Consider the following 72,089-nt stretch of genomic DNA (forward strand, 5'->3'; position numbering starts at 1 on the left):
CAAAAGGGGGAAGGCTTTTCTATGCAAATGATTTCCTAGGTTGAGGCAAAGCTATATGACAAAACCTAAGGAGGATTGGGTTGGGGATTCTAACTTCAAAGATATGTTGTCAAAGTACAAAAGGTCTGCTTTCCTATGTGGAAGCTTGGTGGTGATTGTGTCAACTTAAGGATAGACTGATGATCCTTTAGGAAGAACACGAGATTGACCACTTGTGAATCCCAACCTTTAGCTCAAGGTGATGAGGGATAACAAGTGACAAAGCTAGATTACCCTAGACAAAGCTATGTCAAAGGGATAATCTTGGTGAGATTGGTGGATTTGGAAGATTTTAGGAATGGCAAACTTTTAGCAAGGTGACAACAATTTTGAAAGCTTAGATATGCAGAATTTTGATTACTGGCTAGATGGTATGATTCTAAATGAGATGGATGAGCTAATAATGCTTAAGGGGATAACCTAAGATGGCTGGCTTTTCTACAAAGATGACTCTAGAGTGAAGCTTATCCAAGAAGATGTGGAGAAACAAGGGTGTCTAATCATAGAAATCATGCCTAGTTGGTAAGGCATAAGCAGGATTAACTCCTGGATGTTGGCTAAATTTGATGGTGCGCTCTAACCAGGCCTCTTGAAGTGCTTCATCGGTAGCTTTGTCCTCTGCTTTGTGGAGTTTGGAAATTCGTGGGCTTGGTGTTATTGCTTTTCTCTTGGCTGAAAGTTCTTGGTATGCTAGAGATGGCTTGAGTTTGACCTTGTGAAACTTCTGTTTGGGTTTGGGTTGTTCCGACATAAATTCCTGAATCTGCTTGGCTTTGGGAAAAATCTCAGTTGTTTTGCTTCAACTTGTTCAACTTCCAAAATAGGCAGTGACTACGCTAAGTGTGCCCTAAGCTAGGATTGACCAAGTTTGGCAAACATTCATTCAACAAGTAAAATAAAAACAAGCAATAGATAGGAACACCCAGATAGAAGTTTGTGGTTCTCAGAATGTGGTACTTGCGCCAAGGAGTGTGTATGTTCTACAAATGTTTCGATCAGTCACTCCAAACACATTAACATCCTAGATGGTTTTCTGCAAGGCAGACAATTGGTTTAGCTAGGGAGTCCTCGATATACGCAAGGTACGTGAGGCCCAAATCCATAGATGAGACCAAAAGGATGTCACACAATCGAGAGGAGCGGTAACCCACTTCTCCTCTTTCACTTCTCAAGGGTATAAAGTTCCTTGAGGCTTAGCCCGAATGACAAAATCTTGATCCCAAGAGAGGTGTCTTTCGATTCACCTCCCGATTCTTATAATCTGCCGGAACGCTGAAGTTGAGGTCGTCCAAGGGGTGATGAAATCCCCAAGCAGGCCTCCTAAAAAAGAAATAAGGTTTTGGATCCTAATCTTATGCACCCAAGATGGCCTCGAAAGACGACAAGGGGAGAGAAGACTCGGATGACCTTGGGCTAAAAAACATGCTTGTTCTTTTACCAACTGACTCTTATGTGTGCTAATCTAGACTTTGCAAGCACTCATGTTTAAGAGACAATGTTCAATTCCAACTTGAAGCGCCAACAAAAGTAAATCGATCGAAGAATGCACACAATAAGAAGAGTTAGGGTCAACAAAAGCAAACTCGCGCGCCCGGAGGCCCTCCACGTCAAGTATCGATTAATTTTCTTTAAGGCATTCAAGATTGAGTGTGAGTTTGTTTTAAGCCCAAAACAAAAGTGTGTGAGATTCAATTTCAAGCGCGCGCCCGGAGGCTCTCCACGTCAGTTGTTGTTCAATTTTAGTGCCCAAACTTGAAGTGTGATCGATTTAATCTAGAGTTTTGACCATTTAAGAATTTTGATAAAGTTAAAGCAAACGTTCAAAGACCAAGTGAGTGAGTTAGATTGTGGAACATTTAACACCTTTTTCAAGTAGACCCATCCCCATAAATGGCGCTGAGATTGCAACCAATGGTTAATATTTGATGGGTGATTAGAAAAGAGGTGAGTCCAAGGAACTACTCAAATTGATTTTTGTAAATTTGTATTTTAACTTAACAAAGTTTCTTAAATGTCCAAAAATCCAACTTTACCTAGATTGCATGTGAAAAAGAGATTTGTAATGGTTAATTGATCCTTGGCATTCAAGATTGAATTTTTTTGTTTTAAGCATGCATTCCAAAGAAAGTTGATTTTAATCCATGACATTCAAAAGTGTGTTTTTGAGCAACATTCATTCAATGAAAAATGTGTTTAACCATTCAAGTTCATTTTTTTTTAGCAACATGCATTCAAAGACAAATGGTTAAACATTCAAGTTCATTTTTTTAGCAACATGAAAACCTGCAAGAAGCATGGTTAGTGGTTCCATATGTGCTCCAACCTGCAATGAGACAAAAAAAAGCAATTTAGTTAGTTAGCCAAAATCTTCAAAAATGAGAGCTTAACTATGGGAAAATTTTTTTTAACTTTTTTTGTTATTTTTTCTACGCGTAAAAATGCTTAAAACGGTCTGCCAAAATACGAAGATGCTGAACTACAGAGGCGCCAAAATATGAAGAGGACAAAATAGATTTGCAGCACAGAACCCAGGTGACAAGCAGAGATGTCAATTTTCGCAGACGCAGATTTTCGCAGACGTCGATTTTCGCAGACGCAGATTTTCACAGATGTTGATTTGCGCAGATGCGGATTTTTGCAGAAGTCAATTTTTGCAGACAATTGATTTGCGCAGACGCCAAAACCGCGCCAAAAAAAGTTGAAAAATGCGAATTTTTTTTTTTTTAGATGGTATTTCTTCTTCCTAAGTGCGTTCTTTAACCTGCAAAAACAAGCAAAACACCGTCATAACACACTCAAACAACAACAAACATTAGATGGTTAGAAAAATGACATATAGATGAAAATAGATGATTAAATGACCCATAGTGGGGTCCCACCGGGCGTGCCAAAATGTAGAACCAGAATCAGTATGCAAAGAACATTAACAAATAAAGTAAACATTCACAAACCAAAAACTAAATTCACATATATGCTTAGACTAAGAAAGAAAATAAGAAGTGCAAACCTCATGAGAGAAAACACTCCATGCTTTCTTGATTCTGTAGATGTGTCCTTTTGCTGTGGATGTATGCTCAAGATGCTCAAAAGCTGCTTCAATGGAGATGGGTAATGGCAAATTGGTAGCTTTGTGAGCTCTCAATTTGGCATTATAAGGGTATGGTTGATGGCTTTGGTTCTCAAAATAGCATGGTAACTTTAGCTCAAAGATTGTTGATAAAATGGCTTGGGATGGGATTCAATTTATAGGCTAAGGGGTAGAGAGATGGAGGGATTAGATGCAAGGATGGATGAAGGCTTAAGGAGGGCTAAGATGCACTCAAAGGGGAGCACATGGATTGTGCTTGTTTAGCACCAATGGGAAGGTGACACTTGTCACAAGGAGGATGAGTGTGAGAGGGTAGGGTTAAGGGTTGGTTAAGGGCATGATGAGTGGGGTTGAGTATGTAAGAGGGATGTAAGAGGAATGAGTGTGGAAGAGGGAAGAGTGTGGAAGATGGGTGTAAGAGTCATGAGTGGGCTTGTAAGAGTCTTTATGTTTTGTAAGAGCACTCATGACTTAGTGGTTGGGTTTTTTTGAGGGGAGACTTTGGTTTGGATTAGGAAAGTCTTAAACTTGTTTAAGGAATGTGACAACATTAGGGGGTGGATTAGGCTTGGGTTTAGGATTAGATTAGGGATGTTAGAGATGTGCAAGTGGATGGCATTAATGAGGGTGGGTGAGTTAGTGGCTAAGCTTGGTTAGTATGGGTGGATGGGGTGGATTAGGCTAAATGGAGGATTAGAGATAGGTTAGGGTTTTTTTGAATTTGAGGATTTCATTTATCAAATAGATTTATTTAATAAATGGGGATTTTTGGAATTAGATAGGAGAAAAGGATTTAATTGATAAATAATAGATTATTTGATTTATTAGTTAGGACTATAGATGATTAATTAAATTAATCAACTAGGGGATGACAAAGGATTAATTAAATAAGAATTTAATTAATGATGCCTTTAGAGATGGCTAAATTAGATTACCAAAGTAGTGTAATCAAATTTAGGTGTCTACAGTAAGTTGTGGAATTACCCAATAGATAAGGCACTAAAAAGTTGTAAGATCAACATGTTCTTGTTGTTACATATTTAGATTTTGTTGATATCAATTTAATTGAATATCTTTTCCCTTTCAATTTAAGAGTAAAAAATAAGTTTTCCTCACTTAGTTTATTAGATTCATTGTCCTATTATTAGCTATTTCATGTCCATGAATGTTTGCATAAACATAGAAGATTCAAGGCTTTTATCTATTATATAGATTCAATTATATGTTTTAACATTGGTACCATATAAAGAATCTAAGGTCCACCTGCCTAGGTCTTGCAGAGCCTGAAGAAGAAGAATAAGTAGAGTAAATAGCCTTATAGTTGGCCTTGGTGCCTAAATAAGTACATTGAACATGAGAATTAGATACCTCTAGGTGTATGTGTTCTTATCACTAGGTTATAAAAAACCTATTAATTTAGGAGCCAACAATATTAACTAAAGAAAACCCCAATAGAGATGGTACCCACAAGATGATGTACGAATATAAATATTCCTTGTTAAGGATGGACCCTGTTAGTAGTCTATAACAACATTTAGTACATAGAATTCCCTGTTAGGAGACTTTGAATCCATGTTAGGAGATTCCAACCCTGTTAGGAGTTGTAGAAAATAGATGGACCCACTATCCAAATAGCTTCAGGGGCAAGAAAAATGAACCCACTATCCAAATGATCTTTGTAGTATTCCTTGTAGAATAATAGAAATGAATAGTATTTCTCCTTCCTCTTTCTTTGTCCTGTCAACCAGACCTCTTCTCCTTCTGATCTTGTAACTAGATCACAACTCTCGAATCCAATAATCCCTTGGATTGCTTACTCACATTCTCCAAACACTGTTCCTTTTTGCAATTGATACTTGTTCAACACATTTAATACATCTTACAAACAAGGAAAAAATATTTCCTTTACACTATATCTTCAAAATAATTCCTTGATTCAGCTTTGAGACTTTCCCAATTAATTATTATAAGATAACTAATTAATTCTCAAATACAATAGCACTATCGGCTCACAATCTATAAAAATTCTCATATGTGTGATACTAGGGCTTGTGCATCTACTGACATCACCGTCACACTATCTTATGTTACTGGCTAACCATGCATCACCAGATTATATCTTTGTTAGAAGATATAGTACAAACATCAAAAGTCACTTCTTAGCTACTCTTTCTTTGCACTGATCTTTGTAAATTAGACATAACTTCTATACATCTTTGACTTACTTGTTGCACATTGAAATGTGTTATCTAGACACAGTGTAGTACATATCCATGACCATGCATCATCAAACAATCAAAACATTGTTTGTACAACTAAGATCTTTGTCTGCTACTCTGTCAATCTTCACAAACTTACTACTATGCTATTATCAATGACAAACATAGTCATGAATGCAACATTTCAATACTCTCTAATTCTTAGGATACTCTCCCAAAGGAATATCATCAGCATTCATGCTAAACATCTCCCCCTTTCTCATTAATGACAACATAGATGAAAAACATCTAGATTCCAAGAATACCAAATAGTACTCTACTGCTTCTGCTACTATTCTCATCTTTCAAATCCTCTTCGGGTAAAAGTACAAAGTTGTGTCACCTTTTAGGATGACTTATTAGAATGATTTAATTTGAGTATTTATATCTAAAAATCATTTTAAAAAAAAAATGATATAGCTAAATTCATTCTAGCTAAGTTATATATGGTTTCACACTTTTCCAATTGGAAATGTCTATTAAATGCATATTTTATACTAGTTTTTATCCAATTACTAAATAAATAAAATTATTTTAGAAAAGTGGTGTTTCAATAACTCTTACTATTTTTTATGATAATTTTTTAATAACATATAAACTCCATTTTATAGAGCTCAAATTCAAAAATATTCTCATATAGATTTTATAGTGTTTTAAATAGATATAGTATATTGTAGTTCAAAAATTCTACAAGCATATATTTTAACATTGGAAAAGATGTCGATTTTGAGAAAGAAAAAAATATTAAATCATGTCAAAAAAATTTTAAAATTATATGGCATTCTAGAAGAGAGAGTCCTATTCTAGAATGCATAATTTTTCTTCTAGTTAGAATAGGTTTGTTTTATAAAATGTGGTGGGAGATGAAAACTATCGATTTTAGGTGAGTTGAAATTTAAATCATCGTAAAAGACAAAATATAGTTCTAAAACTAATTTTAATTTTTTATTGTTCTAGGTATATATGTTATCTATAACATACTTTGAGATCAAAGGGAAATAAAATTATTTCCATATAGTTTTGCGGTGGGAACTAGACCCCTAATTTCAACATTTTTCAGGAGCTACAAAATAATCTATAAAAATTAGGAAAACATATAAACTCTTATTCCAAATAATTATTAAAAATTAAAATCCTAAACTTCATCCATTTCTACACATTTCATTAATTTACTGCATTTTCAAATTCAAAATAATAATACCAGTTTTATGCCATTGAAGGTGAATATTTATACTTTTGTTAGCCTTTTCCTTTACAAAAGGATGACACCAGTTTGTGCCTTTACCCCTTCATCAATCAAATCTGAAATATTCTAGATTGATACCTTGAGTTATTCACTAAACAACTTCTTCTTCATTAGGATTGGCAACAAGTTATCACATTGAATAAATTTCTATACATTAGAATTCTTCATGTTACATATCTCCCCATAGAGATATTCCTCCTTCTTTCTTACATGAATCTTCATAAATCTCCTTAATAAATGTCTCTCCCCTATACATACTTAGAAGCTATACTTAGGAGATTTTTTTCATGCATCGCTCTCCCTTATTGAAATTAATGAAAAAGGTCTCATTATATCAATTTATTGCTTCAATTTACAACCAACTCGAGTGTCAAAAGATACTATTCAATACCAAAAACCAAGTACCAAGAGTCCTCAATGATTCAATTCATCATAAATACTCCCCCATACAAGAAGCATCAACATTTAGTCTAATCTAGCAATAGTTCTATGTACCACTAGACTGATGCACTCTCTACATGATCTACTTAGAAGTAGGTAGGGGCATAACCCCAAGCATACCTCTCAAGTAATCAAACATATCTTTAGGTAAGGGTTTCATAAAGATATTTGCAATCTGATCTTTAGTACTCATATATTCCAATCTAATCTCTTTTTCTTCTGCCTTCTCTCTCAAGACATGATACTTAATAGATATATGCTTAGTCTTATAATTCAATATAAGAACCTTAGAGATACTTACTATACTTGTGTTATTGTAGTATATGATAATAGGTTCTACAAACTCAGTCCCAATATCCTTTAGCATCTTTTTCATCCACATAACTTGATTAAAATTATTTGTTGCTATTACATAATTTGCCTTAGCTATACTCTACATAATAAAATCTTGTTTCTTGCTCAGCCAATAAACCAATCTTCCTGAACGAAAAAATGCTCCACCATTGGTGCTCTTTCTAGCATCCATATTGCCTACCCAATCTATATTAGTATAAGAATATAAAGTGAAATCTCTTGATCTATCATACAATATTCCATAATTAGATGTTCCCTTCAAATATCTGAATATCCTCTTTATGGCTACATAATTATACTCCTTAAGATCAACTTAAAATCTAGCTACAATCCCAACTACATTTTCTATATTTGGTCTGGTGTGAGTTAGATATTGTAAACCTCTAATCATGGATTTGTACTTCTTCTACTCAACTATAGTTATATCATCCTTGCTAGATAACTTGTGATCAGTTATCATAGGTGTAATAGTAGGCTTAAAACTTTCCAAGCCAAATCTCTTCAACAAGTATTTCAAACACTTTGCTTGTGAAATTAAAATTCCATCATTGTTTTGCATAATCTGCAAACCTAGGAAAAACTTCATTTCTCCTCTCATACTCATTTCAAACTCATTCTTCATTTCTTTATAAAACTTATCACTTGCTTCATCATTGCTTCCAAATATTATGTCATCAACAAATATTACTATTATCAACAAACCATTCTCAATTTCTCTCAAATATAAGTTACTATTTGTCGTACCTTTAACAAATTCAAGCTTTACCAAATACTTATCCAACATTGCATACCAGGTTCTAGGTGCTTGCTTCAGACCATATAGTGCTTGCTTTAGTCTACATGCCATATCTTTTTCTTCTATTAGAGGGAAACCTTCAGGTTGCTCAATGTATACCTCTTCTTCAAGTTATCCATTCAAGAAAGTTGATTTAACATCCATTTGATACACTTCTTCCTTCACTGATTGATCAATTCAATGATCATCTATGCATGATCATCAATGGATAAAAAAGTGTCACTCGATATCAATATTTATATTTATGTGAAAAGTATTTGTTGAATTTATTAAAATGAACCCTTTATTTTGAATTATATTGTCCATCTTTTAATTAGGTGCTTGTGACCTATGTTTCAGTTTGAATTTTTCCATTGCATTAGGTAGTTGGGTATGGCTACAAAAGGTATAACTTGATCTAGAGAAATGTTTTTTTATGAAAAAATATTTTACCTAGTTCAACCTTAATTTAAAAGAATTTTTTGTGGCACTTGTGATTGGCAGTATATTCTCTTATTTCGTACCACATCATGCTCACTTGGCTGAATATTTGTTGGCGTCAAAAGAGTACCAGAAAACATCAATCCTTCTCCGAAGATATAATTTTGAGATAGCATAATTAAATAAGCCATATTCAAAATCCACTTCATTATTAAAGCCTCTTCCAATACCCACTTCATGTAATTTGGAAATAGGGGTTACCTTTTTTATTTGGTGAGACATGCCTTATTTATATCCTTTTTGGTCCTCGATAGTATAGTTATTCATTATAGGTAACCCTCGATAGAGAAGCATACTCAATAGTGGCCTTTGGCTATGTGCAGGTGAATTGAAAGTACAATCAAAAGTTGCATCGACATGGCACAACAGTCTTGGTAGTTATCCTTCAACATAACACAATCAAAAAATTTAATAAGGTACTTAACATATGAGCTTTTGAAAATTTGTTAAACTATGGAAATATGATAACCTCTTTTTCTACTTTTTATTATTAATATATTAAATAGTTGTGGTCAATTTTTGTTCCTAAAAGATTGAAATACATCAGTTTTATAGATTGTGAAAATATGACACTTTTAAAGTTATGTCACTTATTTAATCACTGTTATTTGATGCTTTTAAAGTTATATATGTGTTACATTTCTTGAAGGGATATTGCAATAGTGTTTTTCTTGTTTCTTGCACTTCTTATATTCATAATTTTTCTAATCCAACAATTTGGAATTTTTTTTGGGGGGCTAAAATGAGTGTTTTAGTAATTCTTTATCTAGTTATCTATTTGACCAAACCAAATAATATCCCTCATATCAATGACCACCTGCTCAAGTACCCAATAAACATATTGTTTTAAAATTTAAATGGAGATAAGATAAGATAAGATAATTTTATTAATGTCCAACAAAAGACCACAATGTGGGTCTATGAGACTAGAAACTTACACCAAGAAGAAAGTGGACAAATGAAGCACTAAACAATGTCTAAAAAAGAACAAGTACAACAAACAAGTTTTTAAAATTTATATTTCAAAAATTGCATCTTTTAGATCGTTGAGCACATTATGAGTTCTACATAATAGTTTATCTGGATGTAAAGATTGTTTTTATGAATGATTGAAACATGATTTGTGTCAAAGGGAATTGTTTGGTCTCTTAAAGAGGTCTTGGAACCCTGTCCCACATTTTGTGTTTGTAAAACAATAAAGATTCTTTTTTTCATATCATTCCCCTTACACAATTTTATGATTGCTATTGATCAAATTTATGTTGGGTGTTTAAGTGTTTGTCTATTATTCCACCAAGAATTGAACTAGTTAAAGATTGTGTGGAAGCATTTAAAATTGGTTTTGTAATTTCTTTATAAAATAAGAAGAATTGTATTTGTATTTGTACCTCTAAGATGTAATTTGAAAGAATATGAGTATTTTAACAATGATAAAGAAAGAAGGCCAGGATAACAAATGGGTGACTAGTATTTAGGAAAGAAGGTGATGCCATGAAGATCCTCTACATAAACACTTAATCATTTACTACATAAACTATTTCATAATCTAGGTAGTGTTATTGTTGGTTATGAAATGAATTAGTTGGTTTTTTTAGACTTAACTACTACTATTAAGGTTTTTCTTTTTTTGTTCCACAACTTTATTATAATAAGGGGAACAAGTCACATGTAATGAATTTGATAATGAATTTTTTTTTCTTAATCATTATATTATGCATTTAATAACATCACTATTTTTTAAAGGGTACTAGCTCAATGGAAGAGTACCTACTTTACAAGTAGGAGGATGTTGGTTCGATTCCATCGTGCACTAATATGATTAAATTATTGAATAAATAAATTACCAAATAAAATACCCAATATACTAAAAAATAAACTACCAAATATACTATAAAATATACTACCAAATAAACTGCTAAATAAACTATCAAATCAACTACTAGATATACTACCAAAATTATCAAATAAACTACCAAAGATAATACCAAATATACTACCTAATATACTACCAAATAAACTACTAAATAAACCATCAACTAAACTACTAAATAAACTACCAGATATACTACCAAAATTACCACATAAACTACCAAATAAACTACTAGCTAACAATAATGAATGACTAAATCAATGATTGAAATAGTTTAGTCATAAATTTAGTTGGGAGATAAATGTCTGGCAATAAACTACCATTGGTCACATGATCAAAATTAGTCACATATCTATAATTTTTAGTAGTTTATTTAGTAATATATTGTTGCTTTTGTACTAGTGTGAATTCAATGATCATCTTTGCATGATTCATCTATACTCTTAGGTTCAAGTTGAGAAAACAAAAATAATTCACACACTTCTTCACTTAGTTTATGTTTCTACTCCCAATTATCTTTTTAGGAGGGTGATTCTTTGATTACTCTTGCTAAGAGTTCTTAGCTCAACTCTTTGTTTTGATCTAGGCTTAGATCTCTACTCTTCAATCTAATTCCCATTCTGCAAATCATTGTTAGTCTCAATAATAACTTCCACATTTTCATGGTTAGCCTTTAGATCAACAATAGTTACCAAAGCTATCTCTTCTACTACTTCCTCTTCCTTAAACAACTCAGCCTCATCATACTCATTCAAAAATGTTTCCATATTGCTTTAAATTCATCATCATCATTAGAAAGTGAACTTTTTCTAATTCTTCTTACTCTCTTAGGACATCTAGATGAAAAATGACCAAAATCTTTACATGTCCAACATACAAAAAATTTCATACCTTCTAGTTCTCTTTTCATAAGCAGATCAATACCTTCCTTGATCTTTACGTCTGGTTCTATCTTTTCTTGTACCTCTATTCTTTTGTATGCAACAAAAGGATTATGGATATGAAAACTCAATACTATCTTATTTACACAAATTTGATAATTCACCAAGAATAAACATCTTCTAGGTGTCAAAATTTCCTCTAATTGACTTGGGATTATCTTTTCTGAAATGATTTTCCCTAGATTTCCTAAAGCTGTTAAGATTTATCTTCAAGGACCTGAAGCTCTGATACCAATTGTTAGAGTATATAACTTACACCAATATAACTGAGAGGGGGAGTGAATCAATTATCCAACTAATATAACAATTATTAACCTTAATAAAATTTAACCATATGAGCAATATAATTAAAAATTACTATTGACCTTATGGTTAAATGATTTGTCTATTAGTGACTTAACACTTAGTTGTTTACATTGCTATCAAGCTCCATATATAGAAAGAAGAGTCTCCTAAGTTTCATAGTGTCTAATGAGCATCTGAGACAAAATCTAGTGTAACTCATGTTTCACAGTTGCTACCAAGGTTTACAGAGTCTACTGAGCTTTGCAGAGTCTACCAAGTTCATCAGTGAACACCATACAGGATATAGAGTTAATCAACCTCTAAAGTGTTACCTGAGCTAATTAGTGTCTATGGAGCTGGCAGTGTTAATAAAGTGAATGAATGTAGTGTTGATCAATCCATGCAGTGTCAACCATGTCTACCAAGTTCTTTAGTGTCTGCCAAGTCACCCAATGCTAATTGAGTTTTAGATTGTAGCATTTGTTGAGCTTTATAGAGTTTGTTGAGCTTCACAAAGTCTACTAAGTTCATTAGTACAAACCGTACAAGATATAGTGTTAATCAATCTTTGTAGTGTTACTCTAGATAATTAGTGTCTATTCATTTAGTAGTGTTAACATAGTGAATGAAGGTAGTGTTGACCAAGCCATGTAGTGTTAACCATGCCTACCAAGTTCTTCAATGTTTGCCAAGTCACCCAATGCTAATTGATTTCTTGCTACTCTAAGTGATGAATGTGGACTGTGCACCAGTGTCAAATGAATGGTAGAGCTTTCCACATTGATAGTGTTGCCAAGTGTCAGAATATCACTGGAGTTGTCTTCAGACGCCAAGTTACAGTAGTAGGTTGACTTAGTGAAGATTGTTTGAATTAGGTATTGTAGCTAACTCTAGAAGGTAATTTATTGGATTGGTATATATAAATAATACATCTTATCATATCCAATACACAATTGAATAATAACAAGAAAGCAATATGAGTGTGAATTAAGAAGGCTACAAGAAGTATAAGGAAAAGTAGAGTCTTATCTATCACAGTTAGGAGATCATTGTATTTCAAAAGAATCTCATTCATCAAACTGAGTTGCAGATCATAGATCAACCACTAATTCATCCTAATAGGTGCATCAATCAAATCTTCTAACAAGGTAAACTTAACAATCTTTTTCAAATCTCCTAATAGAGTGCATACTTCATTGTATGTTGTAAATCCTTTCACAAGGTGGACCTAATAGTCCTTATTGCTCCTAATAAGGTAGATCACTTTAAGTAATCAATTGTAAGCTTTAATAGGCTAACTTTATACTATAGTAATAGAGCTTCTTGGTATCATCCCCAACCCAATTTTAGTTTCTATTTGGAAGGTTTATGGGTTACCAAATATTGTGTCAAGTGTTATGAATGTTTTATTTCTTTTAGTCTTTCATGAATGCTTTTAGATCACATTATATTGTGAAGGTTTAATTAATGAATTAAAGTTAAAGTTTTATTGCTTCCTAATTCACCCCCTCCCTCTCTCAGTCATCTAGTCTATACTACATTTCCAACAATTGGTATTAGAGAGTTGGTTCTCACATAAGAAGTTTAGCAGCTTGAGAAAAATTCAAAAGCAATGGAAGTATATAGACTAGAGAAAGCAATTGAAAATGAAAAGTTGGATCTGCAATTGGCCAAAGAAAAATTCAAGAAATGAAGGAGCAACTCTCTTAATCCCTAAAAATAAGAAAAGATCTTGCAGCACAAATGAATGACAATCTCTACATTAAAAAAGAATTAAAGACATTTGCTAAGACAAAATTTCAAATGAAGCTAATGCAACAATCACAAATCTACTTGAAAATAATCTTAATCTTTATTAAGAAGTCAAAAAGTTAAAAAGAGAACAATAAATTCAATCAATTAGAATGTTTGAAGTCATGGAACAAAAGGAAAAATCCAAAGAAGAAATAGACAATGAAATTCATCAACTATCTCTCCAACAAACTGATCTGATTGATAAAATCGATGATGCAAATCAAGAGCTTATCAACCAATGAGAGGTTGATGAAATCTCAAGAAAGCATGAATCAATTGAATGAGAAAACTCAATTTAGACACAAAGGCAAAGCTAGATTAGGATAAATAGAAGAAGATAAATCATCTCAACAAAGAGATCAAAAGAATAAAATGCATACATGTAATAATTATGGAAAGATAGGGCATACATCAAACAAGTGTTGGAGAAATAGTAAATCAAAGTTCAATAGAAAGTGTTACAGTTGCAAAAAACTAGAACATGGAGCAAGTGAGTGCATAGAGAAAACTAAGTTTGAAGGAATGTGTTTCAATTGCAATAGACAAGGACATAAATCTTTAGAGTGCAAGACCAAGAAATGGAACCCAACATAACAAATTATGAAATCTATATTTAGTTGGTATTACAATACATGGTGAAGATGTCACTATTGTGTTGAATATAGGCACATTTGAGAAAATTGCATAAAACATCACATAGGGAAGAGAGACACTCAGAGAGATGTTTTGTATATACAAACCTTGGACATATTTCCAATAACTATATGAACTGAGGAAGAGTTGAAGATGAAAAGAAAAAAAAGGATGACAATAATAGAAGCCAAATGAGGCAACAATGGGTAAGGAAGTCTCCTAAGGATGCAAATTAGAATAATGAAAGTGTTGACACCCAAGTCAATGACTTGGGTGACTCAACCATTTCAACCTAGTTATTTATGGAGATTATTGGAATTGTGATTTAGAAGAAGATATCTCACATCAGTTCCAATCAGCAAGTAGAAGATCCACATCAACATTCCAAATGCACAAGGATCACTAAGTTAGATGATAGTTGAAGTAATTTCTTAGACCTTACTAAGCAAGGTTGGGTCACAAGACATTACCAAGCATGAATGAGTTGCGAGACTTAATCAAGCATGAATGCAGATGGCGAGATTAGAGTTCTTACCAAGTTGAAGACCCTTTTGAGCTTAGAGACCTTACCAAGTTGAAGGTATCTTTTGAGCAATAAAGAGTTAGCCAAGTTGGATAGCCTGTTACTAAGCCAAATGTTGTATGATGCATTAATGGTGATCTTAAAGACATTTTTTAAAAAAAAGGAGAAAATAGAAGGTTATTGTTTCATCGTGAATGTCTAGAGCTAAGAGTGAAGAGTATTCTAGAGCCTCTAAGTGGTTTAGAGAAATTTTGTCAAAGTTTATTCCTACATTTGAAGTATTACTGAGTCGTGTGGCATCTTCCAATAGCAAAGTAAAGAAAGGTTCAAAGATGTTGGTTTTAGGAGTTGATTACAAAGCCCCAAGATTCAAACTAAATCCAGTGATTGTAGAAGAACTTGACCCATATAGAGCTCAATCATGAATTCCTCCTAAGGTACTTCCAATTCATGATATTTAGTTGTATTATCATTCTTCTATCCAAGAATGAGGAAACCTAGAAATGAACCAGGCATATAATGAGTTGTGTGTGGATGGGAATCTAAAACCTGAGCACAAACACTTGGAAATGAAAGGCTTAACACATATCCTACACTTGCCAAGAGACTTTCAAGGGAAGTGTATTAGGTTTATTCTAAGCTAAGTTTAGGACACACATTTATGGCTGGATCAACCCATTTAGATCACCAAGAAGATTATTCATAGAATCACAGGGTTGCCTATGCTTAACAAGGCAAAAACTACTAAAACCCTAGGTCAAGTTGAACTTACAAAGAAGAATCTTTCCAAATGGGATGATAGAGGCATGAAGTTGAATAGAGTCACTAACATGGAGATCAAATTTGGCATACATATTATTGTGCACAAGATCTATAACTTGAGCCATCTAAAAAAATGTTCTATGTGAAGTTGTTTACCTAGCTTACAAAGTTGTGGAGGACAACTTATCTTTCGACCTCGATAGGATGCAACTCAATCAACTTAGCAAAAACATGGAGATCATTTGGTCATCAAAGAATAATTCATGTAAGTTTGGATCTCTTTTGACCTACTTATCATTTTATGTACAAATTTTTTTCACTTCCACAGGAACTGTAGCATGAAAGAAGGATACACTAGTTGTGTATCAAAATAATGAATTCATAGCTGAGATGGGTGATAATTTTAAAAGAATTATGGATGCATATTTTGAAACTTTTAAGGAGAAAATATAGAGTAGACATAGAATTTCAAAGAAACTAGTGGAAGACTATGAATAAGATATATGTTTTCTTGTGGATTGTGACAAACTTCATATATAGGAAGTAAGGCCAAGAGTGGCATAGGTTAAGCCTCTAGGATATGTGGTTAACATTGATGTTACAAGGGATATAATTGAAGCTCTTGTGAATGAGCCAGTGGATCCCAATGCACCATATTTTTTTACCTATGAGGGATCCAAGGCTAGGATTTCATTGGAGATCAAGCTTGCTCAAGCTATGAAGAGAGGAAGAAAAAAAAATTAGAAAATATTGAAGGAAACCAAGAAGTCTAGCTCTCGTCTCCTATTGACAAAGGGCAAAGGAGATGACATTGAGGTAGAGAAAGATGCTAAGGAACCTACAAATGAAGAAGAATCTGAAGAAGAGGAGCCACCCAAGAAGAAAGGGTAGGTTATTGTAACAAGACCTACAAAGTCCTCCCCTGCTACATTCACAAGGTGATCTATAAAGTCCAGGAAGAAATTGAAGTTATAGGATTATGATGAAGAAGATGAAGTAGTATTCGATAGGTCTTCCCCTACCTTCCAAGAAAGACTAAAAAAGTAAATAATGGAGGAGGCATGGTAGATTTCAAATCTCTCAAGTATGGAACAAGAACAAAAGAGTAGTAGAATCAAATTAGAAGCCCTAGTGGCTAAGATGGAAAAGTGGAAGTACTCTCCAAAGGAACTGACCAAGCAAGTTCCTGATGTCTTACCAAAGGCAATTGTACCAAAATGGAATAATGCATCAAACATTGCCAAGGACATCAAAGAACAAACCCCAAGACAAATTATGTTGAGTCTATTTGATAAGGAAGGGAATGAATCATTGAAGAGGAATAAAAAAAGCTAACCCCTAAGTTCAATGCATTCCTGATCCTATAAAAAGACATTGAATTAGTTGTAACATCTAACACAACTAAATGGAAGAACATCTATGGTTTGCACAAGCCTAGTGAGGAGGTTGTGCAAATAGATGATGAAAAAGAAGATGTTGAGAAAGATGATGAGGAAATAAGTGATGATAACATTGATGAAATTGATGATGTGGATGAAGAGGTAAATAATGAAGAAGATGAAGAGGATCCAATTTCTAGTGGAGACCTCCTAAAATGCAATGTATTGAAGACTCAAATCTAGAGAAGATAGTAGCAGAGCCAATGACCTCCCTTCCAGTCTCTTTGAAAAAAGTCTTAGTGCAATCCAACTCAAAGAAGGTCATTGCTGAGTCAATTGTGGTAACCACTATTCCATCAAGCATCCAATTGACTGTTCAAACTATCCTACCGAGTGCTTATGAGAATCATCCCCACCCTAATTTTAGTTTCTATTTGGAAGGTTTTTGGGTTACCAAATGTTGTGTCAAGTATTATGAATGTTTTATTTCTTTCAATCTTTCATGCATGCAATTAGATCAAATTATATTGTGAAGGTTTAATTGGTGAATTAAAGTTAAAGTTTTATTGGTTCCTGATTCACCCCCTCCCCCTCTTAGTCACCTAGCCTATACTACATTTCCAATAACCACAACAAGATACTCATGCACAATAACACTAGAAATGTTAACTAGAGAAACCCTTGATCAGAGGGAAAACCCCGATGGGGATGGTACCCACAAGATGATGTACTAATATAAATATTCCTTGTTAGAGGATGAACCCTATTAGGAGTCTATAACAACATTCAGTACATATTAGCCCTTGTTAGGAGACTTTGACTCCCTATTAGGAGATTCTAACCCTATTAGGAGTTGTGCCAATCCTGTTAGGAGTTGTAGAACATGGATGGACCTAGTGTCCAAATAGCTTCATGGGCAAGACCAATGAACGCACTGTCCAAATGATCTCTATATTATTTCTTTTGGAATAATAAAAATGAATAATATTTGTCATTCCTATTTCTCTATCCTATCAACCAGAATTCTACTCCTTCTGATCTTGTAACCAGATCACAACTCTTGCATCCAATAATCCCTTGGATCACTTACTCACGCTCTCCAAACACTCTGCTCCTTTTCACACTTGATACTTGTTCAACACATGTGATACATCTTAGAAACAAGGAAAACATCTTTCCTTTATACCATATCTTCAAAATAATTCCTTGAGTTGGCCTTAAGGCTTTCTTAATTAATTATAATAAGATAATTAAATCTTAATTATAATAGCACTATCGGCTCACAGTCTATACAACTTATCATAAGTGTGATACTAGAGCTTGCGCACTTGCTGATGTCACCATAAGACTATCTTATGTCACTAGTTGACCATAGATGCCATATTATATCTCTGTTAGAAGGTGTAATACAAACTTCAAAAATTGCTTCTCAGGTACGCTATCTTTGCATTACTCTCTGTAAATTAGGCATAAATTTCATACATCTTCAACTTACTTGTTGCACATTGAACCATGTCATCAGGACACATCACGTAGTACATGTAAATGACCACACATCATCAAAAAATCAAAACATTGTCCGTAAAACTAAGATCTTTGTCGACTAATCTGTCAGTCTTCACAAACTTATTGCTATGTTGACATCAATGACAAACATAGTCATGAATGCAACATGTCAATACTCTCTAATGCTTAGGATACTCCCCCAAAGGAATATCATTAGCATTCATGCTAATAGTAACAAGGTCCTTGCTGAACATCTTTTTGACTACTCTCATCTCACCATTCTTTTTATCCAACATCAGTGTTTACCAATCTTGATTTATTCCCTTCAAAGATTCTCTTGATGTGACCACAAAAAATCTTAGACTGCTTTCATTAGAAATCCAATTTCTAACTTGCAACCTCTTTATCTATGAATAGTTGTGAACAGTTGATTGCACAACTATAGATGAAGGTTTCTCTTGAGGGCAAAAAAGTGGATCCCATTCAAACATTAATAACCCAAGTGTAACTCGTTACAACCACTACACCAAGGGTAGAATCTTGGATCTCAAAGAAAAAATACAAATCCTGATTGTAGAAGTAGGTAAACAATCTAAAATTTCACATAATTCTGAATAAAAAATGCCTTCTGTAAGCTTTGGCATAAAAGCAATGAACTTGCAAGTTTTATATCTGTAATTGAATTTGAATACTCATGATAATCTTTCCTTATTTCAATGTTGTAAAGAAACAAGTGCCCATGTTTCCCATTTGAATTCTCTATATGAATCAAGAACATCTTTATTTGATGTTTTATGAAGAACACCTCTTGAGTTGATGTTTAATGTGGATTTAATTGTAATAATTTTAACCCAAACTTTATTGACACATATCTCATGAATAGTGATCACAAGAACCTGCTAAAAATTATGGCAGAAACATAGATATCTAAATTTGAATATTCAAAAGACAAGACAAATGGTCTTTTTAGAAAAGTTTAAAGATGACAAAAGCATCCATGCTATTCAATAACAACTAAAAGAGAATAGACAAATAGACATAAAGAACTTCAATACCATGACTCAAATTCAACCATATAACAAATTGGTTAGATCGGATCCAAAATCACACTTAAATCTGAAAACAAAAGTTACCTTATAAAGAAGAGAATCAAGAAGATATCAGATGATGATAAATGTAAGAGCAAAGTAGATTGTCAGAAATATATCTTTTACTTCTAGTAACCCCTCTCGTTTCCATATCAACTCCATTTAAAAGCCACAACAAAAAGTATCACCTCAAAATATTACCATCCGGTAAACCATCCTCTCAATTACATTCTAAACTAGTGTACTTGTCAAATTCCAGAAAAGGTCAATTGCATTCTACACTATTTTGCAACATTGCTAATAATGATTGTTGATCACACCTATAGTCAAATAGGACAAAGACTGAGAATGCATTATCCTCTGTCTATAAACCTAGGGAAGTAAAACATGGTACAGTTTGTGTATAACATCACTTGTGCATATGCAGAAAGTATTTTGATGGATTTATAAATGAAAGGAAGAATCAATTCCTCATTAAATATTTTGTTTATTGTAAACACACTAGTAAATAAGTCAAGGTTCATGTGGGTACTTCAAATACGAACAAAATAGGTAAAATCTAAATAGAAACTAATCACTATTTAAAGATCCATTATGCATCCCAAATAGTTATTTGAACACAAAGATGTCAATCATGGATCGATTCATTAAGATCAGACATGGCTATCACTACTACTTGTCATTACTACTTCAAATTGAAGAATGTATCTATTTTGAATTAACTCTCCAAGTACAAATTCAATGCATGTAGTTCATGTAGCTGTGTTCAACCAAACATGTCAACTCTCCTTTAACATTGATAAATAGGCAGACATAAAAAAATGGTCAAATGAAATCTTATCGGGGATCGAACACAATCTTTGAATTCAAGTTTAAACATAAATGATGAAAGATTTAGTTAAAACTAAACGTTTCTTCAAATCATTCTAGGGGCATTAGAATTTGAATTGAACATGATAATAATCATGATGATAGATTGTGGTAAAAAAAAACCACTTTTAATCGTTCAACACAATTAAGATTACATAACCTGAAACCATTTATGCAAACCATTTACCGACAATCATTTTTTGATGTGAATCAAATTATGGTTGCAAGCAACCTCATAGGAAAAACCTATGACTAATTAAGAATGACACTAAACACATAGACCCCAGAATCAGCAAAAGAATGCACTCAAACTATAAACCCCAAACCTATCAAAAGAATACTAGTTATTAGTACTAGGCTTGCAATTCTATTGTATTGACTTGTGCACTATTAATCAATTAATCTCTACCAATCATAACCATTTGTTTTTTGTTTTTTCAAAAGTTAAAATTTATAATTCTATTTTTTTTAAATTTTGAAAAAGTTATTTATCTCAAGTATCATTGGTTGAAATAAATATGTCCTATAAGACCACTTTTTAAGGGATACACAAAATCATTCCCAAATTTTTTTTTCCTTATTATAAACTTCTATGTTGACAATGGAAGTTTTCAACATAGAAACTTCTACTTTTTTATATCACTCTGTCTCTCTGTCATTAAATTTTATTCTTCTAATTTTATAAATATGCAATCCCATACCCAATTCCACAAAAAAATCATTTATAAATTAGATTTATTAAATTCATTTTTACACATTCTAAATAATAACATTTTATAATCAAATCAAAGGGTAAGTGCACCAAGTTGTGGTGCCAAAAGGGAGGTATAAGTGGACACCTTTTTCTTGAAATCACCAATTTTTGGACTTCAACAAGAATTTGAAGATAGTTACACTCAAAATTTTAAGATATGACAAAAACAAAAAGTCATAGTCCTCTGAATCTAGTTTCTAAACTACTAATTTTTTTTCAAAATGGTTTAGTTTTAGGTCCTCAAAAAAGGGGGCCACAAAAAGTGGTACTGTTTATTCCAGAAAAACATAACATAGTACAAAGTGTGGCCCCCCTAAAATTTTAACTTTTTTTTTGAAAATTTTTAATCGCTCTAGTCAAAAGTTACCTAACACTATGTAGTTTATCCCAGATTTTTTGGATAATTTTATAATGTGTATTTTTTTTTTAATGAATTTTTTAATCAGACACATCCCAAAAACGTGAAATATCTGTGTGCTCCCCCTAGAAATGATTGAAAACTAATCTAAAATTAAAACTTCTTTTTTTCAAAGTCTGTAGAATGGAGTCTAGTTTCTAAAAAACTAAGTTTTTGCAAAATTCGATAAATGAGCTAAAATCTACAGCCCAATTAGTACATATTGGTTTTTGACAAAAAATGAAAATACATTCAAAAGAAATTATATATGAAAGGCTTGAAATAGTTCAAATAAAAAATTAATTATATGGTTGTGTAGCTAACACAGAGACCTACAATGTCATGTAACCTGATTTTATCGATGCTCAACCACGAAGAAACTGGAAGGAAAGCACACAAGAAAAATCAATCATTTTTTGTATATTTGCAGCAAAACAATTATGAACTTTTTTTTCCTTTTGTTATATTTTTAAAATTAATTGTTATAAATTTATTTTCAACAATAATTGTTAAAATTATTATATGAAATTATTAATTTTTATATTACAATTATTAACTCAAATATAAGTTACATAATAAATTTTTATTATAAAATAAAATCTAATTTATAATATAATTACAAAAAATTAAAACAATGAAAAGATTATATATAAAGTACTTGCATTATAATTACTTATACAAAATTTAATATAATTACATTATAATTAAATTTATATACAAACTATTAACAACATAAAGACAAATACCATGCCACCATATAGCACTTGTTAATTTCATAGAACTTAAGTTCATCAATATATACAACTTCTGTTCATCAATATATCTTAGTGTTCCAACCGAGGATTTCGCACTATCTTAGTTTACTCTTTATAACTTCTAGTCCTTTAAACCAAGCGAAAAAAGAAAGTTTCTCTGAATCTACATATAACGAAAAAAGCTTTGTCTTTTGGAGGTTTTGTGATGGAAGTGAGCCACGAACAACAGCACATCCAATCTCGATGCAGTAAGATTCCTCCTACCTATTTGAATATCATTAGATGTCTCAAGTTTTCTTTTTAGATTCACAAAAATATTTCGAAATTTCCTAAAAAAATTGTTGTTATCGATTACAAAATATACGAGATCAAATGTTGAAAATTTCAAAAAAAATTATGTTTTAGTTTTTTTGAAATTTAGTCAATGGTACAATTTGTAAGAAGGATAGCCGCATCGCATCCCAAGTTATGTATATACCTATTTGTAAGATTTGAGATTTGAATTAGAACTTGAAAGAAAATTATCGATTGGTTTTTTTCATAGATTAATAAGAAAGCCGGCCATACTGTTTAAGAAAATGAGCTAAAATTAATGCTAAAAACTAGGATTCTTGATAAATAAGTAACTGTTACATCTGAATGAATGATGTGTTCAGTTTATACAATGATAAAAGTTATGATTTTGATGATGATATGTTTATTGTGCTGTTAGCTTCATCGTTATAATATACATAGAAAAAGTACATTCTAGCTACTCCAACTAATCTGAGCTAATTTGTATTCATAACTTTCAAATTTCTAATTTTAGAACATGCTTGTAAGATTTCCATTCAGATTTATAAGCAATGCTTCTCTTGAATTGCAGATAAGAGTATTTGTGGAAAGCTGCAATACTCACGCATGTTCTGAATAATGATTTTGTCAGGTGAGAATACCCATTCATGGTTTACTTGGGTAAGTGATAAAGGGGATCTGCATTGATAGATTGGGATGTTTGTTATTAGTGAGAGGAAGAATTTCTATTTTTGAATAGATTACATTCTAAGAAACTTAGATCTGTTAAAAATTTATCAAAATTCTTTTGCAAAAAGTAATATAATTATTAGGTAAACTTAAGTTGTCTCTTATTCATTCAACAATTACATTCAGTATTGAGATATTAAAGTGTGATTTTGTATTTTTGAACAATATAAGATAACCATTTTTTTTTAATACACTGTAGATTGAAGTCTATGTTTTTATAAAATCATAAAGGCCATATCAATAAATTAATAATATAAGATTTTAATTTATAATATAAATGCATATTATTAATTAATCTCTATATATATTTTAAAATTATAGATATCAATATTTCTAAATTTTAAACTATTTTAATATGAATTTAGTATCTTTCTTAACAAGATTTATATGTTTTTATTATTAATAGTTAGTATATTTTGTTTACTACATACCTTAGTTATGTTACCACATTGCATGTTTCTATTATTAATATTTAGTATATATTGTTTACTACATACCTTAGCTATGTTACCATGTTGCTTGTGTTATATGTGGAAACAACATGCATCATAAAAGAGCCTCCATGTTCTTAATAAATAGGAATGTGAATATTGTCTTCTTAAACTAACAAATTTACACTCAATATTTGTATAAAAAATATAAAGAAAAATAGATATTTATATTTAGAATTTAATTTAATTTATAATTTTAAATTTTTTTTTCTTAATAATATTTTATTTATTTAGTGTGTAGGAACTAACTTATATAATTTCAATTTAAAGTGTTTGAAAGTAGAGGATTAGATGGTTTGTCCACTCTAAAATATAGATTAATACTTGTAATTCAAAGATTACTAAATATAAGCTGTAATGTTGTAGAGGTTATATCTAGAATATTTGTCTTTAATTGATGCACAAAACATATATGTACTTATGTAAATAAATGTATAAAAATGATCTTAAATGTCTTATACACAATATTTAAATATCTTGTTTTGTTTAAATAAGTGTGATTAAAAATATGATTAAAAGTAATAATAATCTAAGTGTATAGGAACACATTTATACTCTAAAGTGATTAAGATTAGGTTAGGGATAAGGTAGGGTTAGAATTCAAACGCAAACCCAATCATAATAACCTAATCCAAATCTTAACTCTACCTCAATCCAATCTTAACTCCAATTTGACCTACTTTAACCTAGTCTTAAGCCTCTAACTTTATTCCTAACCCCAACATATAGGATTCAATTTAGGGTTAAGTTAGATTAGGGTTAAGGATTGAAGTGTCTTAGGTAGAATTAGGATTAAGGTTAGAGTTTGGTTAATTCTTATCTGGTTTCTAATCTCAACTCTTATAATCTTAACTCAATTCTAATGTTAGTTAGAGTAAGTGAGGTAGGTTAGTTTTAAGGTTAAGGTTGACATTAGAGTTAGAGTTAAAATACAATAGAATATTGTCACTATTAGCCTAATCAAACTCCCTAACTCAAGTAACCTCAAACTTGTAGAATTAGAATAACTAGCATACACACTATACACATAGATATGAACATATGCTTTAAATAAACTATCTTATAATACAACTTTTATAAAATATCTTAAAACATATCACTTTATTTAATTTCCTTAATTTAAGTAATTTTTTATAATAATAATTTATAATAAGACATTTGTAGCTTCTCCCTATCCAATTTTTGTACATTTTGAATTGGTCTAGTTGTGAAAAACCAGTGCTCTTGGAAAACAAATTACCAGTTCAAATCCCACAAAAAAATAGAGCCTAGCCTGCCTAAATAAAAACACCATATAAAGTATATGGTTAATAATAAGAGCAATGAATTATTTAATCATTTAACAAAAATTGAAATATTTAACACTGGGTGAAGTCTCTGAGAAAGAACACCTGGTTGTTTTCATCTATATTTGCCACGGGACAGGAAATTTTAAACAGCTTCCATAAGAGCATTCCTCTTCCCTGTTTCCCAACACCTGGAATATCGCCCTCCACATTCATGGGGCCACATCAAGGATCAAGTAGTATGGACAGCCAGGAATCCCATCCAACCATTGCTATAAAAAGAGTTGCATCTCCTTCACAAAACATAGAAATGAATATGGAGGAGCAAGTTGTGTTGAATGGGCTGAGGAAACAGCAGAAGCAGATTCATTTCAGTTTTCTGTATGACACTCAAGGCTCACAGATATACGAAGAAATTACATCTCTCCAAGAGTATTACCTGTTCAATGCAGAAGTCCAGCTGTTTAAAGACAAGGCAGTGGAGATAGCAGAGGCCATTACCCCTGGAAGTTTGTTTGTTGAATTGGGTTGTGGTAATGCTTGCAAGACTGCTCCTCTACTCTCTGCTATTCATCGTTTTCATGGAAGGTGACAGCAGTTTTTCTTTTCTTTCTAAGTACTTGTTTTAGTTTCTATTGAAAGGGTTACTTCCCTTAATCAAATGGTTTCTAATCAAACAACATATATCGTGTTTTCTATTACCTTACTTTATTTGGGAAGTTCAAGCCCAAAAACACATAAACATAAATGTTTTTGCTCTTTTTTATTATTTTTTCTTGGTTTTGTGATCCGTACAGATGCAGGTATGTTGGAATTGATGTATCTGAAGGTGCATTGGAGGAAGCTAGAAGAAACCTGGCAGATCTTGTTGAAGAAGTGAAATCTTGTTCAATAGAGTTGATACATGCAGATTTTACCCAGGGTTTGCTCAAGGTGAAAAGCAGTTACCCTCACCAGCAACTCTGCATTGCATGGCTTGGAAGCAGTGTTGGCAATCTGACAAAGGAAGATGCTGCAGAATTTTTCACGGACGTTTTCAAAGCCGTGGGATTCAGTTGCCAACTACTTTTCTGCATCGGTAAGACTTAGTAGTGATAATTGATAGCATACTCAAAAATCAAAAGTGATTGTTCATAGAAAAAACATTTTGTGACAAGAAAGGTTTTATGCTGGTTAGATATGTGGAAGAATCCTGAAACCCTTTATTCAGCATACCATGACAAGAAGGGAGTAACTGAGCGCTTCATCAAGCATGGTATGCAGAAGGCACTGTCTTTTATTGGATATGCAGCTGATGAGGACTCTGTAAATTCTTGGCTTTATGAAGTGGAGATTAACAAGCTTCTTAGAAGAGTAGAAATGTATATCTCCTTCCCCAAAGGTTTGAAACTTGATAAACATCAGATTGAGATCAGGTAACACTTCCTTCAGAAGAAAAAAACATCAGGTGTAACACATATACAATGGCCATGTATTCTGATGCATATATTGCTTTTACATTTTGACAGACCCAGGGAGAGAGTTTTGGTAGAATTCTCTACAAAATATGGTGTGGATGATATAAAACTTTTGGCAACAAAGGCCTGCTGCCAGGTGGATAGATGTTGGGGGGACAGCTCCTTTTACAGCTGTCAATTATTCGTACCTGCGAGTCATGCTTTGGTTCAGTGCTGGAGGGACACTGACAAACTGTTTGCAGGCATCTTCGATTGGAACACCAAACCAATTGATCTCAGACATCCATATCTCTTCTACTAGTAATCATTCAAAACCATTTTGCTAGATCTCAAATTTTTTGTAGTCTTCTTCAATGTTTGTATTCAATCATCTAAACCATTTTACTAGATCTTAACTTTTTTGTTGTCTTCTTTAATGTTTGTATTTAATCATCTAAAACCACTAGAAACCATTTTGCCAGATCTTAGCTTTTTTGGACTGTTCTTGAATGTTTGTAATTAATCATGGACTGTTCTTGAATGTTTGTAATTAATCATCAAAACCATTCTGCTAGATCTCAACTTTTTTGTTGTTTTCTTGAATGTTTGTATTCAATCATCTAAAACCATAAAAAACCATTTGGCTAGATCCCAACTTTTTTGTAGTCTCCCTGAATGTTTATTATTCTGTTGTGTGATTGCATGCAGTGGCCACGTTTGTGCGTTTACAAAAAGAAAAATGATGGGAAATGATGAAGAATTGGAAATGGATAGCATGTTTTCAAGAGGAATTGATCCCAATGTCCTGGATCCGTTGCAGTGCCACAGCCATCCAGCTACACCTTCAACATGGCCTTCAAAGGAAGCTGTGGTCGACTATGTCAGAAGAACAAGACTATGGATACAGAACGAGGCTGCTAAGGGAAAAGTGGATACAAGTGTTTTCTCCCTGGTAATGGAGCAAGAAAGGATGCATCAAGAAACCCTAACCTACATGATAGTCCAAGACAGGAAGAAATCATTTGAGAACAAAACAAAAGTGGCCATCAACAAACCACAGAATGGCTTTGTGTTCTCTGACATTTTTATGCACAAGATTTCTAGACCAGACATACTCATTGAAGCTGGAGATGTGAGTTTAGGGCAACACCCATGTGATGTATCTACATTCATATGGGATAACGAAGGCCCAACATTTCATACAAGCGTTTCTGAACCTTTTTTTGTATTTTCAAGGCCTGTTTCTATCAAGGATTACTTAGCCTTCATTATTAATGGAGGCTACAAAACCAGTAGCCTCTGGAAACAGGAGGATTACAATTTCTTCTCCGAGAATGGATTTGTATGTCCAGCAACATGGTCTCTTGTGGGGAATGAGTATTATATTCATGGCCCTGATTCAAGCAAGCATTGGAGTGAAGTGGGAGAGGAAGCAGTGTATGTGAGCCTTGCAGAGGCTGAAGCTTTTTGCAACTGGGTGGGCTGCAGAGTGATGACAGAAGCAGAGTATCAGAGGATCTTAGATGATGATGAGAAGCAATATGGAAAGAAGGTTGTGAGTGTGAGAGGAGGTGGGTGGGAGTGGACAAGCACAGAGTTTCACCCATTTCCTGGATTTGAGGCAATGGCAGAGTATGAGGAATACTCTGCTGATTTCTTTGATGGGAAACATTATGTTCTAAAGGGGCACTCAGATGTGACACATGTAAGCATGCGCAGAGATTCTTTCAGGAACTTCTATCAACGTCAGTACAGATTTGTATTCTCCAAGTTCAGATGTGTTCTCTCAGCTTAGGATAAGTGTCACCAACAGCTTCATTGAATGCATTTAGAAAGACACTAGTTTCTATAAACTAAATAATAGTGTAGAAAGTATCGGTATGCCTTCTATTGTTTTCGTGTATAACGATCAAAGAAATAATATACTAATCGTTTCTATACAATAAGAGTTGAGAGTGATAATGCCAGTTGTTGCCTTGATGGAGAATTTAACTCATTTACACTTGCGAAGTTAGTAGGATTGATCGACACACACTTTTTTTCGTTAGTGTCGTTTTGGGATTATAAAATCATTCACTGATCTTAATGAGGTTCAGAAATTTGATAAATGTATAAGGTGGGTTTGTTGTCTTTAAGTTCTTTATCTGCTGATTATCTAAAAACATGATTTATGTGCTTTAGATTTGTAGATGACGAGGATAGTTATTCATTTGTGTCGAACTCCCGTCAAGAATGTATGGTTAGCAGTTTTTTTAATCAAATTAAGATTGATACATTTGGTATGGTAGTATGCTTTAAAATGAGGAAGTGGAGTTTATTGGACACCGTTATCAAAAAAGAAAAAAAAGAAAAACACAATAAATTGTACTATTGACTAAATTTCAAAAAAACGAAAACACAACCAATTGTACTATTAACTAAATTTCAAACAAATGAAAACAAATGATTTTTTTTGAATTTTTCATCATTTGATCTTCATGATTTGTATACTTTGTGATAAAAAATTACAAATTTTTTTAGAAAATTTCATTGTGTTTTCATGAATCTAAAAAAGAGTCATGTTTTTTATTGCTTAGGCTTTGGTGCATTTTGTCTCGAGATTAGTCAGCGTCGAGTTTATTCACATAATTCAGTTTATGCTCCATATTTCTCTGTGATACAATGTTCTTCTAAAAGATTTATTCTTTACAACAATTTTTTTATAGGGTTTTACACTTATCATAGATGTTCTTAAATTCAATTTTTTAGTATGAGAATAGATTACTTATGATACAAGTTTGTTCATAACAATTATTTAGAAGAAAAATAATTACATTAACACTTTGAATTTGATATTTAGAATAAAAGGCATGCCTTGAAAAATTTGAAGGTGTTGAAAGGTCTTTTGGTCTTTTGGTGAAGTTGAATGGTTCACAAAGGGCTCACTGGAGATCAAGTCTTGCTAAGTGCAAGCCTCGACACCATAAAGGATGAGGTTGGGATCATGTCTCAGGTGATTTTGACGGCATGGATGTCCCTCAGTCCATGATCCTAAGCTGAAGAGTTGCACGTGTGAACCCATATTGGGTTCCTAAATGTTAGAGTAATTAGACATTTCCTAATTAACTCAAGTTGCATAAGCTAACTTTAGGCAGCTAATAATTAATTCTTTTATTAATTATGATGCAACCTAGGTTAGACCTTTTTAAGGTTTCGATCTGTAACGTCCTGCCAAGGAACCCAAAAGAAGTTAACCTAAAGTTTCACTAAGTTTGTCAAACAATTTTTTTTTAAAAGTTAAAGATAATAACTTAACAACATCAGATACAATATAATGGAAGCATTAAAACTCACATACACAACACCATCATAAACGTATTACATCTCCTAAAGGTCCCATGACGTTGAATCATATTTAAGTTTAATTAAAACTAAAACCAATATATAACACATCCATATTAAAGAATAACTACAAGTACAAATCCCATTTAAACAATATACAATTACAGGATGCCACTTGGCAATAAACAAAATGCATAATCATCTACTGTACAAGTCACAGGGTATGAGAGACTGAAATAATACACATCATGAAATAGATTACATCATCTTATAAGATCCATGAAATCAAATACAATACACTTAGAGTATAACCATCCATCATAGAAATACAAGATTAGATAAAAAGGAACATCTGCAAAACACATCTAGCAACGACATTTGATGATTGGATCTCAATGGTATAAGAAAAAGTACCACCACCTGATCTTGTGAAAACCAAAAAGGTCCACTCCCACCGTGCTGAGTAGATAAACTCAAGTCCCAAACAAGATAACAAACTCACAAGTCAAAACTGACTTCTAGGTGAAGGAAACACTTGAAAGCAAACTATCTCAAAGGGTACCAAGACACAAGTATCAACTAATCCCAAAGGCAACACAAACAAATAAGAAATCTACTATGCAAGTGGGAAAGTGTCATTGCATGAGCCAACTCTAAGGTTACCACAATAGTCTTTTAATACTTCGGACCCCCTAATGCCTATATGCGACATCAATATCCTTTTCTATAGAAAAGGCATACTAACAAGTGAGCTCTAAGGTTACCATGGTAGTCTTTTAATACTTCGAACCCCCTAGTGACATTTTGTGGTACCAATATCTTATTAATTCATTATAAACTTATTAATGAAATTTTGTCACTTATTAAAATAACCAACAATGGGTTTCCCGTCAGCCTCTTTAGGGCCTTGGCCTCTATTGCAAGTCACTTCCCAACATAACATACAAAAAACTTACCCTAAGCTTAGTAAAAGCAAAAGATCTAAAATGACCATAAACCACACATCAGTTCTTAAATAAGCAACTAGAAAGCACTAAAATATTACTGATCATAATCACATATTTCACCAATACAATCATCCTAACAAGACTAATCCCAAAACAAGTAAACATAAACCAAATCCATGTCATAACATGACATCACCAAGAACAAATCACATAATCACCTTAGTCCTATACAAGCAACTGGGAATCAATCCAAAGATAACTGATCGAAGACTAAAAGGTTAAATCAGGAAAGACACATCATCCACCTTTGTTTTCCATAAGAACACTAGAAAGCAATAATCATCATTAGATCAAACTCATCATAGAAACACGTGATACATCACCAAGGTTGGGTATAAAATATCATATCCAAACATCATCATGACATCACACAATGAACCCCCAAGCCTCTATTAAACATCTTGATTGGTCAAAGCTAAGTCAAACCTGAATCCCACAAGAGTAAACCACACATCACAAAGCACATGCAATAGTAACTTTTCATAATTCGTTAGGTTTTGAAAAAAACACAAGTTTAAATTTCACTTTGGGTTTCCAAGTTTTCATTTTTGTTTTCAGGTATTACAGATTCGCTAAAGTTCTCAAGTCCACCCGAGTCTCAACACTGAACAAAACATGACAAGGTGTTTAAACATAGTTTTCATAGTTTACTTCGTTATCCAAACATAAGATTCAATAAACAAACAGGTTATAGTTTTCATCTTTTAAAAGTAGTATATTTGTTAAGGGTTTTTTGAGTTTACAAAAACTCAAGAAGACTTATCAATTCATTTAGAAAACATTCAAATATAAAACTCCATTATTTTATATTAAGAAAAAGTTCCTTATAACTGAAACCCATTTCTTTGTTTAAACCAGACTCCACAACTTACAAAGTTCTAGCTTAATAACACTAATGTATTTATTAAATAATAATTTATTAAATTATTCAAAATAAGAATTATAAAGTTATTAATAAAATTATACTAATTTATTTCTCTTTGAGATATGAATCTGGATCAACCTAGTCAGCTACCTTCGTTTCTCCCTTTGTAGGATTGTGGGATTAGGGATCAACCAATTCTTTTGCTACTCTCATCTCTATAGCTCTACCTGCTTCTGCAAGCCCATTACTATGATGCTTAAGCTGCCACTGTAGCCTTTGAATAATCTGTTTAGGGGAATGTAATGACCCCTTTTGGTCATTGATTATTTATCCATTTTTTTTATTAGTATGCTTTGCAATATTTCTCTCTGATGATTTTCTTTTTTAATGTGTGTTGATATATTATATATATGATTGTATTCATAGTATTAATAAGGTAATTATTAATTATATATATTATTAATTATTATTATATAAATTATATAAATTATTATTTATTTATTTATTTATTTTTAATCGGTAAGAGGCCGAAGCCAAAATTAATTATTATGTATTATTATTAATTATTATTTTATTAACCATGAGTAGATTCAAACCCAAGACCTCTTCGATAAGAGGCTCACAATTTACTGTTGTGTTGTAAACTCTTGCCTAATTATATAAATTATTATTAATATTAACAAGACTATTATAATATATTATTAATTTAAATAATATTATGTAATCTTATATTAAACATACCATCAATTTATTATATTAAAGAATTATATATTATTATACATATTTGAGATATATCCAATATATGTATATCACATATATTTATATTATTTTTTATAATTAATATTTGTATTATCATAATAATTTAATAATAATATTATTATTTCAGTATGTACATGTCTATAATGATACATATATAAATATATTATTATTATATGTATATGTATATGTATATGTATATGTATGTATATATATATATATATATATATATATATATATATATATATATATATATATATATATATATATATATATATATATATATATATATATATATATATATATATATATATAGTCAACCTTAATATTATTATTTTAGATCTAAATATATTCAATAAGATATATTAAAAATATTTAATATTATTTATCTTATTAATTATAATAATATTTGTATTTTAAAAATAGATGATAATAATAATTTAATAATCTAATATTAGTATTTGATCCTTATTTCCTATTAAAACTCAATCTAAAATTGGGGATATCACAGTCCTCCTCTCTCGAATTTTCTTGTCCTCAAGCAATTAATTTGATTCTCATTAATTCATAATTTGGATTCGTCCTCTTTCCTACATATGTGTTAGACACTTGCAAAGTAGACATGTTAGTAAATAATAGCATGTACAAGAGCACATGAATGAAGACATAAAGTCGACACATTAATGGATGAAGATGCGATGCAAATACGATGTAGACATGTGGATGCAAGAAGACATGAAGAAGACACGAAGCAAACACATCGATGCATGAAGAAACGATGTAGATATATAGTATACATGTTAGAATCTAGCTTAAAAATTGAAATAAGAAAAGGGTAAGGAAATGTTTTACCACTTTGATCATGAATGTCGTGCTCCTTTCCCTTGTCTTGAAATAAAAATTTAGATTGAAGATTCATATTTTCTATAGCTAGTACTATAATAGGGTGTATAATTCCATAGTGGATGGTAGATTTACTGTGGCTTTGAGTTTGGACACACTCAGCTTGGGGCTCTCTTAGACATTAGTCCATATTGGGATTCATTTTGGCCCAACGCTACCGATTTACTCCTCCCCATGTGCACACTCCCTAGCCACTAGGAACATGTTTAATTTTGACGTGGATAATAGATTTTTATAATTTTTTCCCTTGCAGTAGGTCCCATGATGAATGGAAGATAAACTGTGGCTCTGAGTTTGGACGCACTCAGCTTGGGGCTCCCTCAGACCTTAGTCTATATTGGAATTCATTTTGCCCCAATGCAACCCATTTACTCCTCCCCCTGTGCACACTCCCTATATATCATGTGACTAATTCAAGAGTCATATGATCTTACTAATATTAAATAATTATACATTTTATTTTAATATTATTGAAGGTCTTACTCATTTACATGTATTATTACATGGTAGAAAGAATTATAATCCTATATATATTTCAAAGGTTAAGATTGCATACCTTACAAATTTCCATCTCATGGTTACTATATGCTTATTATTCCTTAAGCCCCCAACCAAGCAACACCGTATGTTTAGGATGCGTTGACTTGGACTAACAGACGCTAAACATAATGAGTACTATGGCTAACACCCTTCGAAGATTGTATCATGCAAAGTTATGTCTTTAATGCTTTAAATCTTGTTCAAAACTATATTAAAACTACCTTTTCAACCGAGCTACTGTGTTCATCATAAATAACTCTTCTTTCTGACAACAATACACTTCAATCCAAGAGGAAGATTGTCAAACTACACATCTATTAAGCTTCCTGATATCAATTCTATTTTATGATAGCTATATATCTCATTGACTTCCTCTTTCGCTATGTCGTCAACATTGAAACTTGGTATTTATTTTGTAGACCAACTTTCCATCCTAAAATTACTTTACTACTTAATATAATATGAGAGTAATTAATGGGTCTTAAAAATGAATTTTGGGGCAATATCTGAATGCCACACAAAAGAAAATTGAAGGCTTTGATTTGATGCAATAATAATAGGGGAATTGTTAGTGTCATCATTGAATTGAGGAAGCATGAGCCTAAGGGCTCCTGCCATATTCACCAATAAATTTTGTGATTTAGGTGGATGTAATTCTTCATCAAACTGGACAAAACTCAATGCTAGTTCACTTTAGAGTTGGTGTTTATACTTTACCAGAATCACCATCCAATGAGCTATTTCATCGTCGAGCTTCCTTTATAGGCATTGGCTCCACCATTATTTGGGCTTTTGGATTGCATCCCATTGGAGCTAGCTTCCATTACTCGAGAAGGAAAATAGTTTTGTCGTGAATCTAATATCTATGAAGATCTCGTATCTTACCCGACGAACAACCCACATGCCAACTAAACATTACAAAATAGCTTTGAAAATATCTCCTCTACAACTTTAATGTTTGATATTCATGACATAGCGCTTAATAATCTTCATTGTGTTTAATATAACTAATATATTGGGTCTTGTATGGAGTAATTTTGAAAAATACTTTATTAATCATTAAAAAGACATTTTTATTGAGAAACAAAAATCTGGCTGATTCAACGTTGTTGCTCCTGTGTTGACTATCTGTTGATAATTTGGCCATATATAAACTTATATGTTAGCATGGAACACATTAATTGCTTCCAAAAAATGGTGACTGTGTATGAAGTTGACATCCAGTCCCAATCTGAAATGTATAGTGACCAAATATGTTTGTATTTTCTTATGCGGTTCTGTAGTATCTCCAAGTGGTAGTGATTCTATTCAATGATATTGCTCTTGGTAGAAGGTCTATGTGCTCAAATGCCGAACTGTTATTTGTATGGGGGCGTTGCTTGAATCCATTCCAATCATATTCAATGGTAGTTCTCGATTCTCAAGGCATCTTATTGATTTATATCTATGTTGCCATCCAAAGAATCTTGGTCATGTTCTGCAACTCGTATGCGTCATATATAACCTCGAATGATTGTTGGATCTATTTCTTTGAATGATTGTTCGATCTATTTCTTTTAATCCTCCTATGTAACATATATTTTGTCACTCTTCTTATGCCCTTATTCTTTGCTATGCCTGTCTACATATCTCGTATAATTTGAAATACTGCATTGATCTTTCTCCCAATATGTGCAACATTTTCTTTGCAAATACGTCTCACCATATTCATATATTATTGTGTGAATGGAAGCTTCAATATTTTATTCCACAAGATGGTAGGATTTCTTGCTCTGATACCATTTGTAATGACCCCTTCTAGTCATTTGATTATTTATCTCTTTTTTTTATTAGTATGCGTTGCAATATTTCTCTATGATGATTTTCTTTTTTAATGTGCATTGATATATTATATATATGATTGTATTCACAGAGTTGTGTCCTTTCATATTAATTATATTAATAAGGTAATTATTAATTATATATATTATTTTTAATTATTAAATTAATTATATAAATTATTATTAATATTAATAAGACGTTTACAATATATTATTAATTTAAATAATATTATGTAATCTTATATTAAACTTACCATCAGATTATTATATTAAAGAATTATATATTATTATACATATTTGAGATGTATCCAATATATGTATATCACATATATTTAATATTTTTTTAAATCTTATTTGTTATAATTAATATTTGTATTATCATAATAATTTAATAATAATATTATTATTTCAGTATGTACATGTCTATAATGATACATATATGTATATATATATATATATACATATATATACATATATATATATATATATATATATATATATATATATACATATATATATATATATCTATATGTATATATATATCTATATATATGTATATATATATATATGTATATATATATATATATATATATATATATACATATATATATATATATATATGTATACATATATATATATATATATACATATAGTCAACCTTAATATTATTATTTTAGATCTAAATATATTCAATAAGATATATTAAAGATATTTAATATTATTTATCTTATTTATTATAAATAATATTTGTATTTTTAAAATAGATGATAATAATAATTTAATAATCTAATATTAGTATTTGATCCTTATTTCCTATTAAAACTCAATCTAAAATTGGGGATATCACAGTCCTCCTCTTTCGAATTTGCTTGTCCTCAAGCAATTAATTTGATTCTCATTAATTCATAATTTGGATTCGTCCTCTTTCCTGCATATGTGTTAGACACTTGCAAAGTAGACATGTTAGTAAATAATAGCATGTACAAGAGCATATGAAAGAAGACATAAAGTCGACACATTAATGGATGAAGATGAGATGCAAATACGATGTAGACATGTGGATGCAAGAAGACATGAAGAAGACACGAAGCAAACACATTGATGCATGAAGAAACGATGTAGATATATAGTATACATGTTAGAATCTAACTTAAAAATTGAAATAAGAAAAGGGTAAGGAAATGTTTTACCACTTTGATCATGAATGTCGTGCTCCTTTCCCTTGTCTTGAAATAAAAAGTTAGATTGAAGATCCATATTTTCTATAGCTAGTACTCTAATAGGGTGTATAATTCCATAGTAGATGGTAGATTTACTGCAGCTTTGAGTTTGGACACACTCAGCTTGGGGCTCTCTTAGACATTAGTCCATATTGGGATTCATTTTGGCCCAACGCTACTGATTTACTCCTCCCCATGTGCACACTCCCTAGCCACTAGGAACGTGTTTAATTTTGACGTGGATAATAGATTTTTATAATTTTTTCCCTTGCAGTAGGTCCCATGATGAATGGAAGATAAATTGTGGCTCTGAGTTTGGACGCACTCAGCTTGGGGCTCCCTCAGACCTTAGTCTATATTGGAATTCATTTTGCCCCAATGCAACCGATTTACTCCTCCCCCTATGCACACTCCCTATCTATCATGTGAATAATACAAGAGTCATATGATCTTACTAATATTAAATAATTATACATTTTATTTTAATATTATTGAAGGTCTTACTCATTTACATGTATTATTACATGGTAGAAAGAATTATAATCCTATATATATGTCAAAGGTTAAGATTGCATACCTTACAAATTTCCATCTCATGGTTACTATATGCTTATTATTCCTTAAGCCCCCAACCAAGCAACACCGTATGTTTAGGATGCATTGACTTGGACTAACGGATGCTAAACATAATTAGTACTATGGCTGACACCCTTCGAAGACTGTATCATGCAAAGTTATGTCTTTAATGCTTTAAATCTTGTTCAAAACTATATTAAAACTACCTTTTCAACCGAGCTACTGTGTTCATCATAAATAACTCTTCTTACTGACAACAATACACTTCAATCCAAGAGGAAGATTGTCCAACTACACATCTATTAAGCTTCCTGATATCAATTCTATTTTATGATAGCTATATATCTCATTGACTTCCTCTTTCTCTATGTCGTCAACATTGAAACTTGGTATTTATTTTGTAGACTAACTTTCCTTCCTAAAATTACTTTACTACTTAATATAATATGAGAGTAATTAATGGGTCTTAAAAATGAATTTTGGGGCAATATCTAAATGCCACACAAAAGAAAATTGAAGGCTTTGATTTGATGCAATAATAATAGGGGAATTGTTAGTGTCATCATTGAATTGAGGAAGCATGAGCGTAAGGGCTCCTGCCATATTCACCACAAAATTTTGTGATTTAGGTGGATGTAATTCTTCATCAAACTGGACAAAACTCAATGCTAGTTCACTTTAGAGTTGGTGTTTATACTCTACCAGAATCACCATCCAATGAGCTATTTCATCGTCGAGCTTCCTTTATATGCATTGGCTCCACCATTATTTGGGCTTTTGGATTGCATCCCATTGGATCTAGCTTCCATTACTCGAGAAGGAAAATAGTGTTGTCGTGAGTCTAATATCTATGAAGATCTCATATCTTACCCGACGAACAACTCGCATGCCAACTAAACATTACAAAATAGCTTTGAAAATATCTCCTCTGCAACTTTAATGTTTGATATTCATGAAATAGTGCTTAATAATCTTCACTGTGTTTAATATAACTAATATATTGGGTCTTGTATGGAGTAATTTTGAAAAATACTTTATTAATCATTAAAAAGACATTTTTATTGAGAAACAAAAATCTGGCTAATTCAACATTGTTGCTCTTGTATTGACTATCTGTTGATAGTTTGGCCATATATAAACTTATATGTTAGCATGGAACACATTAATTGCTTCCAAAAAATGGTGACTGTGTATGAAGTTGACATCCAGTCCCAATCTGAAATGTATAGTGACCAAATATGTTTTTATTTTCTTATGCGGTTCTGTAGTATCTCCAAGTGGTAGTGATTCTATTCAATGATATTGCTCTTGGTAGAAGGTCTATGTGCTCAAATGCCGAACGGTTATTTGTATGGGGGTGTTGCTTGAATCCATTCCAATCATATTCAATGGTAGTTCTCGATTCTCAAGGCATCTTATTGATTTGTATCTATGTTGCCATCCAAAGAATCTTGGTCATGTTCTGCAACCCGTATGTGCCATATATAACCTCAAATGATTGTTGGATCTATTTCTTTGAATGATTGTTGGATCTATTTCTTTTAGTCCTCCTATGTGACATATATTTTGTCACTCTTCTTATGCCCTTATTCTTTGCTATGCCTGTCTACATATCTCGTATAATTTGAAATACTGCATTGATCTTTCTCCCAATATGTGCAACATTTTCTTTGCAAATACGTCTCACCATATTCATATATTATTGTGTGAATGGAAGCTTCAATATTTTATTCCACAAGATGGTAGGATTTCTTGCTCTGATACCATTTGTAATGACCCCTTCTAGTCATTTGATTATTTATCTCTTTTTTTTATTAGTATGCGTTGCAATATTTCTCTATGATGATTTTCTTTTTTAATGTGCATTGATATATTATATATATGATTGTATTCATAGAGTTGTGTCCTTTCATATTAATTATATTAATAAGGTAATTATTAATTATATATATTATTTTTAATTATTAAATTAATTATATAAATTATATAAATTATTATTAATATTAATAAGACTATTACAATATATTATTAATTTAAATAATATTATGTAATCTTATATTAAACTTACCATCAAATTATTATATTAAAGAATTATATATTATTATACATATTTGAGATGTATCCAATATATGTATATCACATATATTTAATATTTTTTTAAATCTTATTTGTTATAATTAATATTTGTATTATGATAATGGCCGTGTGTGCATAGGGTGTAAGAATGATGTTTTAGTCCCATTAAATGTTTGATTTTTAAGACTTTGTCAGAAAGGGGCCTTAGTTTTGGTGGTGGAGGAATAGGGCAGATGGTTTGGAATGACGATTCAAGTGTGCCAATTCAATGCATATGAATGTATGGATGAGAATTAGTTGTTAAGTAGACAAAAATGGAGTTTTTGCAGTCAATTTTAAGACTTCATTTGGAGTTTCTATAGTTGTTGAAGACAATGCAGTTAGCTTTGCTTGAGTGGTAAGATGGTAGTGATGGAAGCCTCCTTTACAATGGATTCCAACAAGTAGCTGAAGGCTTTTAAGGGTCCAGTGAGCAAGGAGAGGTTGAAAGGCTTGCTGAAGATCAAAATAGAGGGCATGATTGAGGTAGTTCTAGGTGTGATTGCAACCTAGTTCCAAGAGTAGTTGGTGAAACAGTGCTGCAATTTAGATGTGATTGCTATGGTGGTGGCATAGGGTTTGGAGCTGAATAACACGACGAAGGAGGTGGGCTTTGTTGCAAGGTCTTTGTTTGAAGAGGACATGTTGGGTGGTCTTGATTCCATTTTGGAATGGTCTATCTCAGGTGTTGGTATAGATTTGATATAATGTTTTGAAGATGAGGATGAGGTGAGGTGATATGGCTATATCCCCTTCCTAAGGTGGAAAGCCAAAGCAGATAAACTGGCTCTATATGATGCTGCGAAACAAGCGTGGGAGAAACTGCAGGTGGAGCTGAATTGAGTGGGGGGTGGAGAGGAGAAGCTAGAGAGCGATTGGATAAACTTCCCTCATTGTTGACATAGTCCACAAGGAGGGAGAGTTGCTTTTGAAGGTCAGGTGAAGACATGAGTGGAAGAGTAGTGTGTTTTGAGTGTTGTTGGGTGGTTAATGGCATAGTTTTATTTATAAGCATAGTATTGTATGTTATATGTCGATTATGTAGCCTATAGTAGTCTCGAGCCATGAGTTTTTTGGTTAGTGTTTTTTTTGTCACCACTGCTATATCATTATGTTAATGTTGTAGGAAGCTATAGTTACTGGTTTTTTGTCTATAGGTCTGCTAGAAGGTTCATTGCTCTTGGAGAGCTTATATGTATTTTCTGATGTAACCTTACTATTTTTCTTATTAATATATATAGCCTATTAATGATTTAAAAAAAAAGATATATTAAAGATATTTAACATTATTATCTTATTTATTATAAATAATATTTGTATTTTTAAAATAGACAATAATAATTTCGTAATCTAATATTGGTATTTAATCTTTGTTTCCTATTAAAACTCAATATGAAATTGGGGATATCATAAGGAAATAATTTGTTTAGGGGACCCCTGCTTCTAGTGGCCCCCCTACCATTTTATAGGATCTATAGGCAACTGCGGGATTGGCACTTGCTATTATAGGCTCAAATTGGTATAATAACTATAATAATAATTTAATAATATAATTAAAAATATTTTAAAATTACTAATCACATTTCATATTAATTAAATTGATTAATAATAATTAAAACTTATATTAAGTAAATTAATTAATAATAAAATAACTATATTAAAAATATTAAAAATTTAAAATTTAATATAAAAAACATTAAAAATATGTTTTAGGCCTGCTGGCCAAATCCTATCTGCTCACGGTAGCCTTGGGCTTGCTGTAGAAGTACCAAGTCTGCTTGCGACAGTCCTTTGGTCTGCCCACAATAGTCTTGGTACTGCACACTGTAGCCAAGACCCGAAACAAAGTGAAAGGAGGAGAAAGGGGAGTTGGGGGGGAGGGGTGGTATTTTTTTAAAACCCTTCTTGTGTCAAAACCCAAATTCAACTTAAAACTTTTTTAATTATGTATATAAATTTTATTAATGTAATTGCCATAGTAATTACCAATTACTGTGGCAATTATATATATATATATATATATATATATATATATATATATATATATATATATATATATATATATATATATATATATATATATATATATATATATATATATATATATATATATATATATATATATATATATATATATATATATATATATATTCATATATTCATATTCTCTAATATAAACTTGGTATAAAAATATGGACCAAATAGTCAAAAACTAAAAAAAAAAATTAGTTATCCTTTTCAAAAACCCACATCCTAATTTTAACAAATCCATAAACGAATCCCCAATTCATCAAACATGGGTTTCAAAACTAAATTCATTCATAGATGTTTTCAAGAAATGAAGAGCAATAATTTCAACATAAGGGTTTCAAGTTTCTAATTTACATATAAATGCTCTCAAATTGAAGAACAATAATATCATGAACAAAGGTTTTAGATTTAATTCATAAACAAAGGTTTCTCAAATGAAGAATGATAAAATCACATACAAGAGTTCTAAATTCAATTCAATTCTAAAACTATATTTGCAAACATAGAGAAGACATAGAAAGACAAGAATGCACATCTACCACACAAACCCACAAGACTCTACCTAGATCCGATGCTAAAAAAATGAATTCACAAAACTCACAAACAATTCCCTTTCCATTCGAAATCTTCTTTTCAAAAATTGCTCCTCCATATTCCTAGGTTCTTGCAAAATGAGCTCTGGATCTCTGATAAAGAGTTCTCCCCTAAATTTAGGGCTTCGATTGTGCAATTATGTGAGAAGACTCGCTAATCAAAATCTTTTAATTTCATGCACACTTTTTGGCAATTTAAAATATCTTTATTAAATTAATTTTCTTTCTCTCTTTAATTAATTTATTATATTTTAATTTCATGCATAAGCTTTATGCAATTTAAATAAAAATAAATTTTATTAAATTATTGCTTACTCTCTCTTATTAATTTTTGAGATGTTTTAATAATATTTTTATTAATTTAACTAATAATATTATTTAGAGTTTATTATTAAAATAAAACTCTTAAATAATTATTATTAAATTAAATAAATATAAATACTCCTAAATTAGAACTTTATTAAATCTTTAAATTTAATTCCATAATTTAATTAATTTCTCAATTAATTAAATACAATTAAATATCAACTTTCTTTATAAAAATTTCTATTAAATTAAATCATTAAATTATCTTTTAATATGATTTAATTAAAATACAAAATCATCACAAACCTACAAGACCAAATACAACAACTCACCTAAAGACAAAGAATAGAATCAAACTCCAGAGTCAAAGTCACGAATTCGTGACACTTGACGAATTCAGATGGGTGAAACTAACTCAGATACTTGTCCTACTTTCTAGGACAATTGGTTTAAGGTTTAGGATTTAGACTCAAGAGTTATCTCCCCTCTTATACCATTGAAATACTATGATAAGGTATGCTCATCCAAGCAATTCAAGGAAGTCGATACCTAGTATCTGCAATCTGCATAAAATCCACGTATGTCCATACTCATATATTCTAAACTAAATAGACAATGGAAGAGAGTGGTACATCATGTAGATCCTAACTAGAAAGTGACTATGATTCCCTCCCTCAACCAAATCAAGAACGTCAAACAAAAAAAAATCGCGTACATGTACACCATACACATGCAAGTATGGGGTAAGTAACCATAGAACTGCATATAAATCATTCCTTTATCTAACACCATGGAATAACTAAAATTATTTTATGAACATACATATATCATCATCAAAATAATCATGAACATATGAAATAACTACATGACTCAAGTAGCTCATCACATAAATAATACTAAGTATGAAATACATTTAATCTAATCTAGTAACCAAGAACCAATAATCATAAAACACAATTAGAAAACTAACATGAAAGAATATGACAATAAAACATAAAAGTCAACTAGGGGTAGGCATTACACGATCTCTTTTATAAGGATGATGTCTCATTGTAAACATTTGATTGAGATTAATTCACTTTTGATAATAGCAATCTCTCTTTTTGCTCATCAAGAATGTCTCATCTATTGATTTGACAATTCCAACCTCCATAGCTTTTTGCTTCTCTCTTATGTGATAGGTGTTTGCATGTAGGTGATTCTTGGAAGTTGTGGGGTTGATCTTTCATCAACTTCAGCATGGTGTCAGAGCTTTAGACCTTCATGCCTTTGTTATGTTCTTGAGAGATTTGATATCAATTTTTAGATTTGAGTTTTCAACAAATTTTTTTATTGGATTTGGAGGGTCACTAATTTTTAAGGCACTTTGAGCGAAAATGAACATTGCTCTTGAGCTCAGAGCACTCAAAAATGCTCATTTCCATATAAAATATGTCCAATTTGGATGCTATTGAAATCTGAGGCAAATTCTTTTTGCACCTAGGTCATTTTGACTTGGGCATGCAAAAAAAGATAGTGATTATCTTATTTTCCAAAAAAAAAAAAATTGGATGAATTTTCTTTGTTTGTTTTTTGCCTCATAGGAAGTGTGTTCTTTTTTGGAGACCTCAGCTCCAACGCACCAAGTGGACATCGGGGGTGTTTTTTTGGGGTCAAACCAAAGGTGATTGTGAATTGGATTTTTTTTTGAAATGGTTTTTTGCATGGGAGTTTGATGTTTGAATCCATCACTCTTTCCTTGGCTTATGCACTTTTGCTATCTGTCGTGAGAATTGTCCCCATTGAGCCTCCATATTGGGTGAAAGACTCATCAATTAGCTTGCGTGCTTCTTTTTTCCATGCTCCAAATTGACTGTATGTGTGCTCTGTCTCCTATGGTAGTTTTAATTAGTGCCATGACATTTTTTTGACTAGTACGAGGGAAATCTATATCCTTTGAAGGCAATTTTTGACATTCTAACCTTGATTTTTTATTTTCATTACTTCTCATTTGGTGTTCGTTGGACCCCACTCATCCACATCTATGACTCTGCTTTTTTGATTTGGGTGGGCACTCTTTTTCTTGAGAAAAATAACCTCAATGGTTCATTTCCATCATTGAATTTTCCAATCTCCAATAGTTCACTATGTCCCTCAATGATCTTTTAGTGATCTGTGCCCACAATTTGGGTCCTTCATCATTCACTTTTTCTATTGTTTTTTCATTGGTTTCCCTCTTTTCATGGTTTGGTAGTTTAAGTGTTGCATGATTAGTGATTAGTGGATTCTTTTGGGTCTACTCCTCTATGCCTCAAGTAGTGGACCATGTCATGTTTTTTGGTGGAGCATGTCATCTACCTTGTGTTCTTATATGCACCTTTACCTCTCATACTACCACGTGGCCTCCATTAACACATGTGATTTTTGGTTGTATGAATAAATGGTTCATGTATTTGGAAATGGGCATCTTTGTCATGATATGGTTCATAGCAAAGTTCTAGTGAATATACATTCCTTCAGATACAACAAAATAGCTATGGCCAACAGTGATTTTTAATTGAAGGCATGGGTCCTCTAAATCTTTTCCTCTCTTCAAACATGGAGCACTTATGAGAAAACTTACCTTTTGATTGTAGATGTTCATGTTTTCTTTGGCTACTTCCATTTGCAGTTGGAGACCTTGCCTACAGTATTTTGGTGGCTACATGCCATCTATACCAATATTTGCCTTGTTTTTGAGATCTAAACTATTATTTATCTCCTCTTCTCTCACAATGAAGTTGTCAGTGCCACAATAAAATCTAGCTTGACCCCTTTCTTTTGCCACATTTGCCAGTCTTGGGTGGAGCAACCTTTCATGAAGTATGAGTTTTTTGTGGGAGTCATAGAATATTTTGTGTGAGGTATTGAGTCATGCTTATTGTGTGAGTTGAATGGATGAAATTTTTTTCGGGCTGTGACACTCCTCATTTTGTTGTGCATGCTCAACATCTAATCAACACTCCATTTGGGAGAAGATGAAGTTTTTTTTGGGGAAGTGAAATCCATGTTTGAGAGATTTTTGGGCATCAATTTAGGAGTGCGGCTTTTTGATGTTGGGGAGACCCCTCTGATGGCAGCTACATCAATGGCATGAGACCCTTCCTATTAGCAATCCTTTAGATACAAGAAGATTTTTTAAAAAGATCTCACCCCTATCCTATGTTTTTTGGTGATATTTGAAAACAAGTACTTTTATCACCTTGTGTGGTTTGATTTTTATCATTCACTATATTCCATGAGCTCAAATTGTTTGTGACACATATTTTTTTAACCTTTGACAATGGTTTTTGGCATGTGTTCTAAAGTTTTTTTAATTAGACTTTTATTCTCACATGTGCTATATTTGGCCACCAATTTTTAATTCTGGCATCGACCCTTTGATCTAGCAATAGTGTCTTTTTTTGACATCCTATTTTGTTTTTGACAATCATAATTTTTTTCAATAGGGGTCATTTTCAGGCTTTTTTTTGCCTCAATGATCATTTGACCTTCAAATTTGGGTTTGTCACTAACTGACATCAGTGTCATGTCAACACTGCATCATCATATACTGTCATGTCATTAGGCTCTATTTGGACCTACCTTTAATTGTTTGCTTATATCTTGGGCATATAGACTCTATTTTCCAAAAACAAGATATCATCAAAAAGATGGTTTTGATCCTGTCATAGTTGTATAGTTTTAGATTAAGGTAAAAATAGGTTTTGAAGGGACCCAAAACCCTTAATAGAAAAACAAAAGATATTCAAATAAGCACAGCCAGGTTTTACAAGGACCTAAAACTTGCAGTATGAAAGTTACAAAACCAAGTTTTACAAGGACTCGAAACCACAAAAAAGGACCAATAAACAAAACCAGGTTTTACAAGGACCTGAAAACTAGAGTTTAAACAAAAGGAACAAAACTAGTTAAGAAACAAAAACCAAAGACCAATTACTAGAACCATCATGAGCAACTATTGTAGCTTCTTGATCATTTTCACCACCTCCTTACTCACCTTCGTAGTGTTTTGGATAATATCAGCAGTAGATCCCCCACTTGCCTCAGCCTTCTTCTTCCTTGAACTCTATCTTGTTCTTTTCCTTGGCTCACCAGGAAACATGATTTCCTCATTATTTCCTCATAGTGGTATAATTGGTTTTCATTTTTGATATTTTTTCTATGGCTTTTTCTGCTATCAAAGTTAGGGGCACAATTTTGCACTTAGGGAGACATATCTTGAGCATTGGATCTCTGATTTGGGAAATCTTTATATAATTGGAAAGATCTTTTTGAGCTCTTTCTAGTGATGCTAGTTATTTTCTTAGATTCTTCTCTAGGTACATTCTATTTAGTCTTTCACTTTTTTTTGCATTCTAGTATATATCTTGGTTGTTTCAAGTCTAGGGATCAATTTCATTGCTTTAGATAATACATCATGACTTATACTATCTATTGTATTAATCTTGTGTCTCTTCTAGTCTATTTAGACATTATTTGTATGCATTATTGAAAACACATAGAGATAAAGTGCCATGTTGCATTTGTATTTTCATTTTAGTTGTTTTTCCTTGTTTTGCCTTCTAATTCAAGCAGTGTCATTTGAGGACACTCATGTAGGTTATTGTATTATTGGGATTCACCATATCTTGTGCCCTATTGTACATGCACTACTTTGTTTAAAGTACCATGAGTGTGTTGATGTTTTTCCTTTGTTTGTCATCTTCCTTTGTCTAGTGAGTGACCCTTTTGTGACATTAACCTCATGACATGTCTAAGAATGATCACCTTAGCACACACACATGTACTCTTTTGTGCATCTTGATTGTGGTTCCTTGACATGCAATTATATTGGCCCAATTTTCCAGTTGCTTATCACCTCACCCTTGTCTGCATTAGGGGGGGTTCTTTTGTTGTTTCTCATGCTTCCTTGGTTCAATTTATTAGCTCTCCAGGCTTTGGTGTTTCATGCCATTTATATCTTTGAGTTTAGTTGTTTGCCTTTGTGTGCCTTCTGATTTGATGCAGAATATAGTCTTCTCTACTTGGTCAGGTTCTATTTCAATGGAGGTTTTTTAGATTAGTAGTTACTTTTGATAGAGCTTTACAACTTCTACATGCTTTAGTGATGTTCTTTATGATAATATTTTGTTCCTATCTTCTAGGACATTCCCTAGTTTGGAGACTTCTTTAGTCCTTCACTAGTTTCTTTTAGCATGCTTTTCCATATCTTTTTGGAGTAGAGTTTTTCCCATGTGGTTTTCTCTATTTCTCCTCTTTTCAGAGATTTGGTTGTGCTTGGGTACTTCATCATTATTTTTTGTCAAGATCCAATTCTACTTTCAGTAGTAGTTTCTAGGTTTTTAGCTACTTTCTAAGTTTATCTTTTTGGGGGGAGGGGGGAGTATTAGAGTAATTAGACATTTCCTAGTTAACTCTAGTTCCTTAAACTAAAATTTAGGCATCTAATAATTAATTCTTTTATTAATTATTATGATGCAACCTAGGTTAGACCTTTTTAGGGTTTTTATCTCCTTTATAAGGATGATCTCTCATTGTAAATATTTAATTGAGATTAATTCACTTTTGATAATAGCAATCTCTCTTTTTTCTCATCAAGAATGTCTCATCTATGGATTTGGCAATTCTAGCCTCCGTAGCTTTTTGCTTCTCTCTTCTATGACAAGTGTTTGCATGCAAGTGATTCTTGGGAGCTATGGGATTGATCTTTCATCAACTTCAAGACTAGCCTCTCAACCAAAAAAGAATTTAAAAAATTGAAGGTGATATAGATCACTTCTACAATTATGAAATAATTATTTATCATTTCTATGTAGTAACTCAAATCATTTCACAAAAACTAGTTATTACATTTGAGAAAAATGAGTCAATCAAGTTTAAAATGAAAGGGTCATTACATTTTCCCCCTATCTTGTGTTACACAAAGTAAAATCTAACATGGTAAATAGGAAATATATTTTTTAAAGATTTTGAAGATTAATATAAATATGGAAGTTAACAACATTTCCCTACATGTTCTCTTGTGAGATATGTTCCCTTATGATGGTGTTTTTATTGAGAATAAGCAAGTAGAAAATAAAATGATCCAAATAAGTAACATCAATAATCATGGTAAGGAGTTGGAAAAATATGACAATCTCGCCAATTGATATCCTCACTCTTATGGAAAGGGAGAAAACTAATTCACATAGGGAAGAATGAAGTTCCTCTACTTGTGGCTTGTCTATCGGTTAGACACGATGATGCAAAATTTAAACTATAAAGTAGTGATTTTTTTAAACATTAATGTTCATCACTTTATGGGAGTCACAAACATGTCATGCTAGAACAGCAATTTCAAATAAGTTGTAGAAAAAAAGGAATTATGTGACTAATAAATGGAAGTGGAGAGGTCTAATAATTATAAAACCCTTTACTAAGCTTATGGAGAAGATTAAGCAAGATCGTATCATAATTTGATGAAGGGTGCTCCCCTTAATACCATAAACTCATAATAGAAACAAAGAAACAAAAGCAAATGTGAGAACAAAATATGGACTTCTTATTATCATCACAAATGTTGAATTACATAACTCACAAGTACAATATGCTAATCCATACGTAACCTTCATTATTGTAATTTGCGAGACCAAGCTGTGAACTACCACCCAGAGCTCTCCTAGATAATGTTCGGGCCTTTTTTAAATAGGCAATTTTATGCCACCCAAGAAGGTTCTAGACATTGAAACTTAATATCTAGAGTAGACAGGCCCTAAAAAAACATATAGAGTCAGCCAAATACATCTTTGACAATTATTTTAGAAATTTTGGGTAGCCCAACTTCGGTAGACTATAACTCTTGAATCGTTGCTCCGATTGGCTATTATAACCACTTTTTTGAAATGCTAGCATCTGATCTATAGTCCCATATCTACATAAGTGCCCTTCTATCAATTTTTTGGACCTCATCTAGGCACTCTAAGGCCTCCAACAGTGAGCCTGAAGATTTTTCTACAAAATTTTTCATCGAAAATCTGCAATAACTTCTTCGATACTTAAGCTAGAGAAATAAGATTTTTATGGTAGGCTTATAACTCTAAAATGAACCTTCATGTAGAAAATGAAAACATTTTGAGCTCGTATGAAAAACTTACTAAAAATAGAAATTCCCCATAAATAGTAACTATCATGTCTACTAGTCCTTATTAAAATAGAAAAGACTGAAAATAAAATATTTTTGGGTGATGCAAGATTGCCCTCACACTCAGGATGCTCCTGCATTATAATTAATTTAAGAGGATTTCAAATTAATCACATTTTGTATGATCTTCAAGGAATGTTTATATTTATGATTGATTAGAGAGGTGGTAGTAAACATGTGGTTGCCTTGTGGAGAAGGGATGGAAATTTTAAGATCACACACTATTATAATTATGACAATTTATGCCTTTTTATGAACTTAGGTTACACAAGTTACTTTCATTTGAAAAAGATTTAAAGTGCTATTTTGGCTTCTAGTGTAATTATTTTAAGTCTTCAAATCTAGAGTTGTTGGTGTGATATAGTATGGAGGAAGATATGGGTGCTGACTTGGTCCCCCTAAAAGTTTGACTTATAAATAAAAATTCTTTAATCACTTTGGTCAAAAGTTACCTAACACTGTGTAGTTTATCCTAGAATTTTTTTGGTAATTTTATAATGTTTATTTTTTTAATGAATTTTATAAGTTGACACATCCTAAAAATGTGAAATATCCATGTGCTTCCCCTAGAAATTATTGAAAACTAATCCAAAATCAATTTTATTTTTTTTAAAGTGTGTAGAATGGAGTCTAGTTTCTAAAAAACTAACTTGTTGCAAAATTTGATGTACAAGCTAAAATCTACACCCCAATTAGTATATTTTGGTTTTTGAGAGAAAATGGTCATACTTTAAAAATAAATTATGCTTCTTTTTTTAAGGCAAAAGTGGCAAGCCACTATATTATATTAATACATCTGGTTCAAAAAGGTCAACTAGGAAAGAACTAGTAAGAAAACCTAGCATTATCCCTTATATTTACATCGATCATAGTCATCAGATTTACAGTTTGGGCTCCAAATAGGAGCAAACATTTCAACAAATGAGAAAATATGCTTCCTCCATTGAGGCATTGACTCATAAACAAGTATTAAGCATATTTCTTTTACAACATCATTTCAATATTTCAAAATAATAAAATAACAAAATTGACACAAAAGTCAAAACATGCTTTTTCATTGATCCTTCTTCCATGTCATCGCTACCTTTGAAGCCCCTCCTTTCAATATCTTTGGAGTCATTACCACCCATTGGATATTGATCCTTTCGAGCACTAATCAAAGCATCACATCCCCAGCTAACAGTTTCAATATGTGGTTTTTCTGGAGACCAACTAGACCTTTGTCAAATTTATGAAGAAGAAGCTTGAAATTCCGAGTGTTGCCCTTGCTCTCACAAATTGCACTCTACAACTCCAAGTTTTGCGACTCTCATTGGTTGAATTTGCTCAACTTGGGTGAGAAACCTATTCAAAATTCTTTGAAGATCCAACAACGCAAAGCCCAACTTCTCAACTCTTTCCTCTAGATGGTAGCCAACCACCTGAGCTGTACTACTCAATGCCATTTTCATGTGGCTAGGGTTTCAGTTGTCATAAGATTTTTTCAATGCTTCAAAAACCACCAAACATTCATGCCTATGCAACAATTGCGAATGCAAAAACAAATTCCCTACCAACGCCTTTCCAATGCATGAAGCCATGAAGGAGACTAGATAATGTCCATTACATTCGAGAGAAACAGAGACACCATGTTTGAGGGATAGAAAAATTCAATCAAAGCAAAAGAAAGGAATTCCTCTCCAATCACTTGTCTGATAGCTCTGCAAATTGTCAGTGAATGGATAATGAACATAGCATCTAGCACCAAATCATCAATTTCCTTAGGTAACACTATCTCCCCTTCACTTGGCACTAACCATAAGAGGAAATTTTTGGGAAACATTGAGCGATGTTGCATATGACAACCTTCACATGGAACAGAGATGTCGACCTTTGCTTTGAGCATTTTGAAACCTTGAGTTAGGTATCACTCCTTTTAAAGGGGGATCACACATAAAAATCTAGTACTCTATTTTTGCACAAGTGCAACCATAGTCCTCCCTAAATGAGATCATATCTCATAAAATGTCATTCTATTTATTGTTTTTATTGTCCATATCAACAATCTTTCTTAATCCCTCATGATCTTCAATGATTGATCTTGGGTTAAAGGATTTGAAAGAAACCCCATTGCACCCCAGATTAGAAAGGTTGTCTACCACTCGATTGCTTTCCTAAAAGATATGTGAAATACATACATCTTGGAGTTCATCTAATTGCTTCCATACCTGATTGAAAATGTATTTTAGTTTCCAAGAATGTATTTTTCTATAGATGTAAGCATTAATTGTGACTACAGAATCTCCTTCAATGTGTAATCTTCAGTATTTCCCTTGCTTTGCAAGGATCAGACTAGATAAAAGGGCTTGTAATTCCACCATTTTATTAGTTCTTGCTATGAAATAGTATAAATTTGAAATAAATTATTTGGTTCTATAGCTAACACAGAGATCGACACTATCATTTAATTTAATTTTATCGATACTCAACCAGAAGGAAACTTGAAGGAGAGCACAAAAGAAAAATCAAGTATTTTTTGTATGCTTTCAGTAAAACATGTCCTAGACTAGTTTAGAGCCTCCAAACCTTTGGGTTGTATCCCCAAGGAAAATACAAGCCTTAGGCTTGGTTTTATCCAATAGTTTATATAGCATGTGAGCATAGTAGCACAAATGAGCTATAGTATGTGCATGCTATTTAAAGCATTTGTAAAGTCAAGACTTATATAGCATGCACACACTTTCTAAGCCTTGTATTTGAATAGAGAGGATGGATAGGGAGACAGGGAAGGAGAGAGTTGGAGAGGGAGAGAGGGCAGAGAGAGAGATTAGAGGATGGGGAGAGAGTAGGGGAAAAAAGAGAGTTAGAGAGAGGATGGAGAGAAGGCTAGAGAGAGAAAGGGATGGGGAAAGAGCATGGGATATGATGCAGAGAGAGGGATTAAGGTAGAGTAAGATAGAGTAGGGGATGGAAAGTTAGAAAGAAAGGAGAGTGAGAGAAATAGAGATAGAGCTCAAGAGATCAAGAACTCTAGAGAGAGAGAGAGAGAGAGAGAGAGAGAGAGAGAGAGAGAGAGAGAGAGAGAGAGAGAGAGAGAGAGAGAGTAGGGGATGGGGAAAGAATACATGATATGATGCAAAGAATGAGAGAGAAGATGGGGTAGGGAGAGAGGGAGGGAAAAATGGAGAGAGAGAGTGTGTGAGAGAGAGAGTGAGAGAGCAAGAGAGAGAGAGAGAAGATGGGTAGAATCCATGAAAAGAAGTGTTTTCACATAGTACGTACATGTTACAGTGTGTGTGTGATTTATAGCACATACGCGCTATAGCGCACATGCCCTATAGTGCATACGCACTATGTGGAAACACCAAAAAATGGTTACAAGGAAAGTTTGGTTCCTTGCTGACCCATATTCTTTATTTATTTTTTAATGTTCTATTGTTCTGACAAAAAACACAAGTTTCATGGTGTTGGAAGCTAGAAAACACCAAATTCAATCATTGGACACACTATTTGAAGGGTTTTTTAATATTCTCTGTATAGAAAAGGTTAATCCATTACTTTTTAGATCTTGTTTGTTATTATAAAGACAAATTTCATTACAATTTGACAAGTTGTTTAATATATAGTGAATTTATTGAAATCATTACAATTTGTATGTTTGAATGATTTGCTATTTGGAAATTTTTGGAAGATCCTATAATTGAATTCATAGTTCTTATGATAGCACATAAGTTTTATCAATCCAATTCATTGAACAATGTGTCGTGCATTACAATGGATTTGAGATGTGTGTGTGTGTGTGAGAGAGAGAGAGAGAAAGAGAGAGAGAGAGAGAGAGAGAGAGAGAGAGAGAGAGAGAGAGAGAGAGAGAGAGAGAGAGAGAGAGAGAGAGAGAGAGAGAGAGAGAGAGAGAGGATGGGTAGAATCCATGAAAAGAAGTATTTTCACATAGTACATACATGCTATAGTGTGTGTGTGTGATTTATAGTGTGTACGTGTTGTAGTGCACATGCCCTATAGTGCATACACACTATGTGGAAATACCAAAAAATGGTTACAAGGAAAGTTTGGTTCCCTGCTGACCCATATTCTCTATGCTTTTTATTATGTTATGTTGTTCTGACAAAAAACCAAGGTTCATGGTGTTGGAAGCTAGAAAACACCAAATTCAATCTTTGGATACACTATTTGAAGGTTTTTTTAACATTCTCTATATAGAAAAGGTTAGTGCACTGTTTTTAAGATATTGTTTGTTATTACAAAGACAAATTTTATTATAATTTGACAAGTTGTTTAATATATAGTAAATTTATTGAAATCATTAAAATTTGTATGTTTGAATGGTTGGAAGATCTTGTAATTGAATTCACAGTTCCTATGATAGCACACAAGTTTTATTAATCCAATTGACTGAACAATGTGTCGTGCATTACAATGGATTTGAGATATAAAATTGTCAAGAAGGATCATACTTATGACCTTGCCAAGCTATTGGTGCAACAATTATTATAAAATTTGGAAGTTGTAAGAAAAGCAAAGAATACATCATGTAAGTTCAGGTCTTTGCTAGTTTGTATATTTTTCTATGTACAAAATTCATTTTCTACAATTGGAACAATGACATGGGATAGGAACCAACCTATTGTTGAGTAGCTAAATGACTTGATCAACAATCTGGGAGAAATTTTTGAAGCCATAATGGATAATTATTTTGAGGAGTTCAAAATCAAAATGAGAAATAGAATGAGAATAGCTAAGTTGGTCATTGATAGGTATTATGATGAAATATGTTTTGTAGTAGACACCAATTTTGTATATGCATAGGAAATATTTCCAAGAGTTGCATGGCTAAGGCCTATGCCCTAAAAAGCTAATATAGATGAGGTTACAGTAGCAGTGACTACACTTTTGATCAAGGATGTTGATGCTAATGCTGAGAAATTTGGCACATATGAAACAATAATGGAAAAATTGAATGCAAAATCCAAAATGACTAAGGGTGAGAAGAAAAGAAAGAGAAAGAGTCTTGAGTACAAGAAGAATGAAAAAGGATAAGGACCAGGACAATCTACTAAGGCCGAGGAAGTGAAAGGAAAAGAATTTGTTTATTGCCGAGCCCATGGAAACAAAGTGGAGGAAGGTAATAATTGTTGATCTTAAGGTTAAATCTGATCTTAGTAGAGATGTGAAAAAGGTTCTCACACCTTAGAAGACAAAATTTAAAATCATAACAAGATCAAAGACAACTCAGACCCTAGCTATGAAAGCCAAAGGAAGTCCATCAAAGAAGAGAACACCTAGCTCACCATAGAAGAAAATACAAGAAAGGCCAAGGAGAAAATTGATCAATGCACAAGAGTAGGAAGATAATGAAGAGATCAAGTTAGATGAACCAAGAAAAATTCAAATTGTAAAGAGACTCCCTCTAATAACTATAGATTAGGTATGTAAAAAGATAAGAGAATCAATATTTTTTGTAGGATTCAAAGATATTAATTATTATTATTTGAATAATGGTGATCAAGTGAATCTTGAAGAAACTATGATTGATATGATGACTAAATTTAGATGTACACCCTTGGAATTGGGAGATAGATTCCCAATGGGTTTGTACAAATGAATAGATTCCAAGTAGAAGTGGGCACTATCTACTAAAAAATAAATAAGATAAACTACATTCACACAAGCTATGTCAAATTTGGAGAAGAAACACATGTCTATATCCCTTAAAGATTCTATAACAAACTTATGCCAAGAGATGGGGTATAAATTTTTTTGAAGAATAAAGCTCATGAAGTTGAGAAAGATAATATCTAGGTGTGGAAGGAAGTATTTGGAGTGATTCCTCTAGTAATAGAGGTCTGAGAAGGCAGAGACGTAATTGAACTTGAGGATGCATACAAGGAAGAGGTTGCTGAATTAACTAAAGAAATCAACAAACTTGTGAATCAATATGAACAATAGGAGGTTGTTACTATCAAAGATATATATGTCACACTTCCACAAACCCAAAATGTGCTAATTAAAGAAGACATGCATAATCTCATGTTTGATTGAACTCTACCTTGTACAAATCTAGTTTTGTTATAAGTTGTAGATTATCCTAAGATTGAGATTACATAGATTGACAACATTAAGACTACAATAGCTCAAGAGGAGACAAGTTTCAAGCAATAGGGAAAGTCTATAATTGTGTTTATAAAATTAACTTGTATGCCTATTTCTCGTAAAAGAAGAGAAGAAAGAAGAGGATAAAGGCACAGAGAAGGAAACAAAACAAGTGACATCAAAGGAACAAGAGGCTTAATTATCTCTTGTATAGTTGAATCAATGATAGGTAAACCTAGATAGTAGGTGACACCTACTCCAAAGAGATAGTAGTGAGAAATGAGATCAAGAGAGAAAGGGCAACAATTGCAACTATCACAACCTAGTGATACAACTCCCCGATCTTAGGTTTTGACTCAGGAAAATGAATTGGATGATGAGTCAATCAATCTAGATGAGGTAATTACATTACCCATGTATGACTTGAACAATTTGACACTTCAGAAGATCTAGGAACTACAAACCTTGTTGAGCTACAAAGAAAAGAAGGAATAGTTGAGAAGGGAGCATAAGCAAAAATAGGTACTATACATTGTGAGAGATATTTTTGTGGATGCATTTGGCATAACTGACTTAGATGGTCAGCATCCAATTTTGGAATAACTAGTGTATATAGTTGATAAAATTTAGGAAGACAACATAGAGACCAATGAAAAATTAATGCAGTGGTCTGAGAGAATATTACAACATAAAGTTTTGGTGAAAGTGTCTCATGAACTTGTAAATAGACAAGCAGAGCTTTCCATATTGGTCATAGAATTAGAAACATTTTTCAAGAACATTCATTCATTGTATATGAATTTATGTGATGTTGATTTCTTTACATTGGAGAGTCAATGATCCATTGATTTAATAAATTTTGATACAAGGGAAATTGCTATTTCATTGGGAAAGAATGCAAGTTCAAGCTCACTCTCATATAATAAGTTGACAACTGGTCAGAAAAGGTTAGTCAAGCTCATGGCTAGGGATAGTGAGTTCATAAGTAAGTTGATTTTAATTCAATTCCTATTCTTACCCCATTTAGAAATTATTCAAAAAGAAGTGTCTATTGCACAAGATATTTTGAAGAAAGACAAACATTTTACACACATTGAAGGACTATTTGATCTAGTTGTTGAGCTATAAATTCAGTTTCAAGTTCTAGAGAAACTAAGGGAGCAGTGGAAGAAAGGCTATGCAGACATTTTGGCAAGCCACAAACAATTTTTTGATAAGCACAAGCTAACCCCAACAACCACAAGTCACCAGTGACAAAAACAAGGGGGAAATAATAAAGGGGGAAATAAGATGAAACAAGAGAGAAATAAAGAAAAGGGGGAAATATATTGAGATAACAATAAAGAAATCAAACACATCAGATGCTACAAGATCAAGATTTTACAAATTCAGATTATAATCTTAGGGGGAGCATTTTTTAATGCAATGACTATGCATGCCAAAGTGTTTTTTCCATTAATGTCAAATGGGGAGACTGTTAATCTCTAAGTCTATGGTGTTTATTAGTGTCCAAAACTTAGTCATTTACTAGGCAAGGATGAATGATCATCACTGCAAATGAGTCATCCAGTAAAGATTGAACATAATGAAGGACTTATTTATATTGCATTACATGACAAACAAGTTAGTGATTACCGAGTACTCCTTTTGAGACTGAGCATGGATAAAAGACAAGTTATTTGAGTGGAGACTGAGTGCAATGGAAAGACAATTTTTGTCAAGAAAACACAAAACATATGTATATAGAAGCTGAGTGAAAATATGAATATCAATGATGAGCAAGTGTTAGCATATTCAAATGTCGAGTAGTTCAATTTTGTCATATGAGTTTATAATTACACAAACAATTATGTAAACCATTTTGGCTGACTTCCAAATGATATTTAATGTTTGTAGAGAAAGTTAATATTGAGATTACGTGTCATTATAGAAGGTAATGATCCCTAGGAATGCAGATCAACCAATCATAAAATTAGATAGAATTGAAAAAGATGATAAATTATAAACCATTGATTGAGATCTAAAACTTTCATAGAACATCTATTTAAGGAAGATTCTAGCTCTAGAATAAAAAATCATTTGAGCAAGAGAGAGTGTATGAGTGTGATGAGAAGACAAGAATGTGCAAGTGAAGAAGCTATCTAGGAAAGAAACAAAGAAGAAAGGCTAAGTTTGGAATCAATTTAGACAATGACAATAAAGAAGTGAAGGACTAAAAGGAGATATTAGATTGAGAGATCAAATCAGACATTGTACAACGAAGATCCAAAATTAGCTTGTAGAGAAAATTGAGGGTCGAGTACCGAATCAATTCTGAATTAGGGAAAACTCTTAATCGAGTGATCTTAACAGGTCTATGTAAACCTTCTAACAAAGACGTTACTTAATTATAAGTGTAAAATCCTTTAACAGGGTAGGACTTAATAGTCTTGAAGCTTTTAGTAGGGTAGACCCCTTACAGGGTAGATCATATATTATGATCAAACATTGTAACCCTAATAGGTTAACTTTATTGTTGCAATAGTGAAAATTTATGGGTTTCATCCCCACCCAATTTTACCTTCAAATTGAAGTGTTTCTGGGTAACCAAATCATATGTGTTATGCGTTGAATCTTTTATGAATGTGATGTATGTATTTATATTTCAACATTGTAGTGTAAATGATTAAGACCTAAGATATGAGATGAATTAGGTGTGAATTCAAGAAATTTGGTTTTAGAAGCAAAAGTTTAAGATCCTGATTTACCTTGCTCTCAGTATCTTCTTTCCCAATAATCCTTCCAATATGATGTGTTTTAATGTATACTTCAATGACTAAATTGAAAGTGATCCCTTTAATTGGTTGATTTATCATAGAGCAATATAATTAGCACTATCAGGTTGCATTAATGGCTCCAAATTGGTCTTAGGTACCATGGGTTATCTAATTATGATGCATATACTTATGGAATGTGGCTAGATTAGATGTTTAGTTCTAGTTGTGTGGAATGGTCCAATAATTCATTTTAGTCAATACTCTAGTATCACAACATAAATAATTTAATGGGAGATCTATTAACATTTATTAGGATTCAATTTATAATACATGTGCTAGATGATAGTGGATTCCAGAAGGGAACATTTGCATACGAGACCTTGCCGTGGAATGTCATTATCAAGTATTGATTTAACCTGGAACCTATCCTTGTATGTAAGCGCATAAAGTCTTATGGATTTGTCTAGGTTGTATTAAGATGAACATCCATGGAAAAATAAATATGCTACATAATTTCATTTTATCCTATTTAATATGATTTTATCATTTAACATGTACATTTTGATACACCTCCTACTTCATTTCCCTTCATATCAATTTCTTCATTACAAATACAAGGTAGTTTAAGGAATGTTTCATACATATTTAAGTTCACCTCTTGTCTCATTTAGCTTATACATACAAGAATATTATTTTCCCTTCCTCACTTATTTAATATTCCAATTACTATAAATGAATATAATAGTGGGATTCACACATCTCTATCACCAATAACACAAATGATGATAATAGAATTTAACTGTTAACCTCATAATGGTTTTTGACACTTGAGTGCCAATACACTTAACCACTTTCTATATTGGAGCTGAGTACACCATGTATGACAAGCCACAACATGAGCCGAGTCAGGAAAGACTTCAAGTGCCGAGTAGACTTCAGGTGCCGAGTGATCTTTAGGTTCTGAGTAGCCTTCAGGTGCCGAGTGAAGATCAGGTGCTAAGTGAAGTTCAAGTGCCGAATGACTTTAGGTGTTGAGCATGATACAAGTGCTGAGTGATATTTAAGTACCGAGTCATAGATGATGCCAAGCAATACAGAAATGCAATAGAAGCTGAGTAAGCCAGTTTGATATTAGTGCCAAGCATCTGGAATCACCAAGTGCTGAGTAACACAGAATGTACATATGAGTTTGTAACTTCATTGATTCATATGTAAACCATTTTCATGGCCGACATATGAAAAATCTCAAAGGATTAAATGATAATATCTAATATTTTGTATTTCCCATGCAATCTACATGCGACCAATAAGAAAAATGGAGAAGGCACACAACCAATAAGAAAAGTGCAAGGAATGAGCGGGAAGCAAAGATTCAATATGGATCGTAAATCCATGCCTAACCCTAAGTCTTTGAATGTCTTTATAAGGAAGATGAAATCTCATTAGAAAAAGAAGTGGATGTACAAGGTTATGGAAGGAAAACTATTTCAGAGTAAAGAGTATAAGATCTCAGAGAATCAAGATTAGAGAAAGCAAATCAAGTGCCTATATTCAACAAACAAAGGATTGTAAGCTATCAGGTTTATTGTACCTAATACTCTCTAGCAATTGTATTAGAATGAAAACCCTATGGTCATAGGTTAGCTTAACAAGTATTTTGTAGATCCTTTAAATAGGTGATTAAATCCTTTAATAGGGTGACACTTCATGTAAAGTGTTTGTAAATCCTTTAACCAAGTGACTATTGATATAGTGTAAAGCCTTTAATAGGGCAGCCCTTTAACAGGGCAGATCATCAGAAGTGGTCAAACATTATTACTGCAGTGACTTTGTGGGTATCATCCCCACCCTAGTTTTGCCTTCTTATTCTAGAGGGTTTTTGGGTTACCAAAATCTCAAGTGTTATGTGGTGATGCTTATGTGTTTCTCATAATTGTTTGATATGTTTATATGCATGCAATTTACTTTTAGTCAAAAAGTTTTAATGGTCAAAATATAGTACTTTTGATTCACACCCCCCCCCCCTCTCAGAAGCATTCTTCCTATTTGAATATTCCAATAATTGGTATCAGAGAAAGGTTCTCACAAGAAGAAGTCTAAAAACTTGGAGAAAAAGATCTAAAGATGGAAGTCTTCAAACTTGGGAAGATTATTGACAATCAAGTGATTGATGTGCAACTGGCTCTACACAAAGTAGAGGAAGCAAGGGAGGAATTAAAAAAAGCCTTGAAGAGAAGGAAGGATATAGCCATAGCTAAAAATGATATAAACTACAAGGAGATTGATACCACAAAATTGTGTGCCAATGGAGACACTAAAGAGTTTAATGTAGCAATAGCAGAATTGATGGAGAAAAAAAAAGTTCAAGCAGAAGAGATAGGATCTCTCAAGATGGAACATGAATCATAGGCCATAATGTTATGTGAAATCACTGAACAAAAGAAAGAGCAGTTGAGGACAAAGTCATGATGGAAAATGACAAAAGAAATCTTGCAAACAGACTTGAAGAAAAATGTACTAAATTATCAAGGATCTCAAACATGCAGATGGATACACTTGCCCAAATGATGAACCTTCATCATGAACTCAATATGAAATATATTGAGATCTCTACTTTGAAGATTCAGAATGAACAACTGAAGAATGAATTAAACAGAGAAAAAGAGGTAGCAGAGAATCTCAACAAGTCAAGTGAAGCCATCAAGTATTTTGAATAGTTGCTGAAATCCCCAAGATCCGCCCATGATACATCAGGACTTGGATACAAAAGCATTGAAGTTGGAGAATCATCAAAGAGTGTTGAGAAAAAAGATGACATAGGTAAGAATTCAAAACTCACTTGTCATTACTATAATAAGAAGGGGCATACTGCTAATGTTTGCAGGAGTAGGAGATTCAATCATCCAAATACACCCAAGAGAAAGAGTTACTATCACAAGTGCAACATGCAAGGAGATATGACACAAGATTGCAGATCCAATGTCACAAGGACTCAAAGATTTGATGGACATTGTTATAATTGCAAGAAGTATGGACATAGAGCATTTGAATGCAGATCAAAGCCTATGTGGACATCAAATCAACCAACAACATCAAAAGGAAATGAAAGTCACTATCATTAGGATTACAACACTAGGTATAACTGTCATTATTGTCAGGAATATGGACATATACCATAGAACTACATAAGAACACATTTCAAAAGGAACTATAAAAGATGGTTGAATCAAACCACATGTTTCAGTTGTCTAAAAATTGGTCATACCAGCAAAAACTGTCCTACAAGGTCAAAGGCACCCAAGACTGAAGAAAATAAGGGCAAAGAAAAGATTGATGTTGAAAAGATAAGGGGGAAAATGAATAAGACTTGGAAAAAGAAAGATGAGTGCAACACATCAAGTGGAGGGATCACTTCACCCAATGGGTCAAGTGATCACACTTCATCAAACTAAGCATGAGAAGTATATGGGACTGATATACAAAGTTATATCACACATCAGTCCCAAGACAAAGAAGCAATAGAAAGTATAAATCTGCATGAGACAAGATGTCAGGACAAAATCTAAATGATGTTGCCAAGCGGTCTTTGGATGCCGAGCTAAACTCTAACACATGTTGAGTTCCTAACAGCGATCAAGTTGATAACTGATGCCGAGTTGGTTAAGTCCAATGCATGCCAAGTAAAGTGGAAATGTAGTGCAAGCCAAGTTGGCAGTTGAGCATTTAATGCGATGAAAATAGGGTATATTATTGTGATTCCAATCAGTTTTCCTCATTGTGATCAAGAAGAAAAGAAGAGAAAGAGATAAAAGAGAATTCATAGCAAAGAATCCAGCATTTCAAGTAGATTGCAACATCTCTCGATGCATTTTCATCGATCTTGAGGTATTTTCATTTGTGCCGAGCTACGCAGTTTCATATTTTGTAAAAAGAAAACCCTAATTTGCATAAATGGCGTCAAGTTCCAAGAAAATTGAGGACAAAGAGTCATTTGAAGTTTAGTTAGTATCCAATGAGGTCAAGCAGCCTGACTTTCATCCCATTCCTGAAGTTGCATACAAAAATGACCCAACCGGAGCTCTCTCCCAAATATCCCCAAAAGTTGTAATGGTTCAAGACATGAGAAGATGCTACAATTGTAAGATAGGAGCCCTAGGAGATATGGAGATAAGGGAAGCCTATGAGAAATTGTGATTAAATGGAGTCTTAAAAGATGAATTCAAAATTGTTGAAAGAAAGGGTTTGACCCAAGTTTTGAGCTTTCCCATCATATTCAAGATAGAATGGGTTAAACTTGTGTTAAGCAAAATTCTTGGTGGAAGTCTGTGGTTGGAAGATATTCCCATCAAATTAACCAAAGGAATCATACATAGGGTAACTGGGTACCCTACCCTAGATCGGTTCAAAACCTTGAGAAGTGAATCAAAGGAGGTTATTGAAAAGAACACTGGTGCTCAGTGGAATAAGAGAGGAATGAAAATTCACACCATTCAGGATCCTCTAGTTGAGTTTGTTGTTAGAGTCATTGCCCATAAGTTCTATCAATCTAGTAGACTCAACAGTGTGCCATGTATTGTAGTAGATGTAGGTTACAAATTGGTGAAAAAGGATCATACTTATGATCTTGCAGAACTGCAACTACAACAGATTACTAAAAACCTAGCTTCCATAAGAAGGACAAAGGGTGCTCAATGCAAATTTGGAGCAATTCTAGTTTGTACATTCTTTTATGTTTAGAATGAATTTCCTTCTTTTGGAAAAGTTACATGGAGGAATGATAGAGCTATCATTGCCCAAATCAATGAATATATATAACAGATGGGAGAAAATTTTGATACCCTGATGACAAGTTATTTTGAGGATTTCAAGAAATCCATGAAGCAAATATCCAGAATACCAATTTCCTTAGTGGAAAAACATACTAATGATTTGTGCTTCTTAGTTGACATTGATTTTACCTATATTCAAGCAGTAATTCCAAGGGTGAGATGGCTAAGGCCATTTGGATATGAAATCAATATAGATGAAGCTTCTGCAGCAATAACTACATTATTGGCAAAAGAGATAGATAAAAGTGCTCCACACTTTGGCACTTATGATGTGGTAAGATCAAAGATAAATATGGAGTTAAAGATTGCCTCCACATTAAAGAAGAAAGACAAATTGTTGAAGAAGATTAAGAAGAAATTTGGTGAAGGAATTGAGGTTGAAGCAGAAGAAGAAGAAGATGACAATGATGATGATGAAGATGAACAAGAACAAGACCCAATGTAATTAACTCAAGGCCTAGGTGAAGACAAGGAGGAAGGTGTAGAGGAAGAAGAAGCCAAGGAAGCACCAACTGAAGCTGAGTCCAAGAAAAGAAAGGCAATAGAACAACCTCTAGCTCAACAAAAACCAAAGAAATCTGCCATGCCATCACCTCAAAAGCCAACAACCCGAGTTGCAACAAGGGCCTCCACTAAAAAGGCTAAAGAGGAAGCTACAAAGAAGAAACCAATCAAGGAAACATAGGAAGAGCCAAGGAAAAGAAGAAGATATGTGGCTCAACCTGATACTGATGAAGAAGATCAATCTGAAAAGGTAAGCCATTTTTTAGTTGACACTTTATGTAAAAGGATTGGAAATGGTGATTTAAGCAACTTAAATAAAGTTGATTTCAATATGTTTACTAAAGAAGAAAAGAATAGGATAGAGGAAATAGTTTATGGAATGATGGCATAGTTTAAGTACACTCCTCTTGAACTAGATGGACAATTGCCAAATGAACTATCTAAAATTGTAGAAGATAGATGGCATTTTTGTTTGAAAATGGAGAAGGAGGTGAGGGAATCAACCCTAGCAAGCGTATTGCCTGATTTGACTAAGTAACAAATAAAGAAAGTAGTCAAAAGGCATAATACTAGGCTTACACCTAAGTACAGGGCATTCTTCATTCTCTAAAACAAGATGGAAGAAATTGTTCAAAGAACAATAAAATCATGGGAAAACTTGTACAAAAAGATTGAAGATTTTCTTGAAGAAGAATACAAGGAAGAAGCTACTACTCCACCAGAAGAGAGAAGAAAAAGGAGAGAAGAGAAGATAGTAGTAGAGAAGGGAGAAGAAGAAAAGAAAGAAGAAAAGAAAGAAGAAGAAGAAAAGAAAGAAGAAGAAAAGAAAGAAGAAGTAGAGAAGGGAGTATAAGAAAAGAAAGATGGAGAGGAAGAGACAAAAAAAAAAAGATGTAATGGCAACAGCTGAGTAGCAACCAGACCAGAGTGTGCAAGACACACAATTGTCACCCTCTAGCCCTCCTCATGTACCCATCACACCTACAGAAACTATAATTATAAAAGATGTTCCTAACACTTCTAGTTAGAACATCAATCCATTAACTGCAAAAGACCTCAACAAAATCCTTGACCAATCTATGCAGCAAGCAAGATTGTGTACAGATCTAGTATTGGTTAGTATGGATGAATTACAAAAACTAGTAGAAAGCATAGTTAGAGATAAGGTGAATCCACAAGAACCACCTTCCATAATCTCTATAGCTACTAGTGGTCAACCTCAAATGCCCACAGTTATTTCATTAGGCATAGTTGACACCTCAATACAGAAGTCGAGTGCAGCTGTAGAAAAAGAAACAAAACAAACAGGACAAACTATTACATCTAATCCTACAGCACAAACACAAGGTGCATTTCCTAAGATTACCATAATTGATCAAGGTAGTAGACATAAGGAGGAGAAAACAGAGGAAACCCCTAAAGAGCAAGAGGCAATACAAACATTGATAAATTTTCCTACCTCGGGAACTTCTTCACAACAGCCATTACAAATATCTACGCTAGGATCTAGTACTACAAAAGTTGCAAGGGTACTTCACTATGGAGACCCTAAATTAGATGAGGAGATAGTCATACTAGGCTATGACTCAAAAACAATAACCATTGATCAAATCAATGAGGTGTAGGAAGCACTGAATAGGAGAAAGAGACAAGAGATACTCAGGAAGGAGTATAAACAAAAGCAAACACTACATGAGATTAAGGACATCTTTATGGATGCCTTCAATTTGTAGTCACCAGATAAGTCAAAGCATATCATGGAGAAACTATCAGATATTGTTGACCAGGTGACAAATGAAGACCAAGAGACAAATGCAAAACTTATAGAATGGTCTGAAAGAAAATTCTAGGGAAAAGTAAATGAGAAAATATCAAGTCAAATTGCACTTTCCCAGGTTGAATTGGCAAAGTTAATAGAAAAAGTGAAAAGGGTACTTGAGAATATATTCTCATTGTACAAAAAGTTGTGTGACTTTTTATACTTCACATAGGAGACAAGCCAAAAGTTACTGAGCTTGGAGAGAAATTTAAATATTTCAAGCATGCAGCTACCAAAAGATCCAGCTCAAAGTGAGAAGCATTTTGCTCAATCGCTTCACACTTAGAAAGAAATAGCTATATTAATAGTAGGTGAGGCCAATATCAAGGCAAAACTGATACAGCTCTAGTCCTCCATTACCCCACATTTGGAAATACTTCATAAGAAACAAGTCTATGCAGAAACTATTCTCAAGAAAGATCCTAATCTTTCTACTTCACATGGACTTATTTATCTTGTTATAGAGACTGCCATCTAGCACAAGTCACTGGAAATTGCTTTGAACAATTGGGATGCAGCTCTTAGGATGATTATGGAGGTAAACAACACATTTTTGGCAAAATATGGTCTTAACCCTTAAAAATCCTTTAGCATAAGTGTCAAAAAGGGGGAGATATATATGTTATTAACTAAGAGGGAGATATTATAAGATGCATGGGGGAGATGAGAGAATGGGGGAAACAAAACCAACGAAACCAAGGGGAGCATGATATACAAATAATGGCACAAACAACCAACTCAGGGGGAGTTACAATAATTTTGAGATTAGTTAATGTACTCATAAGGTTAGTTAAGTGTTTTTGTCACTTATGTCAAAGGGGAAATTGTTAACCTCATAATGGTTTTTGACACTTGAGTGCCAATACACTTAACCACTTTCTATATTGGAGCCAATTACACCATGTATTCCAAGCCACAACATGAGCTAAGTCAAGAAAGACTTTAGGTGCCGAGTAGACTTCAGGTGTTGAGTGATCTTCAGGTGCCGAGTAGCCTTCAAGTGCCAAGTGAAGATCGGGTGCTGAATGAAGTTCAAGTGCGGAATAAATTTAGGTACTGAGCATGATACAAGTGCCGAGTGATATTTAAGTGCTGAGTCACAGATGATGCCAAGCAATACAAAAATGCAATAGGAGCTGAGTAAGCCAGTTTGATATTAGTGCCAAGCATCTAGAATCAGCAAGTGTCAAGTAACACAAAATGTACATATGAGTTTGTAACTTCATTGATTCATAAGTAAACCATTTTCATGGACGACATATGACAAATCTCGAAGGATTAAATGATAAGATCGAATATTTTGTATTTCCTATGCAATCTACATGCAACCAATAAGAAAAATGGAGAAGGCATGTAACCAATAAGAAAAGTGCAAGGAATGAGTGGTAAGCACAAATTCAATATGGATCATAGATCCATGCCTAACCCTAAGTCTTTGAATGTCTTTATAAGGAAGACAAAATCTCATTTGAAAAAGAAGTGGATGTACAAGGCTGTGGAAGGAAAACTATTTTAGAGTAAAGAGTATCAGATCTCAGAGGATCAAGATCAGAGAAAGTAGATCAAGTGCTTGTATTCAGCAAACAAAGGATTGTAAGCTATCAGGTTTATTTTACCTAATACTCTCTAGTAATTGTATTAGAATGAAAACCCTATGGTGATAGGTTAGCTTAATAGCTATTTTGTAGATCCTTTAAATAGGTGATTAAATCCTTTAATAGGGTGACACTTCATGTAAAGTGTTTGTAAATCCTTTAACCAGGTCACTATTGGTATAGTGTAAAGCCTTTAACAGGGTAGATCATTAGAAGTGGTCAAATATTATTACTGTAGTGATTTTGTGGGTATCATCCCCACCTCAGTTTTACCTTCTTATTTTTGGAGGGTTTCTAGGTTACCAAAATCTCAAGTGTTATGTGGTGATGCTTATGTGTTTCTCATAATTGTTTGATATGTTTATATGCATGCAATCTACTTTCAGTCAAAAAGTTTTAATGGTCAAAATACAATACTTCTGATTCATGCCCCCCCCTCTCAGAAGCATTCTTCCTATTTGAATATTCCAATATTTAACAATTATATAGTTAAATTTAAGCATTGTGGAATTTAATAATTCAACATAGTCTACTAATTTCATATGAATTAATAATTCATTTATTAAATTTTTTATCCTAATCACAATCATTTCTAAAAACTGTTACTAATTCACTTCGAATAAAATTATATTATTATACTACATTGTCTGTTAATTAAATCACTTATCTCAATAATGATCCATTTTCATCATCATCACTACAATTACTTACTACTTTATTTATATAATTAAATTCCAACAAATTTGTTTTTTTTTAATAAACCTACTCACTACTAATTTACTAAGCATATATACTACTAATTTTAATTACTAACTTATATATTTTTATTACCTGCTAACTACCCTAGCTACCTATCCTAGTCCCCTTACTACCCATATGACCCCCTTTAATTCCTATCCCATCCTTAGGTACTCTATCCTAACCCTACCCCAAACATCCCATATAGCCCCTTCCTAAGTGCTACCCTTTTCCCCCCTTAACCCATTGCCCAATTCCCTGAATCCAGATGATGACCAAGGTGGGAGCGGGGTATGAGGTGGGGACTAGGCACGTGGATAGGTTAATCTCCATCCAAAATGCACTAAAGAAAAAACAAAGTCAAACTTTTGTTTTTCCAAATTCATGCAAATGTAGTCATTTTTTTCCAATTTTTTTGTTGTTTTTGAATACAAACTATGCAGATCAAGAAGATCAAATGTTGAAATTTTCAAAAAAATCCATGATGTTTTTAATCTTTTGAAAATTGTTTAACTTTACAGTTTGGATGGAGGATAGCCATCTCCCTAGGCACATGGGTCTTGGGCTATGGGGTAGGTGCTAAGTCGATGTGATGGGGAGTGGTCACTGATTAAAATGGGCCAGTCCTCTATAAATAATATTTTATTGATTTTATTTTAATTTGTCTTTTTAAGGTTTTCCCTCCCATTTAAATATGTCAATTTGGAGAGGGTTAGATATAAAAGGCTTATATATATATATAGATTTCTTTTTATGAGGGTGACTTTTCCCTAGGCCTTAATCATGTCAAGTTTGTGATCGACACTCACATCATTTTATTTTTTTAAAGGTCCTCTAATTATTATTATTCTATTAATTTTCTATTTAGGAGATCCCAGGGAATATTCTTTCTGAAACTTTTATTGGACTATATTAGACAGTGGGGTATTTTCCTCCTTCTCAAGTAAAATAATCTATTCCAAATTTACTTGCTCATGAATGCTTATGGAATGACTCTCACCTAGTTTATTTCCCTACTTAATGTATTGTGACATGAAGTTTTATTATAGTATTGAGTTTAATGCTAATGTTAACATTCAAATTAATACATCAAACTAAATATTCTATTGAAGCCTACTGGAATGTGAAACTTTAAAAAAACATAAAATACTATTTACTTGTATACCAAAAAATCTAAGTCATATTTTACACTTTAAAAAGATCAATTATGAAATCCACTATTCATTCCTTCCTTCCTATGAATGAAACTTTGAATTTAATTGCATATTGAACTAATTACATTATTGAATCATCTACATTATCAAACAGGGTATGAATATAATCTTTCATCACATTTAATAAATCAAATGGAAATAATCCAAACATATTCCTATTGATTTTAATGGACATTGATGACAATTTAATAGCTACTTAAAATGATTCCTTGCAACATTTCAACTATACCTACTATAATGCTTCAACTTTCAATTTCATTATATCCAAATGCACACCCATGAAACAATGATATTACATAAAATGCATTAGAATGAAAACAATGATAAAATTACATATGATCTTTCCACAAGTCCTACATAGCTACCATGCAATCATGCATTACAACAATATGAATGAGATGGAGAGTTATCCATTCCAAGTGCATTTCACAATGACAAGTCTTCCCTTCATACTACATCAAAATAATGATGACATAAAAGCTTCTCCTATTGAATTCCTTGAGCAAAAAAACCTTCAAATACATGAAAACAATAACCATGGAGACTCACCTCCAAACCTAGGCCTCATTGAGGCCACCTAGTGAACTAGGAGGACCAAGACTCAAATGGGTTACAATAAAATAATAACATTAAATATTCCTAACCATGGATTCACAATGATCCACAAATGGAAGCACAAACATAGGGTGAAGGTGGGCTCTTCAAGAGGAGATTTTCCAAAGTAATACAATCACATAATTGAAATTTACAATGCCTCTTCAAGGCTTTCATAATACATTCTTCCCTCCACAACTTCCCTTATCACCCCAAAAATACAATATGAAAATAATGGATTCAATGGAGCACATACTCCATAAAATTTCCCTTCTCTCCACAAAACTTTCCTTATCACACCCAAATCATAAATATCAATTCTTTGGCTTCAATAGATCCCATACTCCATAAAATATCTCTTCTCTCCAAGAGTAGAGGATCTCAACTACATTGTTAAGCCCAACTAACCCCTTCACCCAAGGCTTCTCTTCCCTCCCAAGGGTGAGTGAAGCCTTCACACCCAAAAAACAATATTCAATTCAAAACCAAAAAGAAATCAAGAATAAACAAAATGCACAATTTCTCATACTCTTATAACACAACACAACAATAATATGCACATAATTTATTCACATTCCTACATAAACAAGATTGAAACACCATTATTCAAGATTCAATGGGAGAGAAAATTCATGGCATGAAGCACCAAACTTGGTCCAAAGAAAATGGAAATGAAAGTTGAGTAGAGCCCCCTTTCCCTTAGGTTCCAATTCTTCAAAACTCCAAGTCTTTCTAAAATTAGAGAGTTGGTGAACACTTAACTAGTTTGTTACAAGCCCTCTAAAAAGGCCTAAAACTCACTAACCCACCCACTAATTCATTTTTGGCAAAAAACATAATCCCCACTTTCTCTTACATTATTGTCCCTTCTAAAAATAAAATCTTGACCAAGTGTGAGGGTGAGAAAAAGTCATGGAATATCTCCATTTCGAATTGCTTAAGGAATAACTTGTTTAGAGGGTCTCCAAATTTATCTCGATATTTAAATGGTGAAATTTAGAGCCCTAACATGTTATACTATCATGTGGGTACCTTATTTCCACTAAAATGATACTTTGGGACCACTTTTAGGTACTCTAAAGTCTCTACCAAGTTTGAATTCGAAATTCAACATGATAGCAACCTCTCCTAACACTCTTCTAAATGAGATTAACTTGAATACTTTATGGGGATTAAGTTTAGGTTAAGAGACTTCAGGCTCAAAATCCTAAGTGACATGTCATCCACACATGGACAATACAAGTTTCAAGTGACACCTTAAGGCACATTACACATCACAATGATATGTCTCTAATTTACACATGAATTTAAATCTATTACACACATACAACTCAGATTTATGAAATAGAACACATAACAATGAGGTTTTGAATCATCCAATAGATTCACCTTGCCTTTATTGTGTTCACATAAGTTTGTGCCTTGCCTCTCCAATTAAATTCCGAGGTTCAATTTCTTACACACTAACTCAAGCATTGGTAGTCCAATGGAAAACCATATAAAGATACATGTATATGTGTACAACCGATTAACATTATATAATCACATTCACATTAAATATGCATGTTAATTTATAAAAATTAGCTTTCCTTTCTAAAAATTATCATATGAATATTTTTAACATTAAAATATCATAATCTAAATAACAAAATTATAATAACTTTACCAAATTAACATTCTTAATATCATCATGATTCATTTTCTATTAGAACAATGAAATATTGAAAGAATATCCATTAAACCATTAATCATATAAGGTGAGTCCTAGTACACCACATAAGTAATGACCATCAGAAAGTAAACATCCCAAGTAAATGGATAATGTAAATCATTGTCCAACCAAATCAAAAGTATGTCAAAAAAATCAAGTCATAGGTATCAAAATGTAAATAGATCATCTATGCTATGATGGGTCAGGGTGAGACTTGACAATCAACCCCAATCTAAAACTCCTTATGCCTATTTTTCTCATCTTCATTAGCCTTATACTGCATATTCATTTTTTTGATGTGCTTACTCACCTCCCTATGAATTTTCTTCAAATATTGTATAAAATCCTCAACTTCAACACTACTTATCTCTCATTTATCCAACTTAATTCATAAGAATTAATGAGATTACTCCCATATATAATCTAGAATCATGATTTACCAATACTCACGTTGACAATATTATTGTATACAAATTCTTCCTATTATAAAATC

General features: G+C 32.6%; 1 protein-coding gene across 1 annotated transcript; it reads left to right on the top strand.

The window, feature by feature from the left end:
* The first annotated feature begins 25,169 nt into the window (after nucleotides 1–25,169).
* On the top strand, nucleotides 25,170–28,374 carry LOC149542468 (ergothioneine biosynthesis protein 1-like). Its single transcript, XM_089796205.1, has 5 exons — nucleotides 25,170–25,647; nucleotides 25,857–26,137; nucleotides 26,237–26,474; nucleotides 26,568–26,816; nucleotides 27,204–28,374. Exons 1-5 carry the CDS (start codon nucleotides 25,274–25,276, stop codon nucleotides 28,288–28,290), a joined length of 2,229 nt encoding a protein of 742 aa, XP_089652331.1. The 5' UTR covers nucleotides 25,170–25,273; the 3' UTR covers nucleotides 28,291–28,374.
* The last annotated feature ends 43,715 nt before the right edge of the window (nucleotides 28,375–72,089 follow it).

Source organism: Cupressus sempervirens, chromosome 8, assembly GCF_028749045.1.
Source record: "Cupressus sempervirens isolate cs-2001-9-10 chromosome 8, ASM2874904v1, whole genome shotgun sequence".
NCBI lineage: Eukaryota > Viridiplantae > Streptophyta > Pinopsida > Cupressales > Cupressaceae > Cupressus > Cupressus sempervirens.

Coding starts and splice junctions, on each gene's coding strand:
- LOC149542468 (XM_089796205.1), top strand. CDS start 25,274: ATGGGGCCACATCAAGGATCAAGTAGTATGGACAGCCAGGAATCCCAT. Junction 26,138..26,236: donor CCAACTACTTTTCTGCATCG/GTAAGACTTAGT, acceptor TATGCTGGTTAG/ATATGTGGAAGAATCCTGAA. Junction 26,475..26,567: donor AAACATCAGATTGAGATCAG/GTAACACTTCCT, acceptor ACATTTTGACAG/ACCCAGGGAGAGAGTTTTGG.